The sequence below is a fragment of the Nicotiana tomentosiformis genome, chromosome 6, assembly GCF_000390325.3.
Source record: "Nicotiana tomentosiformis chromosome 6, ASM39032v3, whole genome shotgun sequence".
Taxonomy (NCBI): Eukaryota; Viridiplantae; Streptophyta; class Magnoliopsida; order Solanales; family Solanaceae; genus Nicotiana; species Nicotiana tomentosiformis.
The window spans coordinates 58,623,693-58,695,781 of record NC_090817.1 but is presented as its reverse complement, the minus strand read 5'-3'; the positions used below and the strand labels follow the sequence as shown (position 1 = coordinate 58,695,781).

Sequence of the window (72,089 nt, the reverse complement as noted above, 5' to 3'; positions counted from 1 at the left end):
ATTGAAGAATAATTATTGAAGAACTCCTTCTCACTCTAGGGCACTCTCTCTCACTCTAAAATATCAGATTATAGCTCAAAAATGGCCCAAAGAGTATTTAACAAAATAGGGTCAGGTTTTAAAAACCAAAAATGGAGCTTGGGAACGGTTCTGCGGTGCATATGCGATCGCATAACGGATATGCGGACCGCAAAATGGTCGCATAATTACAGACCAAACGACCAAAAAATTTGTCTATGTATGCGGTCACTATGCGGTCCGCATAACTGTTATGTGATCGCATAATGCACCGCATAACAGTTATGCGGCCGCACAGTCGACCGCATATTTGCCCCTAGACTGGCCCTTCTCCTGCTCACTTTTACGGCCATTATGTAGCCCGCAGAGCGATTCTGCGGTTGCATAATGGACCGCAAAGTTATAATTTTCTGCCAAAAATTTTCCTTTTCATTCCCGTGCATTGTTCAACCCAATCCTCAACACGTAAAACCAATTCGGCGCCACGAAATATTATTTTCTTTTGCAAAATTCTACGGAGCCTTACAATTTGAGATAATTCTTAATTATGTGGGTAATTGGTTAATTATTGATTAATGGGGAATTACCAAGTTAATTAAGTTAATTGAATAAGGTTTAATAAACCTTCACGTGGCAGCCAACTAAGTCCACCTAGTGACTCTTAAACTCATGTGAAAGGTGGCATATTTTGAAGGTTTAGTGTGGCTAAGTCACCACATAAGTGGGGCCCATACCTAAAGACCTAAATAAACCTCTCTATTCATTTCAAGTCTCTACAAGCACAAAGGAATTTTAGTAAACTCATTCATAAAAGACTTCATGTTAGCAACGTGATTTTTGCTACAAAAAAATCATACGAGACTACGTAATGTTATAGCAACGGGATTTTGTAATTATAAGAAAGTAAGGTGTAACCCTTCTCAAGAATATCACATGGATTTTTCCCTTCTCAAGAATATCACATGGATTTTTCCCTACTCCAAGATTTTGGCATGATCTATACGACACGAACGAAATGAGCAAATGCACAATTTCCATAAATGACTATTTATAGAAATATTAGGGGTGTCTATATTCTTGATTCCCCATGTGAATTATTATTATATCTTCTGTTCATGGGTCGCAGAAAAATACGTATTTGATAAAATTTATCAGACAGGCATATTCTTTTTATGACATTTCGAGAAATCTTATTAACGTATTTCTTATGAATTTTATGCATTTATACATATACATTGACCCATGACCAGATGGCGTTATATACGCGTATATTATATGTATATGGGATATGGGAAAAGATTACGACATTATATACACACCACCACCTGATCAGCTAGTATACGTTGATGAATTGCCCACAGTGGCCGAGATGATATGATGGGATGCCCTCAGAGGCTTGATGATTTTATGAATGCATATATCTATGCATGGTATACATTTATACGCATATGCATAACATTATAAATATGAAGTGATTCACAAAATTATTCAGATTTACATGTCGAGTCTTTTACTCCATGTTTCTCTCATGTCTACTGTTTACTGATTTTTATTCCTTACATACTAGGTACATTATTTGTACCGACATCCCTTTTGCCTGGGGACGCTGCATTTCATGCCCGCATGTCTCGATAGACAGGTCAAGAGTCCTCCAAGTAGGCGATCAGCTCAGCGGAAAAATGTTGGTGCATTCCATTTGCTCTGGAGTTGCTTGTTTGTTCCGTATGATTTAGATGTGTATTGTTTGGTATGGAGGGGCTCTGTCCCGACCTTTATGACAATTATGTATTCTTAGAGTCTTGTAGACAGGTGTCATGTACGTAAAAGATTGTATGGCCTTGTCGGCCTATGTTCAGTATACGAGTGGTTATTTTGGTCTTAGAGGCCCATATGTCTGATGTATAAGCTGGTATTACATGTTGTATTCTACCTATCTCACGGTAGCCTCTTCAGCTCAGTTATATATGATAGTATGACAAGTTATGTTGGTACTCGGTTGAGTAAGGTACCGGGTGCCCGTCGCGGCCCATCGATTTGGGTCGTGACATCTGTGAATCATTAATATTTACAATGCCATGCATATGTGTATAAATGTCATACCATGCATAGGTATATGCGTATATAACATCATCAAGCCTCCGAGGGCATCCCATCATATCATCTCGGCCACTGTGGGCAATTCATTAAAGTATACCAGCTGATCAGGTGGTGGTGCGTATATAATGCCGTAATATTTTTTCATATCCCATATACATATAATATACGCGTATATAACCCCATCTAGTCATGGGTCAATGTACATGTATAAATAAATGAAATGCATATGAAATACGTTAATAAGATTTCTCGGAATGTTATAAGACCAATATGTCTTCGGATAAACATTATCAACTACGTATTTTTCTGAAACCCATAAATAGAAGATATAATAATAATTCACGTGGGGAATCAAGAATGTAGGCATCTCTAATACTTCTATGAATAGAGTCATTTATGAAAGTTGTGCATTTGCTCGTTTCATTTGTATCGTACGGATCATGCCAAAAAGAAAGAAGGGATAGCCTTAACATACCTGAGCTGGTTCTCTTGACAATCCTTCCAACACCCAACAATCGCGACAAAACACGTGACTGCAAGATCGGAGTAGGGAAAAATCCGTATGATATTCTTGAGAAAGATTGCACCGTACTCCCTTAGAATTGTAAATTCTCACATTGCTATAATATTAAGATGTCTCGTATGAATTCTCTGTTGAATTAACTCAAGTTACTATCACACACACACACACACACACACACACACACATATATATATATATATATATATATATATATTATATTCTTGGATGAAATCTTCTTGATGAAGTTTTCAACCCTTAATTAGCAAACTTAGTATCAAAATCTAATGAGATAAGAAGCTTTCTTTAAACAGTAGGTTGTGGGCCCCACTCATGTGCCTTAGTCTTGCCCAAAGACCCCTTAAATGTGCCACCTATTCTTAATGAATCAAGAGTCATGGCCATATAGCCCCTTGCTTCCACGTTACCAAATTATCCACCAAATTTTTCAATTGATTTGTTAACTACTTAATTAATCTCCCACTAAAAATTCATAATTACCCAATTATCCACATAATTAAGAATTATCTCAAATTATTTAAAATACTACTCACTTTAAACACACTTTATATATCTTACTATCATGGTCATGTGGTACCATGTATGATACTAGTCCATAAATATCGGGTATTATAACTCGGACCGTATTTTTATCCCAAAATGACAAACTTCAACGAAACTCATTTTCTTCGATTCACTTACCCTCTCACCTTCATGAATTTACTTATCTCTTGCTTGAAATAGCATAATACTTATAATCTCAAAATAATCTCATTCTCGAGCTTACGTCGATTAACTTACGACGAAACTTTAACGTACGAAAAAGCGGGATGTAACATCTCATTTCCGAGCTTTCATCAATTTACTTATGGCATACTTTCACGTACGAAAATATGGGGTGTAACAATTGTAGTGTTCTGACAAGGAGAAGTGTCGACTTGAGGGTAATTCAGAAGAAACTCGAAGTAAATAGGACAACTGGTAGTAGGCTAGACCAGTATGGTAATGGTATGCTCGGTTCTTTTGGGTAATTATAATGTGGTGAGACTCTACAGATGTTTTGGTGGCAATATTCTTGGGTTTGGTGACCTGCGTGGCTTGGTCAAATTAGAGGGATTCAGTTTTGATAGTTTGGTTATGTGCAAATGGGTTTTAAAGTGTTCTTGATGGTTTCTACCATGGTTTGAGCCGGATATTTTCTACCGGTGTGGGGAACATGCTGTGTATTGTGATTTTCTCCTAGAATAAATCAAGAGGGATGCTTCTAAATGACCGGGTATGTAATTTACTGGTGACTCAGAGTTGATAATGAGATTCTCGTGCTTGTCTCATGATGGCATGATAGATGTGGTGTGGTGTACGAGATTAAGATTTACATGTACAAGGTGGTAATTTATTCTTGAAGGGAAGGTCATGAATTCTGGACAGAATGGTCAGTTTCAAATATTTAGATTTATGTTATAACTGCTCGGTAATCCCTGAGAAGGGTGCGTATTTCAGAAGGCGCATTGTGTTTTGACTTACGGATGTTCATCAGTATTGCGGTACTTACCTGGGTGATAGACTGCTGATATTCCAACTATCGCTATGCGGCACGGAAGAATTTTGGAAGTATTCCTAGTGGGATGATTGTGCATGAAGGACGTGATAGTCATTCGAGTGCTGGAGCTGTGATCAGTTATGGTGGTTCATGTGTTCTATGAATTTGGGGGACTGGGAGTTCTCAGAAGCAAATTATTTCAGGGTTGCGACCTGGTTGAGGTGAGTATTTTAGTTAAACTCAATGGAGGCACTAATTGTGTTAATTATTTATGATAGTTGTGCGCCATGAGTGCGTACATATGGGAGGTTTGAGCCATGTGCGGGCATCCAGGCAAGTAGTCATACTCGGAAGAATGCTTAGGCAAAGATATGCCTAGAGTTGACTGTTAAGCGTAAAGTTATAATGTTTCTCGTATTCGTACCTTTATCGAGAACTATCTGGACTATACTTGAGGTTACAAAGAGGCTAATTCCCTGAATAAATTGGGTAGTTACTATTTCTGCGTTAACTTGCCGATTTGAGTAGTGATAGCACACTTTGCACCTACCTACTCTATGGTGTGTTATTTGTACCAGTCCAGGAGCATGAGAATCATAATTCATTTATAATATACATGTGTACTTATTTGATTGCTCCTGTATGATATGCTTGGACTCTCCTATGACCATGCCAGGCAGATTATATTATTGGCATGTGAGTTGTCCGTGCAGATTTATATACTGATATTATTGGCACGTGAGTTGTCTGTGCGGATCCATATACTGATATTATTGGCACGTGAGTTGTCCTTGCGGATCCATATACTAATATTATTGGCACGTGAGTTGTCCATGCGGGTCCAGATATTGATACTATAGAACATGAGTTACCGTGCGAGTGATGATAATGTGAGCTCTAGAAGAGCTGGTTACTCTTATTAAATTCGTGTGTCTTGGTTCTACTATATATAATGAGCTTATAGCATTGCAGTTGTGGTGGTGCTTGTTGAACTTGCAATACGGTTCTCTACTTTGAGATATCTTCCATTTTGGGTACAAGGTTGTGCAGTTGTGGCTTGATTGTATTGGTGTGGCATGTCAGTGGGATAGTTGTGTTTAATAATATATGGTCATTGGACCTAGAATTGTGTACTATCAGAAGATGATTATGATTCTGGTTGGGGCAAGAAAGCTCAATGACTTATTGATCTGATAAGGGGTTATGAGATTCCACGTGTTTCTTTCATTATCAGCAGTGTACGAAGGTTTAGAACGAGGTTTTATATGATATGGGGTTTAATACCAGTACCGGGTTGGTTTTGAATAGTTACTGTGATCGAGAATGGTGTTGCGAGTATGCGAGTTGTGTAGTAGGTTATGCAGTTATATCTGGAGTTATGGCTATGGCTTGATACAGTTTGTTCATACTTATACAGTGTATATATGTGAGATTCAGGTCTTGAAAAAGAAATTCTGAATGTTGGAAATTGAATTCCAAGGTTTATGGGCTAAGGTTGAAGTAATGATCTTCAATTACATGGTATTGTCAGGCCTATATAGAATAGGGTGGCGTGAGATCACCCCCGGGTATGTGTGTGGTAAGATGGAATAGTGATGTGATGGCTTGGAAATAACTCTTGGCATGTTCGAGGATGAACGTATGTTTAAGTGGGGGAGAATGTAACGACCCGGCCGTTCATTTTGAGTATTACAACCCTGTTTCCACATTTACTGCTCAATTTATGTTTTACAGTTGTTATTTTCGGGTCCGGTGAGGTTTTGGAATGAATTGGAACACTTAGTTCGAAGGTTTAAAGCTTAAGTTAAAATAGTGATCGGATGTCGACTTATGTGTAAACGACCCCGGAATGGAGTTTTGATGATTCCAATAGCTCTGTATGGTGATTTTGGACTTAGGAGCGTGTTCGGAAAATTATTTGGAAGTCCGTAATGGAATTTGGCTTGAAATGGCGGAAGTTGAATTTTTGGGAAGTTTGACCAGGGAGTTGACTTTTTGATATCGGGGTCGGAATCCAGTTCTGAAAATTTTCATTGCTCCGTTATTTCATTTATGACTTGTGTGCAAAATTTGACGTCAATCAGAATTGATTTGATAGGTTTGAGCATTGAATGTAGAAGTTGAGAATTCTTAAGTTTCTGTAAGGCCCCGTAAAATGTTTGCATAAAGAAATATAATGTTTCGTGGTGTCGGATTGGGCTTACGTGTTTGAATTGGGGTATGTTTAAGCTTGAATTGGGGTATGACTCGTGGTTTTAGCATTGTTTTATGAGATTTGAGGTTTCAACTAAGTTCGTATGATGTTTTAGGACTTGTTGGTGTATTTGGTTGAGGTCCCGAGGGCCTCGGGTGACTTTCGAATGGTTAACGGATCAAAATTTGGACTTAAACAACTGATGAAATTTTTCTGCTGGAAATCGAGGGCAGCGCCTGGACAGAAACTTTAAGCTATAAAACGGGGGCTTCGTCCCATTTTCCATTTTGACAAATTGGAGCTTTGGGAGAGGCGATTTTTGGAGAGATTTTCAAGGAAAAACATCGGGGTAAGTGATTCTAACTCGAATTTGGTCATTATACACGAATATATCATTGTTTTCATCATTTAATTAGTGTTTTGAGATGGAAATTGGGGGAAATGGGGAAGAGTTCTTGGGCTAGAATTTTGAGGTTTTGAATGGGATTTAGTTATCGGATTTGAGTAAATTTGGTATGGTTAGACTCGTGAGTCAATGGGCTTTCAGGTTTTATGACTTTTGTCGGATTTCGAGACATGTGCCCGGGGTCAGGTTTGAGCCGATTTCGGATTTTTGGCTATAATTTTGTATTTTCTTGTGGAATTGATTCCTTTAGCCTATATTGATTGTACTATACTGCTTGTGGCTAGATTCGGGATGTTTGGAGACCAATTCACGAGGCAAGGGCATAGCGGAGTAAGAAATTACGCGATTTTGAGGTAAGTAACACTTCTAAACTTGGTTCTGAGGGTATGAATCCCCGAATTGGTGTTATATAAATTGTTTGGAGATGACGCACATGATAGTTGACGAGCGTGTGGACGTGCACCATTGAAATTGTGACTTGAATAAATTCTGTGAAGTTGAAAAAAAATAAAGAAACATGTTATTATCTGAACATTTCCCACGTGTTAGAGAAATTGAGTTGAGGCTCTTATTAAAGATCATGTTTAGGCTGCGTGCCGATATTTTGGGACCCGTGGGATCGTGTTGCTGTTAAATTAATTGTTTTTAAAATGTACATTTTACACTCAGTCATATTCATCCATTGTGAGGATATTTATGGGATCGAGCTGCGTGTCGCAGCAGGCCATATTGGCTTTATATATATTATTATTATATGGATCAGGACTGCCCGCCTGCAGCAGGCCTTATAGGCTTTACTATTATATGGATCGGGGTGGCCTGCCTGCAGCAGGCCTTATAGGCTTTATTATTATTATGGGATCAGACTGCACGCCGCAGTAGGCTATATCGGCTTTATATAGCACTTGGGCTGAATGAGCCCCTCCGGAGTCTGTACACACCCCCAGTGAGTGTGGTTGATATACATATATCTGGGATGGATCTTCCCTGGGCATGGATTTTTCCATATATATATATATATATATATATTGAGGGATGGATCTTAACTGGGCATGGATCTTGCCCAAAGCATTTATATTGAGGGATGGATCTTCCCTCGGCATGGATCTTGCCCGAAGCATTTATATTGATGGATGGATTTTCCCTGGACATGGATCTTCTCTGTATCATTTACATTTGGGGAATAAATTACCCCAAGGATGGATTGGCCTTATACGGTACTGAGTGATTGACTGTCAGTCGATGTGTATATATATACGGGATGGAATATCCCTGGGCTGGATTTTCCATAAATAGTACCGAGTGACCGAATGATTTGTGAACAGTATTATATGAGGTCTTTCCACTGAGATGACATATTCCTCATATCATGCAGTATTGATCTATTTCACTTGTACTGAGTTTAACTGTTGAACTTGAAAGCATGCATACATTTCTGTACCATTATTTATACTGGACTGTACTTGCGGAGCTCATCACTACTTTCAGCCCAGAGGTTAGTCTTGTTACTTATTGAGTTGGTTGTACTCATACTACACTCTGCACCTCGTGTGCAGATCCAGGTGCTTACGGACACGGCGACTGTTAGATATCAGAGTACTATCAGTTGGAGACTATCAAGGTACCTGCCTGGAGTCCGCTGACCTTGACTTTCTTTCCTTCAGCTATTGTATTGTTCTATACTTTCAGATAGTGTTTTATCAGTCATACTTTGTATTCATATTAGATGCTCATGTACTCAATGACACCGGGTTTTGGGAGTGTTTATATCTGTATTTGTGAGTGATTTTCCGCTGAATTTAAATATTATGCTTTCAAACTTCAAAGATATGGTGGTTTAATTAGATTTTCGACTTGCCTAATATTGAGATAGGCGCCATCACGACAGGTGAGATTTTGGGTCGTGACACATATGATAAAAACGAAACGTGCAAATGCGGAACATTCATAAATGACTCTATTCATAGAAGTACTAGGGGTGCCTATGTTCTTGATTCTCCATGTTTCCTATTATTATATCTTTTGTTCATGAGTCTCAGAAAAATACGTAAGTTGCTAAAGTTTATTCGAAGGCATATTGATCTTATGACATACCGAGAAATCTTACTGACTTACTTCATTATACATTGCATTCATTTATACATGTATATTGACCCATGACCAGATGGCGTTGTATACGCGTATATTATATGTATATGGGATATGGGAAAAGGTTATGGCGTTATATACGTACCACCACCTGATCAGCTGGTATACGTTGATGATTTCACCCACAGTGGCTGAAATGATATGATGGGATGCCCTTAGAGGCTTGATGATGTTATGTACGCATATATCTATGCATGGTATGTCATTTATACGCACATGCATGACATTATAAATTTTTCATGATTCACAGAGCTATTCAGAATTACAGGTTGAGTTCTTTACTCCATGTTTCTTTTATGTCTTTTATATACTACTGTCATGCCTTACATACTCGGTACTTTATTTGTACTGACGTCTCTTTTGCTAGGGACGCTGTGTTCCATGCCCGCAGGTCCTAATAAACAGGTTGAGAGTCCTCCTAGTAGGCTCTCAGCTCAGCAAAAGGTGTTAGAGCGCTCCACTTGCTCCGGAGTTGCCTATTTGGTCAGTATAATTTAGACATGTATTGATTAGTATGGCCAGGCCCTGTCCTGACCTTTATGACATTTTTGTACTCTTAAAGGCTTGTAGACAGATGCCATATATATATATATGGATACTTGTATGGCCTTGTCGGCCTATGTTTGGAGTATACAAATGGTCATGTCGACCTTATAGGCATGTATGTCACATGTATAAGTTTCTATATCATGTTGGGTCGTCATATGTCTAGTATTCCCTTTTGTTTTATTCTGGTTATCTCATGACGCCCCTTCTGGCCCATTTACCCATGATAGTATGATAAGAAAGATATGTTACATTGGTACTCGGTTGAGTAAGGCATTGGGTGCCCGTCGCAGCCCTGCGGTTTGGGTCGTGACAAAAGTGGTATCAGAGTAGTTCTATCCTAGGGAGTCTACAAGCCGTATCTAGTAGAGTCTTATTTATGGGTGTGTTGTACACCACACTTATAAGAAGGAAGCTACATGGTATTTAGGAATGTCACTCTTTCTTCTTACTCTAGATCGTGTGGTAGAGCTCAGTTGTAAGAATTCAAACTCCTAAATTTTATTTTACTCGTAATACAACAATACCTACATCCAGAAAGATAGTTGGTAAGAGATTGAATATGGCTGCGGAAGAGTTGAGTCAGAGGAACTCGATTTTGTATCATGCTTATGATGAGTAAATGAGAGGTCTTCAGCAGATCATGTGTGTACTAAGATGTGTAAGCTTCTTGATAAGGAGCCCTGAGGCAAGAATATCTATCCACTCGTATGGTAAAAAGGAATAAGAGAATCTGAAGGTAGACACAAGTTTCAGCAAGTAAAAAAAACAAGGTGAAGAAGGCTACGAGGTACCCAGTTAATGAAGGTTAACCGTATTTACAATTCAAACAGAGAAATATAAGCATTCTGAGTTACTTTCAACAGTAACGGAGATATATACAATTGACCACACCCATCTCAATTATGCCCTATAGGAGCTGATAGATATAGTTTAAGAGAAGGATGGGATATCAAGATCAAGCTGGGGTTATAGTAAGCCAAAATTGTGGATGGATTTTTATCATTAGCTAACATTTCCGAAGGATAGTACAAATGTGGTAATAGATCTCCTTGTGAGACACCCAGATGGTGAACTCTAGAATAGTACAGTCAAATATGAATACTAGAATATTCAAAAATTTCAGAAGATAGGTAGTGGGATCCTAGAAGGGACAAAAATATTTACCTTAGTATGAGTCCAGTCCCTAGTAAAAAAAAGGGAGAATGTTAGGCGTTCCGAAGAGCCAGTGAGATGAAGCAAGGGGAGCTAAAAGTGAAAGAACGTTTTGTTGAAGTTCTCAGAATAAAGTGATAGACAAAAATATTAGCCGGAGAATAAGAAGAGAGTAAATAAAGCATCATGAGTAAGATGTGGTAAATGAATGATAACGGTAAATCAAAATATGACACGATGACAGAGTCTATAGTCAAGTGAAAGAAAAGACAAGAGGTGACAGGCCTTGAGACAATAAAAGAGTATAGGCTAAAGCTCATATCCTCATTTTGAGAAATGAATTAGTGACTCTAATGTGATTACCAGAAGGAATAGTTAGACCCCCGGAGTAATAAAAATCAATATGGGCTAGTGAACAAGATACACTGAACATGAATTAGGGATCAGAAGATTTGATAATAGTCAACATCATGAGAATTTTAGAGATCGCATTCCGCCAATAATAGAATGGACAATAAAAGAATAACCTTTAATGATCATTCAGGAAGACGCTTCCCTAAAGCGAGCATTGCAAGCAAAGTTAAGCTTAAGGGACTAAGTGTGCTAGTTACACTAGGTGTCATCCTCGTGCGTAAGAACATCAGTTATCCTTGGTACATAAGGGTTACCGCAAGGCGAGTAAGACGTCGGTAAAGATGTGAAAAGACACCAAAGATAAAAAGGTAACTATGGAATAGTAAAGGAAGAATGCGATAAAAAGGCGAAAGGAACGAGATTGCATTTATTCAAATCCTACAGATATGCTATGATTCCAAAACATTATGCAAGCACGACGTTGTGGAGAGGAAGTAAAGGTTCCTCGAGATGTTATTGATAAATAAGGGTCCAGTGTGAGAGGTAAGTTAAGACGAAGGATATAACCCAAGAGAGATTACGCGAAATATAGATATGAGAATGGACCAACGAGTAGTCTATAGTTGATTCAGAAAGAGCCTAGTTATGGCTAGACAAGAGGTCATAGACAAATCAGCAGATCATGCAAGATAAACGTAGTGAACCCTAACATAGTGAATTCAGTCTCGCAAATATGACATCATGATCCTTGAGAAATTTTCAGATAGGAGTTGGGTAGTTAAAGGTAACGTATAAGTGTTACAGAAATGAAAGAAAGTGCTAGTGGGGAGACAATCAAAATTTTCAGTTCAGAAGCAATCCTACGAGCACAAGGGCATGGAGGTATGTAACTAAGGATAATTTTAGGCAAGTAAGAACATCAAAGATTCTTTCGGGTATACGATGTAATAAGTTTGCAGCTTTACTGGAGTCAAAGGGTCTCCCTTAAGTACTACAAAGAAAGCCTAGCTAAGGAAATAAGGAAGAATGCTTCAACTTAAGCATAGTGACATAAAGAAGAAATGGTCTTGTAACAACAGTCTCACAACAACATTGTATGCACTTCATAATAAAGTGGCACATATCGTGGCTAATGAACGGGAAGAAGAAAAAAAAATCAAAAGGTGATATTCAAGATCATATGGGTTGCATGGAATTCAAATATATGTGGGCACTAAGATGATCCAAGTATTCAGGTAACAAGTGGCAGAACGACCAGGAAAAGTCATTTCTTATATTTAAAGACAACTGAGAAGGCACGAAAGGAAATCTATAGTATTAGCAAGTTAAAGGAAGGTTTTGAGTAGTATGAATCGATATGTGTAGGTCTCGCGCTAAAGTATCATATAGCGACAAGGTTTTAGATAGATAGGATTAAGTATAAGAAAAGGTAAGTGAGAAGGTGATGAGAATAGGTAAGTCCTCAAGATTAAACCCATCAAAACAAGAAAGCTGATGGTTTCCATAAGTTATAGAAAGCTCGGTACAGTCTAAATGAACTTAGAGGAGTCTAAGAATTGGAGCAATTAGAAGAGGTAAAATGCTGTCCTGGTAGTAGAATAAAGATGTAATGGTGATAGATAAGAGGATGGCGTTTATGCCTTTGATTGAGTAACAATTTTGAGAAAAGGGATTTCATGAGTTGCACAGGATTAGAACTCATATGATGAATCACGTTGGGATGCTATAACGGTTATTGAAGTATAGTATCACCCTTAGGTGGATCAGGAAAATCACTTCAGATGTTCCCCGATAGGTCGTGAGCCCTAGTGACAATGTATTACGTAAAAGGTCTCAAGTTATCAGTGGTAGATATAGATCAACATTAAGGTGAATCAACAATAGATGGATAAAAGTTACAATGTATGAGATGAGATTAGGGTGTCATTCTTAAGATGAACAGTAATGAGGAAGAACTAAAGGACTTAGATTTATACATATAGGATAAACAGCGAGAGAGTAACCTGGAGTTGGGTAGCAGACCTCGGTAGTAATAAACCGAAATAAGTGTTATGGTATAGTATGACCTACCTGGATGTATTAAAGCCATAAGGATAGATAACCAAGGCTATGAAACAAAATATAACAATAGTCGTAAGTTCGCAAAGTACCAAGCAAAGAACTTCAGTACACCTATATATGCCCAAAGGGACATATTGTCATAGTTCTGTATATGTTCACAAAGTGAAGCCAAAATATTGGCAAAAAGATGGAGATAAAAGGAGAGAAGATCCGTGCATAAAAGGACAGAGTCATACAGGCTGCATCATAGAAGGTAGTCAAAGTTACGAGATTGGAAGAATTTTAATCACAAGTTGTGATGTGAGAAGAGGCCTGACGAGCTAAAAACACAACACAAAATTATGATCGCTAGTCGAATATAGTATAGAAAATATCGTATCCACGGGGATTGAATTTAAACAGTGTTTTCGTAGCTTCTAGTTTTAATTTCTATCCAAGATGATCAACAATTTAGAGTTGTGTGATTTAAAACTAAAATTTTCGAAAAGTCTAAACTATTGGCTAATGACAATCGCAACAAGAGTAAGCAAGAAGATATTAAAGGGAGAAAATAAGGGTCGATTGGATAGGTGTAAGATACTTGTTTGGGAATTAACTCTGGTTACTTCACTTTTATGGTTCAAGTAAGTCTCTCAAATTCACTCTATTATGTTCAAACATTCAGTAGAAACTCCTCTCTCGATTAAGTCTCAACCTTACGATATGAACTAAGTTAAGCTTGGTGAATATATGCAAGAATTCGCAGTGGATTGATCTTTAGGAGAACCTCTTTCGATTATCCTCCTAACTAGGTCTAAACATTAATTCAACTAGCCTCTTTCGATTACTAACAAGAATCAATGAATTAAACCAATAAGATAATGCAGAACATCACAAATTATGCCTCTTTCGATTACATAAATAAGTGAATATATATGCAACAATAAAAACACCCAAAATGATTCAATACATAAAACTAGAGTTATTATCCACAAACAATTCTCAAAATACCAAATCCATCAATCCCTAAGGAAGAATTACTCCATTGGATATGGAGAAATTCATCACAATTAAGTTTAAATCAAAGAAAAACATAAAACATCCAAACCCTTGTCTTGAGTGAGGATGAATGGTGAAATCCTTGTGCTTTTGCTTCTCCCTCTTCTCCTTAGCTTCGTTAGGTCTAAATTATGCCAAAAGTCCTCAAAATACCATATTTCCATGTATATATACCAAGTAGGGTCGGGCCCAAACAAATATAACTTCTCCTACGCAAAAAAGGGCACTTTTTCGAAGTTAGACGTGCGCGGCTGCGCACCTGGAAGTGTGCCCACGGACTTGGCCGCGCACTTTTCACACTGTTCTGCCCCATATGTGCGGTCAATGCGCGGCCGCGCACTTGCCGCGTGCTTTCACCCTATTCTATTGGGAATTGGAAAAAAAACGTAAAACATGAAAGTTGTATCCCTTTGAATTAGCTTTCCAACAATATATTGTGGACCCAAATGAAGTTCCGAGCGAAAAGTTATGTGCATTTTACTAGACACTGCATAATATGCCTGCTCGATTCTTCGTTTCGTTTCACTATCATCCGTTGATCTCCAAACACGATCCCGGCTTAATTCTTTGGGCTTTTACTCAGACTTCAAAGCTCCAAATTACTTGAATTTATTCCATAACATCTACATAGCTCGGAATCGCTCCTACAAGGCATAAAATACACAATTAGTGCAAAACACTAGCGATTAAAGCTCAAACTCAACTAAAGTGCAGTAAATTGGAATGTAATAATCGACTAAAACATGAGATTATAGCCTACCATCAACACCCCACACTTAAGCCATTGCTCGTCCTCGAGAAATCAAACCACACTTTATATAGACACAACCTTACTAAGCAACTCTCCTAACTCATCACACCAAGAATATTTAAAATAGACTAAGAACAATAGTGTAACATCTTCACCTCAAGATTTGACTCACAAGTACCACGCATTATTCACAACTCACTCACTTACTCTAACATAGAGGTCAATGACATTACCTTTCCTTCATGAATCATGTGCCCTCACACAACAATAGAGAGTAGTTCCACACACAATAAAAATTAAGAACAATCAGGAACTCAAGATAGAAAGAATTCACTCACTCTCAGAAACAACATTCATATGCCACAAAAGATGAACCATAGGCTTGCCCGTAGTGTGCTACTCTACTAATTGAGCTCATTCAGTCAAGGATCAAGTAGGACTTTTAGATGGTTGTAATGTAGGCTACGGGATGGGTAGGATACATTTAGATATAAGAGTGACTACACCTCCCTAAGCACTTTAATACATACATTTCATTGTTCAAACCCCACATTTATGTCAAATCATACTCCACCTTGACATCAACATGCATTAACTCCCCAAATTATATAAGAACCATTACATCAAGAGTTACCACTTATCAATGAATCTCGTTCACAATAATACAACTATTTTTTTAATTTTTTTTCAATTCAAGTGGCTCTTTTTTTTTCAATTCATTGCACCTTTCTCCTTAATTCAATAGTTCAACTCAAAAGCCAAACCAACCACCCCACACTTCAATTTTTATAAAGTTCATACAATTTCAAGTGCTCAAGAGAGGTAAATGGTTCAAATAGAGTTGTGTGATTTAAAACTAAAATTTCCTAAAAGTCTAAACTATTGGCTAATGACAATCGCAACAAGAGTAAGCAAGAAGATATTAAAGGGAGAAAATAGGGGTTGATTGGATAGGTGTAAGATACTTGTTTGGGAATTAACTCTGGTTACTTCACTTCTATGGTTCAAGTAAGTCTCTCGAATTCACTCTATTATGTTCAAACATTCAGTAGAAACTCCTCTCTCGATTAAGTCTCAACCTTAAGATATGAACTAAGTTAAGCTTGGTGAATATATGCAAGAATTCGCAGTGGATTGATCTTTAGGAGAACCTCTTTCGATTATCCTCCTAACTAGGTCTAAATATTAATTCAACTAGCCTCTTTCGATTACTAACAAGAATCAATGAATTCAACCAATAAGATAATGAAGAACATCATAAATTATGCCTCTTTTGATTACATATACAAGTGAATATATATGCAACAATAAAAACACCCAAAATGATTCAATACATAAAACTAGAGTTAATATTCACAAACAATTCTCAAAATACCAAATCCATCAATCCCTAAGGAAGAATTACTCCATTGGATATGGAGAAATTCATCACAATTAAGTTTAAGTCAAAGAAAAATATAAAACATTCAAACCCTTATCTTGAGTGAGGATGAATTGTAAAATCCGTGTGCTCTTGCTTCTCCCTCTTCTCCTTAGCTTCCTTAGGTCTAAATTATGCCAAAAGTCCTCAAAATACCATTTTTCCATGTATATATACCAAGTAGGATCGGGCCCAAACAAATATAACTTCTCCTACGCAAAAAAGGGCACTTTTTCGAAATTGGACGTGCGCGGCTGCGCACCTGGAAGTGTGACCGCGGACTTGGCCGCGCACTTTTCACACTGTTCTGCCTGGATGTGCGGTCAGTGCGCGGTCGCGCACTTGCCGCGCGCTTTGACCCTGTTCTGTTGGGAATTGGAAAAAACGTAAAACATGAAAGTTGTATCCCTTTGAATTAGCTTTCCAACAATATATTGTGGACCCAAACGAAGTTCGAGCGAAAACTTATGTGCATTTTACTAGACACTGCATAATATGCTTGCTCGATTCTTCGTTTCGTTCCACTATCATCCGTTGATCTCCGAACACGATCCCGGCTTAATTCTTTGGGATTTTACTCAGACTTCAAGGCTCCAAATTACTTGAATTTATTCCATAACATCTACATAGCTCGGAATCGCTCCTACAAGGCATAAAATACACAATTAGTGCAAAACACTAGCGATTAAAGCTCAAACTCAACTAAAGTGTAGTAAATTGGAATGTAATAATCTACTAAAACATGAGATTATAGCCTACCATCAACACCCCACACTTAAACTATTGCTCGTCCTCGAGCAATCAAACCGCACTTTATATAGACACAACCTTACTAAGCAACTCTCCTAACTCATCATACCAAGAATATTTAAAATAGACTAAGCACAATAGTGTAACATCTTCACCTCAAGATTTGACTCGCAAGTACCATTCATTATTCATAACTCACTCACTTACTCTAACATAGAGGTCAATGACATTACCTTTCCTTCATGAATCATGTGCCCTCGCACAATAATAGAGAGTAGTTCCACACACAATAAAGATTAAGAACAATCAGGAACTCAAGATAGAAAGAATTCACTCACTCTCAGAAACAACATTCATATGCCACAAAAGATGAACCATAGGCTTGCCCGTAGTGTACTACCTACTAATTGAGCTCATTCAGTCAAGGATCAAGCAGGACTTTTAGCTGGTCGTAATGTAGGCTGCGGGACGAGTAGGATACATTTAGATATAAGAGTGACTACACCTCCCTAAGCACTTTAATACATACATTTCATTGTTCAAACCCCACATTTATGTCAAACCATACTCCACCTTGACATCAACATGCATTAACTCCCCAAATTATTTAAGCACCATTACATCAAGAGTTACCACTTATCAATGAATCTCGTTCACAACAATACAACTATTTTTATTTTTATTTTTTTCAATTCAAGTGGCTCTTTTTTTTTCAATTCATTGTACCTTTCTCCTTATTTCAATAGTTCCACTCAAAAGCCAAACCAACCACCCCACACTTCAACTTTTACAAAGTTCATACAATTTCAAGTGCTCAAGAGAGGTAAATGGTTCAAATAGAGTTGTGTGATTTAAAACTAAAATTTCCTAAAAGTCTAAATTATTGGCTAATGACAATCGCAACAAGAGTAAGCAAGAAGATATTAAAGGGAGAAAATAAGGGTTGATTGGATAGGTGTAAGATACTTGTTTGGGAATTAACTCTGGTTACTTCACTTCTATGGTTCAAGTAAGTCTCTCGAATTCACTCTATTATGTTCAGACATTCAGTAGAAACTCCTCTCTCGATTAAGTCTCAACCTTAATATATGAACTAAGTTAAGCTTGGTGAATATATGCAAGAATTCGTAGTGGATTTATCTTTAGGAGAACCTCTTTCGATTTTCCTCCTAACTAGGTCTAAACATTAATTCAACTAGCCTCTTTCGATTACTAACAAGAATCAATGAATTCAACCAATAAGATAATGCAGAACATCACAAATTATGCCTCTTTCGATTACATAAACAAGTGAATATATATGCAACAATAAAAACACCCAAAATAATTCAATACACAAAACTAGAGTTAATATCCACAAACAATTCTCAAAATACCAAATCCATCAATCCCTAAGGAAGAATTACTCCATTGGATATGGAAAAATTTATCATAATTAAGTTTAAGTCAAAGAAAAACATAAAACATCCAAACCCTTGTCTTGAGTGAGGATGAATGGTGAAATCCTTGTGCTTTTGCTTCTCCCTCTTCTCCTTAGCTTCCTTAGGTCTAAATTATGCCAAAAGTTCTCAAAATACCATTTTTCCATGGATATATACCAAGTAGGGTCGGGCCCAAACAAATATAACTTCTCCTACGCAAAAAGGGAACATTTCCGAAGTTGGACGTGCGCGGCTGCGCACCTGGAAGTGTGCCCACGGACTTGGCCGTGCACTTTTCACATTGTTCTGCCCCATATGTGCGGTTAGTGCGCGGCCGCGCACTCGCCGCACGCTTTCACCCTGTTCTGTTGGCAATTGGAAAAAACGTAAAACATGAAAGTTGTATCCCTTTGAATTAGCTTTACAACAATATATTGTGGACCCAAATGAAGTTCCGAGCGAAAAGTTATGTGCATTTTACTAGACACTGCATAATATGCCTGCTCGATTCTTCGTTTCATTCCACTATCATCCGTTGATCTCCGAACACGATCCCGGCTTATTCTTTGGGCTTTTACTCAGACTTCAAAGCTCCAAATCACTTGAATTTATTCCATAACATCTACATAGCTCGGAATCGCTCCTACAAGGCATAAAATACACAATTAGTGCAAAACACTAGCGATTAAAGCTCAAACTCAACTAAAGTGCAGTAAATTGGAATGTAATAATCGACTAAAACATGAGATTATAGCCTACCATCAACACCCCACACTTAAACCATTGCTCGTCCTCGAGAAATCAAACCACACTTTATATAGACACAACCTTACTAAGAAACTCTCCTAACTCATCACACCAAGAATATTTAAAATAGACTAAGCACAATAGTGTAACATCTTCACCTCAAGATTTGACTCACAAGTACCACACATTATTCACAAATCACTCACTTACTCTAACATAGAGGTCAATGACATTACCTTTCCTTCATGAATCATGTGCCCTCGCACAACAATAGAGAGTAGTTCCACACACAATAAAAATTAAGAACAATCAGGAACTCAAGATAGAAAGAATTCACTCACTCTCAGAAACAACATTCATATGCCACAAAAGATGAACCATAGGCTTGCCCGTAGTATACTACTCTACTAATTGAGCTCATTCAGTCAAGGATCAAGTAGGAATTTTAGCTGGTCGTAATGTAGGCTGCGGGACGGGTAGGATATATTTAGATATAAGAGTGACTACACCTCCCTAAGCACTTTAATACATACATTTCTTTGTTCAAACCCCACATTTATGTTAAACCATACTCCACCTTGACATCAACATGCATTAACTCCCCAAATTATTTAAGCACCATTACATCAAGAGTTACCACTTATCAATGAATCTCGTTCACAACAATACAACTATTTTTTTTTTTTCAATTCAAGTGGCTCTTTTTTTTCAATTCATTGCACCTTTCTCCTTATTTCAATAGTTCCACTCAAAAGCCAAGCCAACCACCCCACACTTCAACTTTTACAAAGTTCATACAATTTCAAGTGCTCTAGAGAGGTAAATGGTTCAAATAGTCAATTCAAACAAAAGGGTAAGGCTTGTAATGTGGTTGCCAAAGAAATAGGATTACAGGCTCAATGGGGTTAACTAAGATACATAACAATTAGGCGGGTAAAAATGTATAGCTGGCTCAACAAAGAAATGCCTAAATCACTTCCAAGACTGAACAAAACTACTATTTCGCTTTGCAAACACACGGAGCAAGTTCTAGACATCAAATGTAATGCACAGAATCATACAAACCTCATACACACATGGCACATAACTCACTCAAGATTGGATTCATCAAGACACTCTAGTCCAAGCAGTTAAGCAAAGTTAAGATCATACGCTTTAAGGTACTTACACAAGAGTAAAAAACTGAGCCTAAGCGTCACAACCAAAGCACTCATTCTTCTCAAGGCATAACCAAGTCAAGAAATATTGCTTTCAATTCAAACCAAATCACAAGGTTTCCTACACCTAACAAAAATAAAAACTAACTACACCCGGTTCAAACAAAACCCTTGGAAAAGAACCGCGACAAAAAGAAAAACCAAGGGGGAATTAATACACTACCTATCAAAAGAAAATCTTTTTGTCTTTTCCTTTCGACTTTAATCCCTTAAGAAACCCGTCGAATGATATCCATCGTCGGGAAAAATCAAAAACAATCAAATTTTATATTTTTTTCAATTTTTTTCTCTATCTCCACTACTCAAACTAACAAAAGAAAAATAAAACTAATATACATACATACATACATACATACATACATACATACATACATCATATCCCCCACCCCACACTTTAAGTTGTGGCATGCTCCCATGACACATAATTAAAAAGCATAAGGTAAAGAAAACTTTCTTGAATTTTCTTCTTTTCCGAGAACTTATGAACTCCACCCCTAATTCTGAATTCATTCCTCGTTTTCGCTCCTTGGGATTCTTTATAGAGCTCATTAAGTCCAATTCTTCTAAGGATACCTGCAAGACCCGCTCTTTACTTTCTTTTTTGTCCTCATCTTGAGCGGCGAATTGCTCGTTCATGATGATCCTTAACTTGTTTCTGCATTCTTTCACAGGATCAATCCATGTATATTCCTGTAAATCCCCAAAAATAAAATCCACATGATCAAGGTTAGAATAAGAAAACAAAGAAGAAAGGTCAAGTGAATATTCCTCTAGTATGTCCAAGACTATTTGTTTCTCATTCTCTTATACTACATGTTGCAGATGTGGAAAGGTGGATGGGGGTTTGAACTCTTCTTCCATTGCTTCATACTCAACCACAGCCTTATTTTCAATCATCTCAGTTGAATCAGAGTCATCTTGAACAATGAAAAGCTCTCTCTGTGGATGCTCATCCTTTTGGGTAGGCTCATTCTCACAGGGTATCTCCTCCATATATTCACCATCACAATGCAATGAGCTTCCTGACAGTGTACTTACCAATTGCCTCACTTGCATTGTTAGGTTGTTAATGGCTTCATCATCTTGTGTAAATCTTTCTACCGGCTTATTTATGAACTTATACACAAACTCTTCCAAACTATCATTCTCCCCTTGAGGTGGTTGTCTCACTTCGCTTCCATTCCAGTCATAATAAGGGTATTCATCCCAATCAGAATCAAGATTGTGCCCATATGAATCCTCATACCTGTACGAACTAGAAACAGAGTGAGACTCTTCAAAATACGAACCATAGAAAGAATATATACCTGCTTGACAGTCAACCTATAGATGATTTCCACCGCATTTAAAACACATAGCAGACCGCTGATAATATTCAGCTGCTAACTCTTCAACTGTTTTCTTAGGCTGGTTGTACTCCATCTTCACAACATTTAGAGTTCAATATCTACAGTATCTTCTACAACTTTTTAGGTACTACAAAACAAATCTTGAAAAGAAGTTAACTAATAAAGAAAATAAAATGGAAAAGAAAAGAGAAAAGAAAAACTAAAACCTAATTCCTCAATTAACACTACAAACTATTTCGAACACTGTTGATTGCCAATCCCCAGCAATGGCGCCAAAATTTGACGAGCTAAAAACATAACACAAAATTATGCTCGCTAGTCGAATATAGTATAGAAAATATCGTATTCACAGGGATTGGATTTGAATAGTGTTTTCGTAGCTTCTAGTTTTAATTGCTATCCAAGATGATCAACAATTTGGAGTTGTGTGATTTAAAACTAAAATTTTCTAAAAGTCTAAACTATTGGCTAATGACAATTGCAACAAGAGTAAGCAAGAAGATATCAAAGGGATAAAATAGGGGTTGATTGGATAGGTGTAAGATACTTATTTGGGAATTAACTCTAGTTACTTCACTTCTATGGTTCAAGTGAGTCTCTCGAATTCACTCTATTATGTTCAAACATTCAGTAGAAACTCCTTTCTCGATTAAGTCACAACCTTAAGATATGAACTAAGTTAAGCTTGGTGAATATATGCAAGAATGATATATGCAAAAATTCATAGTGGATTGATCCCTAGGAGAACCTCTTTCGATTATCCTCCTAACTAGGTCTAAATATTAATTCAACTAGCCTCTTTCGATTACTAACAAGAATCAATGAATTCAACCAATTAGATAATGCAGAACATCACAAATTATGCCTCTTTCGATTACATAAACAAGTGAATATATATGCAACAATAAAAATACCCAAAACGATTCAATACGTAAAACTAGAGTTAATATCCACAAATAATTCTCAAAACACCAAATCCATCAATCCCTAAGGAAGAATTACTCCATGGATATGGAGAAATTCATCACAATTAAGTTTAAGTCAAAGGAAAACATAAAACATCCAAACCTTGTCTTGAGTGAGGATGAATGGTGAAATCCTTGTGCTCTTGCTTCTCCCTCTTCTCCTTAGCTTCCTTAGGTCTAAATTATGTCAAAAGTCCTCAAAATACCATTTTTCCATATATATATATACCAAGTAGGGTCGGGCCCAAACAAATATAACTTCTCCTACGCGAAAAGGGACACTTTTCCGGAGTTGGACGTGCGCGGCCGCGCACCTAGAAGTGTGCCCGAGGACTTGGCCGCGCACTTTTCATACTGTTCTACCCCATATGCACGGTCAGTATGCAGCCGCGCACGTGCTGTGCACTTTTCACCTGTTCTGTTGGGAATTGGAAAAAACGTAAAACATTAAAGTTGTATCCCTTTGAATTAGCTTTCCAACAATATATTGTGGAGCCCAAACGGAGTTTTGAACGAAAAGTTATGTGCATTTTACTAGACACTACGCAATATACCTGCTCGATTCTTCGTTTCATTCCACTATCATCCGTTGATCCCTGAACACGATCCCGGCTTAATTCCTTGGACTTTTACTCAGACTTCAAAGCTCCAAATCACTTGAATTCATTCCATAACATCTACATAACTCGGAATCGCTTCTACAAGGCATAAAACACACAATTAGTGCAAAACACTAGCGATTAAAGCTCAAACTCAACTAAAGTGTAGTAAATTAGAATGTAATAATCGACTAAAACATGATATTATAGCCTACCATCAATGCCTAAAGTGGGGAATGCCCTGGTGTTTGGATTTATTCACAGAATAGTTGTCGAGATGGCAAAGGACAATATTAAAGTATTCATAAGAGCCATAGGTTATGAGAATGATAAGCGCATCAGTCAACATTCGAGGAAGAATGTTCCAAAGGGAGGAATGATATTATACCCCATGTTTTTGTACGTGAAAGCACGTCGTAAGTCAATTGATTTAAGCTTGTAAATGAGATCCTCTTTAAAAGTATATAAAGTGATTTAATGATGTTGTGCCCCATTTTCGCAAGCCTTTAAGAGTTAACATTCGGGGACAAATGTTTCTAAGGGGACATGTTGTTAGACCCTGTACTTTAGATGTCACTGTCATTATAGGATTATCTAAGGTAAGCACAAAAAGGACGAAATCCTTCTAAAAGGATAAGAAAGGTTTACCGAAGTCTTAAGTAAGTTAAGATGAATATGAGACTTTTTAATCATGATTTAAATGAGTTTAAAGTCATTATATGACTATATATGATGTTTGGATATGAAATATAAAGTTTGGAAAAAATCGAATTTAAGTTGCGGAAACCGACTAAGGATTTGCCTTGTAATAAAGTTTTTGAGCAATATATTTCGTGTGTTATATGAGGTCTTTTGGGGACATATTATATATCAAATTGAAGTTCTTAGAATGTAGTTTTCAACGTTGTTAACCGTTTGCTCATACGACACCCAGATAAAAAGTTATAAGCGTTGAAAAAAGGACCAGTGCTAGGGTGCCAAGTAGCACCTTTTTTACTTTTCAAAAAAATGGATATTTATAACCTTATCTCGTCTCTTTCTTCAATTTTCTAGAGAGCACGACCAAATAAGACCCCTAAATTTACCCTTAAGCTCTCTACAAGGGTTTCAAATAAGATTATCATCCCTGGCACGAAATTAAGAAACGATAACATTAGAACGATCCCTACTACGTAAGTATCACTATATCGCCTCTCTTTTTCTTTGTAGTTTAAGTTTTGGAAGGTATTTAATAGTTAAGAAATTGCCTACTTTCTGTATTTAAGCTTTTAAATATCAATAAAGGTTGATAAATTCATTTTCTAATAGTTAGAACTCAGGGGACGGTGATCGGAAGCCGTGAGTTCGAATTATTCGACTTGTAGTGGATTGTTTTTGTCGGTTGTTTCGTGTTACTTTTGGGCTGTCTATTTTGATGCTGTTTAATGGAGTTTTGGATGAGAAATGGTGTGGAGAAACACCACATAATGGCAAAATGGTGGATTAGTTGTTCTTTGTAACATTTTTGGGGTGTTTGACACTATTATAGTTGTCGTTTTGGGTATGAAGTGATTGAGGTATGTTGGGTTGTTGTAAGCTAAATATAACATGTATTTCGACTTGAATCCATTATAGGAGGTAATTATATTGTGTTCTTGCTTCTTCTTAAGGTTATCTTGATATTGATTAAGTTAAATGGATGGACTAGACATGAACTAGTGAATAAAGTTGCTAATTGAGGATAATTGGAGCTGTGGATTATTTTTCTTGTTATAGATATGTGGTATAAGGCTGGAATCATTAATGAATGAATTCATTATCATATTAATGATACTATTAAGTTAAAGTAAGAAGCCTATAAGGGGTAATATGGGGTATACGAATTTCAATTGGAGCTTGTCGCTCGTCGTGAAGTAGTTGTGACTTGTTGTTGTTTTATGGTATCTTGTTATTGATAATTATGTATTGTTGGATTTCTCTGATCATTGTTGTTGGTATATGGTATTGGAGGAGGCACTTGTTACAGGGGAGATGCTTCCCAAATTTACATAAATGAGCTACTAGTTTAATTTGCGAATTTAACCTTTACTCAACACTGATTTTGAATCACCTTATGCTATGGTAGATTGAGTTGAGGTGTTTGAAGAATTTATTGGAAGGTATTAAGGACTTAATGAAGTTAAGGTATGTTAAGGCTATCCATTCTTTTCTTTTGGCATGATCCATATGACACAAACGAAACGTGCAAACGCGGAACATTCATAAATGACTCTATTCATAGAAGTACTAGGGGTGCCTATGTTCTTGATTCCCCATGTGTCCTATTATTATATCTTCTGTTCACGAGTCTTAGAAAAAATACGTAAGTTGCAAAAGTTTATCCAAAGGCATATTAATCTTATGACATTTCGAGAAATTTTACTGACTTACTTCATTATGCATTGCATTCATTTATACATGTACATTGACCCATGACCATATAGCGTTATATACGCGTATATTATATATATATGGGATATGAAAAAAGGTTATGACGTTATATACGCACCACCACCTGATCAGCTGGTATACGTTGATGATTTCGCCCACAGTGGCTGAGATGATATGATGGGATGCCCTCAGAGGCTTGATGATATTATGTACGCATATACCTATGCATGGTATGTCATTTGTACGCACATGCATGACATTATAAATTTTTCATGATTCACAGAGCTATTCAGAATTACATGTTGAGTTTTTTACTCCATGTTTCTTTTATATACTACTGTCATGCCTTACATACTCGGTGCTTTATTTATACGGACGTCCCTTTTGCCTGGAACGCTGTGTTTCATGCCCGCAGGTCCCGATAGACAGGTTGAGAATCCTCCTAGTAGGCTATCATCTCAGCAGAAGGTGTTAGAACGCTCCACTTGCTCCGGGGTTGCCTATTTTGTCAATATAATTTAGACATGTATTAATTAGTATGGTAGGACCCTGTCCCGATTTTTATGATATTTATGTACTCTTAGAGGCTTGTAGACATATGCCATGTATATGGATACTTGTATAGCCTTGTTGGCCTATGTTTTGGTATACAAATGATCATGTCGGCCTTATAGGCATGTATGTCACATGTATAAGTTTCTATATCATGTTGGATCGTCCTATGTCTAGTATTCCCTTTTGTTTTATTCTGGTTATCTCATGACGCCCCTTCTGGCCCATTTACCCATGATAGTATGATAAGAAAGATATGTTACATTGGTACTCGGCTGAGTAAGGCACCGGGTGCCCGTCGCGGCCCTGCGGTTTGGGTCGTGACAGATTAATAGCCTATTTGAACAAGCTTCTTTTGAGGCAAAAACACTTCTTTTTTTTTGTCAAAAGCGTTTTTTTCTAAAATTAAAGTATTTGACCAAGCTTTTGAAAGGAAAAAAAAGTGCTTTTGAGGAGAAGCATAAGTAGTTTTGGAGAAGCCTTTTCTCCTAAAGGACTTTTTGAAAAGCACTTTTGAGAAAAAAATACACTTAGAAATAGTTTTTTAAAGCTTGGTCAAACATCAATTGCTGCTCAGAAGTGCTTTACAGATTAATTAGCCAAACACAAATTATTTCTCACCAAAAGTACTTTTGATAAAAACACTTTTAAGAAAAAATATTTTTCAAAATAAGCTGAATTTTGTAGCTCGGCGAAACGTGCTATAAGAGTATTAAGCACACAAACTCCATATCTATGAATAGACCACTTAAATAACAATAGAATGTTCAAATATAGCAGTAGAATGTAACGAGGTATGATGATATGGAATCATCAAAAGATACCTTTTATACAGAGGTTGAGTACCAACAGATAAGGCAACAATGTTCTGTGTATCTAATCTAATAATATAATGAATTCACAAAATACTCAAATGTCTGTTAGCAGACTGAATAAACGAAAAAGGTCATTCATGCACGTGAAAAGCATAAAACTGAATTAGTATTTGGATATTTAGATAAGCATCCAATATATCAGTGTACTAAATAATGCAAAACACAATTAATATGCATTTTTACAGTCCGATATAACAAATCAAAACTTTAGCTCAGAAAAAAAATATATCAAGCATTAAATGAGTAGGCAATCAACATGCTTTGCAACTACAATTAGAAAATAATTGAGGACCCTCCAAGATAGATTTATCTATGTTCTGAAGTGAGTTTCAAAATTGAGCCGATGCCCCAATTTTGCGCCATGTATGTTCTACAAGTACATGATTTTATTATATATTATATAAAGATACTTAGTTGTGAATATATCATATATTTTTATAACAAAAGATTTAATATCCTTGTAAAATACAGGAGGTGCATATGCAATTGAGCTAATATTACGTGAACGTTGTGTAATTTACTCTAAATTTAAAGATGTACAAACTTTATTCAAAAACCAAATCTAAAAGCTAACTATTTCGAATTAACTCTGAAACTAAATCCAAACTGCACCTTAGAAGCCAAACTAAAAAAGAATAAAGAATAATCGAATGTTGCTTTTTTCCAAACTATTATATATTTCTCTCCCGAAAATATATATATATATATATATATATATATATATATATATAAAAAGCACGAAAACCCTTAACGAAATATCGTTCGTCTTTATTGCCCTTCGTAAATGCATTTTATGTTGGATAAAATTATAAATATAGACACAAATTAGAAAAACGAAAATTAAATTGTGCAGCAATTAATGTTACTGTCGCGACCCAAATCGATGGGCCGCGACGGGCACCTGATACCTTACTCAACCGAATACCAACGTAACGTATCTTCCTTATTACATCATCATAGGTAAGTTGACCACAAGGGGCGTCATGAGATAATCAGAGTAAACATGAGGGAATACCCGACATAGAACAACCCAACCTGATATAGAAACTCATATTTGTGACATACGGGCCTATAAGACCAATGTGATCCATTATATACTTAACATATAGGCCGACAAGGCCGTACAAGTATCCATATACATGACATCTGTCTACAAGCCTCTAATAGTACATACTTATCATAAAGGTCGGGACATGGCCCCGCCATACCAAACAATACACGTTTATATCATACTGACCAAACAAGCAACTCCGGAGCAAATGGAGCGCACCAACATCTTCCGTTGAGCTGATAGCCTACTTGGAGGACTCTCGACCTGTCTATCGGGACCTGCTGGCATGAAACGCAGCGTCCCCATACAAAAGGGACGTCAATACAAATAATGTACCGAGTATGTAAGGAATGAAAATCAATAAATAATAGACAATAGACATGAGAGAGACATGGAGTAAACGACTCGACATGTATATCTGAATATCTCTGTGAATCATTTAATATTATAATGTCATATCATGCATGGGTATATGCGTTCATAACATCATCAAGCCTCTGAGAGAATCCCATCATATCATCTCGGTCACTGTGGGCAAATCATCAACGTATACCAGCTGATCAGGTGGTGGTGCATATATAACGCCGTAACTTTTTCCCACATCCCATATATATATATATATATATATATATATATATATATATATATATATATATATATATATACATACATATACACATATATAACGTCATCTGGTCATGGGTCAATGTACATGTATAAATGAATGCAATGCATGAGAAGTACGTCAATAAAATCTCTCGGAACGTCATAAGACCATTATGCCTTTCGGATAAACTTTATCAAATACGTATTTTTCTAAGACCCATGAATAGAAGATATAATAATAATTCACATGGGGAATCAAGAATATAGACACCCCTAGTATTTCTATGAATAGAGTCATTTATTAAAGTTACGTATTTGCTCGTTTCGTTTGTGTCGTATAGATCATGCCAACAGAAAGAAGGGATAACCTTAACATACCTGAATCGATTTTTTTGACAATCCCTCCAATACACGTTGATTGCGATAAAATATGTAACGACGGATCGAAATAGGAGAAAATTCGCATGATATTCCTTGAGAAAGATTGCACTGTACTCTTTTAGAATCGCAAAATCCGGTTGCTATAATATTACGTAGTCTTTGTATGAAAGATTGAAGCCACTTCACATTGCTAAGATGATACGGTATTTTTGCTTGAATTCTTGGTAAATATCTGTTTCTTATCAAATGGACATAAGCACCTCTCTTTAAAGTAGGGAGGTTTCTTTTTTATGCTTAATATGGTGTGGGCCCACATCTAATGACTAAGCCACCAAATCAACTTAAGTGTGACACCTCTCCATCATAATTCAAGAGTCATTAAATTAACTTTAGCTTGCTGCCAAGTCCTCCTAAATCACACGTGGGTTTGTCCCCCCAACAATTATCTAAATAATTATCCGCAAAATTCAATTTATAAGTTAATCTCCCATTTAAAAATTCATAATTATCCAATTATTCATATAATTAAGAATTATCTCAAATTACTTAAAATATTACTCACTTTTAACACACTTTATACACCTCACTATCATGGTCATGTGGTACCTTGAATGACAGTATTCCATAACTACGGGGTATTATAGCTTGGGCCGTATTTTATCCCAAAATATCAAACTTTGACGAAATTCATTTTCTTCGATTTGCTTGCTCTCTCACCTTCACAAATTTACTCATCATTTTTTTACAATAGCATAATGCTTATAATCTCAAAATAATCCAATTTTCAAACTTACGTCGATTAACTTATGACGAAACATTAACACACGAAAATGCGGGATGTAATATCTCATTTTCGAGCTTTCATCAATTTATTTATGGCGTACTTTCACGTATAAAAATATGGGGTGTAACATCATTCCCCTCTTTGGAATATTCGTCCTCGAATATTGACTGATACACTTATCATTCTCATCACCCATAGCTCTTGCGAATATTTTAATACTCTTCTTGCCATTTAGGTAACTGTAATGTGAATAAATCCAAAGGCCAGGGCATTCCCCCCTTTAGACCTCTTTCCCACACCATGACTTGTGATCGGAATCTTCCCAATCTTGTAACTGTTGCTACCTTTTATCATGCAGCTTGTACGACTGACTTTGTAAGTACGCCTATGCGATCTTCTCCCCTTTTCCTCCGGCTTTTAGCCAATATTTAGGCCTCACTTTGTGAACATATGCAGAGCTTGATAAGATTTCCCTTTGGGCATCTATAGGTGTGTTGAAGTTCTTCGGTCGGTACTTTGTCATACTTACGAATATTGCCATATCTCATCTCGTACTTTGTAACTTCTATCCATCCATTGTTGATTTACCTCAATGTTGATCTACAATCTACCACTGATATCTTGAAACTTCTTACGTAAAACATTGTCACTAGGGCTTACGTTGCATCGAGTAATATTCGAAGTGATTTTCCTAATCCACTTAGCAGTGATATTGTACTTCAATAACCGTACTTTATAGCATCCCAATGTGACTCACTTACGTGGGTATTTTAATCCTGTACAATTTATGAAATCCCTTCAAATCATCACTCAATCGAAGGTCTAAACGTAATCCTTTATCTATCACAATCACACCCTTACTCTATTATCACGGTATCATTTCATCTCTTTTAAATTCTACTAGTCTTAGACTCCTTTGAGTTTTGTTCAGGCTATGCTGAGCTTTCTATAACTTAGAGAAACCATCAGCTCTCTTGTTTTCATGGGCTTAATCCTGAGGACTTATCCATTCTCATCACCTTCTCACTCGCCCTTTCTTATCCTTACTCCTGTCTTCCTAAAACCTTGTCGTTTTACCATACTTTAGCTTGCAACCTATACATATCTATTTATACTACTCGCAACCTTCCTTCAACTTACTTGCACCACATATTTCCTTGTGTTATTTTAGAACATCAAGCGAGACATCACATCGTCTCTAACTCTCCTTTACTTTCTTAACTGGACCTCTCGATACCTAGAAATCATCGATCGGAAGATATGCCACTGACGACGCCGCTATCATCCCTGAATATTGAATCCCCGCACTTTTAGCCTTCTATTTGAAGTAAGGACTATTCACAACCTTCTGCATTTGAGCATCTTGTACGTTGTTCACATTTACCTTACTTACCTTAAAATCTCGCATCACATCTTCTAATGACCTCCCTTCCACATAGGTATAATTCACATCCACGACTTGAAGCTCTATTATAATACTTGCACCTCTAGTGCATACACACTCCAGTGGGAGCTTCATATTGACTTCTTATGAGGCTGGTACTCTTCTAACTGACTTTATCGTAAACCATTATAAAATATGGCTACTGTACTATCTCTCTTGTACCTCTGATATTAAGAGCGATCCTGCAATATTCTCAATCACGATTTCTATAATTTTCTGGGTCCAATAATCAGACTCCTGATTTACTTCGTTATTGTAACTCTTTAGTTTTATCTTCCTTCTGATCAAACTTTATGTAGGCTTAAGCTATCTTATGATATGTGGCTTAAGGTATTAGTTATTACTTTAGCCTTTCATGGGCGCTATGGAATATCCATGATACAATCTTCTGATAATTCAATCCTTTGTCTATGACCTGGACTCAATTCCTTCTTTTAACTTATACTGGAGTCTTCTACGACTGTATGATTGTCAACATATATGCTGCATGGATAATACTCCAAAATCTTGAGTGCATTCATAACGTAACTAACTCTAGATCATTAAATGTAAGCAACTACTTTGCCTGGTCGTTCTGCCACTTGTTGCATGAATGCTTGGCTTATCTTAGTGCCCACATATATTGAAATTCCGTACAACCCATATGATCTTGAATATCACCTTTTGATTTTGATTTTTTTTCTCCTTCCCGTTCATAGCCACGATAGGTGCCACTTTCTTATGGAGTACATACAATGTTGTTGTGAGATTGTTGTTACAAGACCATTTTTTCCTTCAAGTTACTATGCTTAGGTTGAAGCCTTCTTCCTTATTTCCTCAGCTAGTCTTTCGTTGTAGTACTTAGGGAAGACCTTCTGACTCTTGTAAAGTTGCGAGCTTATTACATCGTATACTTGACGGAATTTTTGATGTTCTTCCCAGTGAGACTATCTTTTTTTTCCATAACGTTCATACGGTACCTTTAACTACCCTAACTCTTATCTGAATATTTCTCAAGTATTACAATGACATTACTGCGAGGCTGAATTCACTATATTGGGTTTTACTATGTTTATCTAGCACGATTTGCTGACTCGTCTATAACCTCCTGTTTAGCCATAACTAGGCTCTTCCTGAATCAATTACTAACTACTCGTTGGCCCATTCTATTATCGCCGGAACGAAATCTGAAACTCTCATGATGCCGACTATTATCCAATCACTCAGTCCCTAATTCACGTTTAGTTTGTCTTGTTCACCAGCCCATACTGACTTCTATTATTCTGGGGTCTAACTTTTCCTTCTGGTAGTTGCGTTGGAGTCACGAACTTATTTCTCGAAGTGAGGATATGACTTTATGGCCTATACTCTTTTGTTGTCTCAAGGCCTGTCACTTCTCGTCTTTTCCTTCTTTTGACCTACTGTTGTCATTCATGTATCACATCTTACTCTTAATGCTTCATTAGCTCTCTTCCTATTTCCTGCTAATATTTCTGTCTATCACTTTATCTGAAAACTTCAACACGATATTCTTTTGCTTTTAGCTCCCTTTTGCTCTATCCACTGGCTCTTCGGGTTGTCTAGCATTATCTCTCTACTAAGGACGGGAGCCATACTAAGATAATATTTATCCCTTCCAGACTTCCAGTGCACATCTTTGTGGTACTCATATCTAGCTGTACTATTTTAGAGTGCACCATCTGGGTGTCTCACAAGGAGATCTATTAGCACATTTATAATATCCTTCAGAAAGGTAAACTAACGCAAACAATTCATCCACCCTTTTGGGTCACTCTAACCCCGGCCGGATCCTGATATCCCGTCCTTCTCTTGAACCATATCTGTTAGCTCCCATAGGGTAAGATCAACACAGTCAATTGTACATACCTCTGTTACTGTTGAATGTAACTCAAAAAGCTTATATTCCTCTGCCTGAATTGTAAATGTTGTTAACCTTCATTAACTGGGCGCCTCGTACCCTTCTTCATCTCGCTTCTTTTGCTTGTTGACACTTGTATTTATCTTCTGAATCTCCCATTGTCTTTCACCATAAAGGTGGATAGGTATTCTTGCCTCAAGGCTCTTTATCAAGAGGCTTACACATCACAGTACACACATGATCTACTGAAAACCTTATATTTACTTATCATAAGCATCATGAAAAATCAAGTACCTCTAACTCAACTCTTCCATAGTCACATTTAATCTCTTACCAACTGTCTTTCTGGATGTAGGTATCGTCTTATTACGTATAAAATAGAAGTTAGAAATTTGAATTCTTATAACTGAGCTACACGATCTAGAGTAAGAAGAAAGAGTGACAGTCCTAGAAGAAAGAGTGGCAGTCCTACCACACGATCTAGGAATTTTATCTTTTAATATTTTTATCTTACAATTCACAATATATATATATATATATATCAAATAATATTAATTAAACAAAGAATATAATTTGCACAAGTAATTCATGCTTTGAGTTCTAAAGTACTTCGGACTATATATATATATATATATATATATATATATATATATATATATATATATATATATATATATATATATATATATATATATATATATATATATATATATATATATATATATATCAAATAATATTAATTAAACAAAGAATATAATTTGCACAAGTAATTCATGCTTTGAGTTCTAAAGTACCCGGATTTTAGCATTAATAGTAGCTACGCACGGACTCTTGTCAACTCGTGCATATGTAGCCCCCACAATTAGCATTAGAATCACTTACCCCAATGTCTTTCCTTGAAAATCTATCAAAAATCCCTATGTTCAAGCTCTAATTTGTTAAAAATGACGAATGGGACGGATGCCCTCTTTTATAATTCTGCCTAGGCAGCCCTCGATCATGACCTCGATCCTCGGCCTCGATCGTGGCTTCGATCATAGCCCTCGAGCCTTTGCCTTCGATCATGACCCTCGAGCCCTGCCTTCGATCATGCCCCTCGATCATGGCCTCGATCTTGGGCCTCGGTCTTAGGCCTCAATTTTGGGCTCGATCACAGCCCATAATTTCCAGCTGAAAGGAAAAATTGCACCAGCTGTTTTAAGTCTAACTTTTGATCCATTAACCATCCGAAACTCACCTGAGGCCCTCGGGACCTCAACCAAATATACCAACAAGTCCTAAAATATCATACGAACTTATTTAAAACCTCAAATCACATAAAACGACGCTAAAACCACGAATTATGCTCCAATTCAAGCTTAATGAAACTTAAGATTTCCAACTTCTTCGATGTCGAAACCTATCAAATCAAGTCCGATTGACCTCAAATTTTGCACACAAGTCATAAATGACATAACGGAGCTATAAAAATTTTCGGAACTGGATTCCGACTTCGATATCAAAAAGTCAACTCCGCGGTCAAACTTTCAAACTTAAATTCTTGTTTTAACCATTTCAATCCTAATTTAACCACAGACTTCCAAATAAAATTTCGAACACGCTTCTAAGTCTAAAATCACCATATGGAGCTGTTGGAATCGTCAAAATTCTATTCCGGGGTCGTTTTCTCAAAATGTTGACCGAAGTCAAACTTGGTCTTTTAAAGCCAACTTAAGAAACCAAGTGTTCCGATTTCAACCCAAACACTTCCAAATCTCGAATCAACCATCCCCGCAAATCCTAAATTATTAAAAGCACATACGAAAAGTTTTATTTTAAGAAACGGAGTTCTAAAAGTCAAAATGAACGATTGAGTCATTACATTAACTCTTTGTGATAGTAAATTTACATGTTTTGATCATTCGTGAGAGTATGACTGTTTTTGTATTGTGCGTTTATATTTCCTTTAGTTTTGTTAATCGACAGGTTTTTCTTAAATTTCTTTATTTTGTTCTTTTGGGTAATTCTTTTGGGATTTTTTTTTTTTTTTTTTTTGTATCAACGCTCTGAGAGAGAGGCTCGAGGTTAACAAATACGTGTTATGTGTATCCCCCTTTTTCTTCATATTCTTTTTCTTACTTTTTAGTCAGTTTATGACATTTATGCTTATTAGCATGTTAGTTCTAATTTTTGTGCATTTGTAATGTAAAAGTTCATTTCCTTGGTAGAAAAAATTAAACTAAATATAGGGATTAATGCCTATGCCTTCATTTTACTTATCTACGTCAACTTCTTTATTTTTTTTATTTTTGTTCCATTAATGATTTTTGTATTTGTGAAGACATTCCCACGAGCATGTGTGTGTATATATATATATATAGTGATGTGGCATATTCCATAGCATGAAATTCTATTTATCTTTTTTCATTTTTTTTGGCTTTTCCTTTTCATTTTTTTCATTTATTTTATTTAAAAGGTCAGTACGGATCACACCTCTTCGGAAAGCGTTATATTTTTTCAAGTCCATAACCCCTACTTCGTGTATTCTTTCTTTATTTCTATATATGCATGGTTTTGCCTGTTTATATGTTATGATTCCTTTGTGAGCTTGGAAATTAGACACAAATAAGATGAAGTTTATCAAAGATAAGATTATCGTTTATTCACATCAGATTGACTCCGAGGTCAATGAGTTTTATATAAAAGTCACAATTATATATTGTACTAATTAGTGTGTCTTTTCATATACTTGTCCCTGAATGAATGAATGAATGTTGATTTGGGGATTATGGCTTTTTAATTTCCATTGTTCGTCATCAGTTGTTAATACCGTCCCAACCTTTTCACCCTCTAATTTTTTCTTTACTTCTATTCTCTCTAGCTAATACTTTTCTGATTGTGAGGCTGCTTTATCTCTTCCTCTCCCGTCCATGGACATGTATAGTTCATGTTTTTATTTTGTTTTTCTGTTTAGGCGAGAAAGAAATGCCGTTGAAGCATTTTCTATGTCCTTGCATGTTTTTTTTGTGATTATGACAATTTTTGCAGTTATGTTTCGTCCTTTTTTTTTTTTTTTCTGAGAGTCTCTTTGCTTCTGAAATTCTATGTACTTCATCTATTCTTTTCTTAATTGAGTTCCTTTTTTCAAGCTTTTTTTAACTCTTTCTTTTCAACCTGAAGCTAACTTTTTGCAAATTTACCAGAGAATTGGGAGAAGAAAATTGAAGGACATATGCAGGCATGAAAATGGAAGTAAAGTATATAATTTTTTGGAGTAATTGTAGGAGGGAGAGAGTAAAGGGGATGAAACGATAGCTAAAGTAAGAGGAGAGAGGAACAACAAGAGGAAAAAAAATACTTAGGAAACTGATGTGAAGTAAAAGGTTGTTCGTAATAGGAGATTATTTGGATATCAGAGGATGGGAAATTGACAGACGGATTAAGGGAAAAAAGAAATAAGAGAAGTAAAGAAAGAAAAAACTGAAAAAGTAAACAAAATACGTACACAAAAATATTATTTTATGGGCAGAACAGAGACCTGTGTTGCCACTTTTTTCCCTTTGTATTTTGTTCCTTTGACTTTTATTATTTCATGTTTTTTTAATTTGAATAGATGAAAATTTTAGAAAAATAATATTCTTATACTATTTAATGAAATAAATAAATCAAATACTTCTATTAAACATATACTCAACTACAAGATTTATGTATTAAAATCACATATGCACATTATATCAAAAAATAAAAATCTTCAAATATTTTTTCCATTTTCAAATGTAAGATATTTTTATCAATATTTAACATAGAGATTTCACATACACACTAATAATAATGTTAGTTTACAGTTGCAACTTCATAAATATTTAAATTAATATTTTTATGCTTTTATCTCAGAATTTCTAAATTGAGTAATGATTAACTAGTTAAAATAAAAAAAGGAAACCCAATACTGTATATGCAACCGCTGTACTTTATCTCTTTGTTTATTCTTAAAAGAAATGTCCTTAAAAATACTTAAAAGTGAAGTACAGTCGAAAGCTAAAACAACAGCACTTGATGGGTCTTCCCAGATCTCAACGCGAATCCAGCGACTGTCAATTACCAATGTCATGCCATCAGTGCTTTTCGCACATTTGCACTAATCGCAGTAATTTCCCAAAATAGGCGGGTCTTTTTTTTTTTTGGGGTACAATAGGCGGGACATTTCGAAACTTCTACGACTTCCCCCCCCCTAAATTTCTCTCACCCACAGTTTTCCATCGACCTTTTAAGTTCTAACTCTTACCGAAACCCTAACCCGCCTATAGTTTTTCCACCTCATCTTTCTTTTATTTAAGTTTTAAGTATAAGTAGATAGATAAATACTACTTTGGTCATAGCTGAAAGAATTTGAACCGCAAGATGACAAACACGATGAAGGATAGGGGAAGAAGGCAAGGGCAAGATGGTAAAAGAATATCCGCGGTTCCAAACGGCGCCGTTCCACCTCAAACAGTCAGGAAATACTGCTAGTAAAAAAGGGACAAAGGTTCAGTAAAGGATCATCCGGTTACTTATTTACCGAGGGAGGAGGAGATTAATTTGGTTAGCGAAAAGGACAGCGTTTTGGGGGGAGGAAAAGAGCTTCTTGAAAAGGGGGATAGTAATAGTAATGGGAGAAGGAGGGAAGAGTGAAAATAAAGGAAAGGGAATGGAATTTCCAGCGGAGGAGAGAAAGGGCGGTGTGAGTATTATGGAGGAAGAGAAGGAAATTGGGGATACTGAGGGAAAGTTTGCTTCTTTGGAGGAAAATTTAGACGCTAAAGAAGAAGGGAAGGTTTTGACGGAGGTTAATGAGCGAAAACCAAAAGGAAAAAGGGGGAGACCCCCCAAGAAAGATAAGGAAAAGAAGGTGGTACAAAGTGAAAAGGGAAGATTGAATTTTTCAGTTGTAATGGAGGAAAATATTGATAAAGAAGAATCTGAAGAGAAAGAGGTTCCTTTGAAGAAAAGCAATAATCTTGTTAGGAAAAATAATGATGTGAATGGAAGACAAGAGGAAATTGATCGTGAGAGAGAAGAGGAAGAGAAAGAGAAGTGTGATTCTGATGAAGTGACTTGTGGGAAAAGGGGTAGGAAAAAGAATGATGTAAATGGAAAAGAAGAGGAGGAGAAACAGAAGATTGATTCTGATGAAGTGACTGGTAGAACAAGGAAGTCAAGTCAAATAGCTATGGAGAAGTTAAAGGGATTTAATCAGCAAATGGCTGAATGGGATGAAGAAGACCGCAATACAGGTAGAAAAAGAAGGGGTCAAAGTCGGAAGGGTGGCACGAAAACAGAAGATAATGGTGATAGTGAGAAAATTGGAAGTAAAAAGCGAAGAAGAAAGAGGTCGAAAGATGCTGCAGAGAATGGTGATGGAAGTGGTGGACATTCTGCAGAGGAAGAGAGTAGAGAGCAGCAGAGCGAAATGAGTAAAAAGCATAAGGCCGAGGGAGAAGAGAAAGTGGAAGGATCAGAGTCCGGAAGATATTCTACTCGTCAAAGGGAAGATGTGCACGATAATGCAGTAAATCCCCGGAACAGAAAGAGGAAGGATGAGAATGTAAAAATGTTAACATTATTATGAATTCTTGATTTGAAAATCTCATTTAGTTTATTCCTTTAGAGTATGAGTACTAACCCCTAATTATCTTTGTTTTGAAATCAAAACATGGACAGGGGAATGAATTTGAATCCAATATGTGTCATCAGTGCCAGAGGAATGACAAAGGAAGAGTTGTTCGGTGCACCCGCTGTAGAACAAAGCGATACTGTGTTCCTTGCATGAACAGATGGTACCGAAAACTTTTACCAACTATAATATAGTTTTCATTTGTCTGAGTAACTGTTTTGAACTTTTAATTGTAAGTTGGACTTGCAAAGAGACAAAATACTTTGCTCCTTGTGGCTTTACTTGAGCAATTGTCTCTTGATGAGTGTTATATTATCACAGTTGATAAGATGCTAAGCAAGAAGAGCACTTTGACAACTTGAAACTTTATATCCAGTCTATTTTGCTCAATGTTGTCAACTACAACACCAATTTTCATTCATCCGTGTAGTTTACTTTTCGTTTTTCTTATCAGAGCCTTTTACCTTTATGATCAATAATAGGTACCCTGGGATGCCTGAGGAGGCCTTTGCAGAGTCTTGTCCTGTTTGTTGTCAAAACTGTAATTGCAAATCATGCTTGCGGTTGGATGGGCCAATAAGGGCTGGTTTCTTCACCCATTCCACTTTTATTAAGTTACTGTCCTATTTTGCAAGTTAACAGTGTATAATACACTCTTCTTATCCAAAATTTTCTTGCAGACATTGAAGAACTTAAAATTTGAGATTAGCAAAGAAGAAAAGAGTCTATATTCTAAATTTATCTTGCAAAAACTTTTGCCTTTCTTGAGAAGATTCGACGCAGAGCAAGTGATGGAGATGGAGATTGAAGCCAGGATTCAAGGTTGCATTGTCTCCTTTAAGATAGGATGCCATAAAAGTTCAATATACTTTTTCGTGTGATATGCCATATTCTTTTCATCTGGGCAACTGTTAGTATGCATTTTAGTTTCTGTTAGGTGATATATATCAGCACAGCTAGAAAAGATGACAAAATAGCCACTTCTTTTCCACATATATGCAGAGTGTTGAGTATGAAAGGATTTGAAAATGAAGAAGGAATACTTTAACATACTAGCTAGTATTTCCTAGATAAGAAAATATAGTATCACATAGTAGGTAGAGAGAGTACTCTTTCCAGGAAAACCTAATGTGTTAATGCATCTTCCACTGCTTCCTATCGTAACAAGAACCCCCCTCCCCCTATTTTTTTTTTATCCGGGCAGGGTTACCAGTGTCAGAGTTAAAGCTGCACAAAGCAAAGTGTCAGAAGAATGAGCGAATGTACTGGTAAGCATGAAGAACCTCTTCTTTCCGTGTCAATCTTTTGGAATTATGTTCAAGTACACTAAGTTGAGCAATGTTTTGTGCAGCAACAACTGCAAAACATCCATTGTTGATTTTCACAGAAATTGTTCCAGCTGTTACTATGATCTTTGCCTTACTTGTTGCCGGGAGCTTAGAGATGGTCACCTTAAGGGAGGTGAAGAAGAAGTCATCTTGGAATTCACTGACAAAGGGCTTGGTTATTTGCATGGTGATGAGATACCCGGAGACAAACCTAGAAACTTAAGGAGGACTAGATCTTCCAAGAAGGAGATGGTTGAAAATGATTCAGTGGAAGATGCCAAGCTTGCATGTGAAATGGAATCTAAGGATAACGGAGGGCTTCTGCCAGAAAATTTTGGTGGTCCTGCTAGTGAGTGGAAATCGAATGAAGATGGTAGCATCCCTTGTCCACCAGAGAATTTTGGTGGTTGTGGTAAGGGAAATTTAGAGCTGAAGTGCCTGCTGACAAAGCCAAAATGTCAGGTCACTGAGTTGTTGGCAAAAGCTGAAGATATTGCCAAAAGATTTGAATTGGAACACATGCCTGAAATCCCTCAGGGGCCATGCTTATGTAGAAAGTCAGTGGATGAAAATGATATGCAGAAAAGTAAAATGTGTAAAGCTGCATCTCGTGACAATTTTGATGACAATTATTTGTACTGTCCAGCAGCTAAAGATCTTCAGCAGGAGGATCTGAAGCATTTCCAATGTCATTGGCTGAAAGGTGAACCTGTGATTGTCCGCAATGTGCTTGAGACTGCGTCAGGGTTAAGTTGGGAGCCCATGGTTATGTGGCGAGCATGCCGCCAGATAAAGAACTTAAACCATCCTCTTCTTTTGGATGTTATTGCTATCAATTGCTTAGATTGGTGTGAGGTCAGTTTAATACTTGCGAGTCTCACATTCATCAAAATTCTCTCCTTTTTTAAGTAATTCTGTTTGTCTTGTTAATCAATTACGGCTTTTTAGTTCTTAGTTTTGGTAGACATTTAAATATTGTAGTTAAGTTTAACAAAATTTACTTTCAGAATTATATCAAATAATCTGTCCATCAGTGCAGTGTATCAGCTTTTTGTCTCTTGCTTAGGACTTAATTATATTACAAATAGAAGTACCGATCAATATACAATTTATATCAAAATCTAAGCACTTGATTTTTAATACAAAGTGTTTTTGTATGATTTTAAACTTGTTAGTATGTGTAGGTTAAAGCAACTTAATGGTTGTGACTGTTGAGTGAGTGGGTTCCAAGTATCTCTTTGAATGTTTTCCTATTGGATTATGTTTGTTCTTTGCTTGGTACCTACCTTTACTAGTGATGACTTTTTCTGGAACTAGTTAAAATGCCATATGGTTTGTTTAGGGCTCAACTTCTGAGCTACCTAACTCTTTAATTGAGTAGGTTATTCTATTAATTGTGCATAATGTTCCTTTCTTTTTAATTTATCAAATATTTGTTCTTTTGAGTGCTCGAAATCTATAGGCTGCTTGGCTCTAATTTTGTCTGACGTAGTACAATTTAGAAGAATAACTTGATTAACGTTTGTTCTAATTTTAGAAGTTGATATTTTTCATTTCGAAACTTCATGAAAAATACCACTAGCCACTTATTTTTTGACCTAACTGTAATACTCCCTTCGTTTCAATTTAGATGATGTAGTTTGATTTAGCATAAAGTTTAAGGAAAAAAAAAACTTTTGAAACATGTGGTTCTAAAGGCTTAAAGGATAAAAGCTTTGTGACATTTTTGTGGCTATACAGGCTTCTCATTAAGAGGCAAGTGGGTAAAATGAAAAGTTTAAAGTTAAATTATTTTCAAATATAGAAATGTGTCATTCTTTTTGGAACAGACTAATAACGAAATTGTATCATTTAAATTGTAACAGAGGGAAGTATAAAAATATTTTATACTGCTTGTGGTCAGAGGATAAAGTTCATGACTTTGAATAAAAGCAAAGTCAATATATATGAGACTGAAGGAGTATGGAGGGGAGCATTGTTTTTTTTCCATTTACTCCCTTTGTCACATTTTATGTGGGACTGTTTGGCTAGACATGGACTTTAGAAAGACTTTTGAATTTGTGGTCTAAGATAAGTCATAAATATTTGTGTATAAATTATCTCATTAAGCGTAAAATGAAAAATTTAAAGTTAACTTGTATCTAATATGGAAATGTGCCATTCTTTCTAAGACAAACTAATAAGGGAAGTATGTCTCATAAAATGGGACAAAGGGAGTAATATATTTTGCTATGTAGTACAAACTTAGTAGCAACCTCAGAAATTTCAGACCAAGCAGTGCATACAAATGTTAGACCCAATGTTCAATCTTTTACCATTTCTTATAAAGAAATTAAAACTGTGTTGGAACATGCTCTCTTTTGGTCCTTCTTTTCTTTTGGCGGCATGTGCTTTTTGTGTCTATTTTATATGTGTTTTTATCTTTTTGATTCTTTTACTTTGAAACGACAACAATATGCCAAGTATATTCCTACAAGTGGGGTATGTGGAAGGTATTTTGCAAGAAGTGTTGAATAAAGGATGAAGAATGAAATAAAAGATAAATCACGTTTGTGTAGCAAAAACTTAGAAAGACTAATTACCAATTTTTATTTTCAGCATATTGAGCCTTTTAAATAGGCCTTACATAAAATTTATGAGGTTAAGGAAAACTAATCCTAATTAAATTAGAATATGAATAAGGTTAATAAAAACCTATCCTAACTAAAATAGGGAAAAAGGAATTCCGGTAGGAATGTGATACCAACTAACAATCCTAGTTTGACTAGAACTACAAATATAATCCTACTAAAACAAGAATCAAATTACTAGGAAACAAGAAATAAGAATCCTGATCTTTATGGAAAAGAAATCCTAATCTTGAATAGATTCTTGGACTACTTGAATTTCTTGAATTCTTGGCCTTCTTGATCTTGCATCATTTCTCAGTAAGCTGAAGAAGCGCTATATCATGCCTAATCACCTCTTTCCAATACTTCTTAGGTCTATCCCTGCCCTTCCTTAGACCTACTATATGCAACCTCTCACACCTCCTTACTAGGACATTCAGACATCTCCTTCCCACATGCCTGTACCATCTCAGCCTCACTTCTCGCAGTTTATCCTCTACGGGACTTCCCCTACCTTGTCCCGAATATCTTCATTATTGATCTTGTCTCTCCTAGTATGCGCACACATCCACCTCAACATCCTCATTTCGCTACTTTCAACTTCTGGACATGAGAGTTCTTAACTGGCCAACACTTCGCTTCATACAACATAGTCGATCTAACCACCACTCTGTAAAATTTATCTTTTATGTCTTGGTGACACATTCTTATCACACAAGACACTAGAAGCAAGCCTTCATTTCATTCATCCTGCTCCAATACGATATCCTCATCAATCTCCTCGTCAACTTGGATTACTAATCCAAGATACTTGAATCTATCCTGCTTGGGGATGACCTAAGTATCAAGCCTCACCTCCATTTCATCCTCATGAGTTACTCCACTGAACTTACACTTAATGTACTCCGTTTTAGTCTTGCTCAACTTGAACCCTTTAGATTCTAGGTTCTGTCTCCATACCTCCAGCCCGGTGTTAACTCCATCTCGCGTCTCGTCAATCAGCACTATGTCATCTGCAAATAACATGCACTAAGGCACCTCCCCCTGAATGTGCCACGTTAATACATCTTTTCTTTTACTTTGAAAGCAATCGAAAATCTTCATGCCTCTTTTTTCTTGAAATAATAGCTATATGTGATTCCCGAAAGACTTTGTAGAACCTCACGTGTAGTGGAGCCTGTGCTGTTCAATGTTTTACAACATTTTCTTCTCCATTTTAGTTTCTGAAGTTAGTTATTTGCTGTATACTCTCTGCATGAAAGTTGATGATTTTGTTATTTATTGGAACTGCAGGTAGAAGTTAACATCCACCAGTTCTTTAAGGGGTATATGGAAGGTCGATCTGATGATGCTGGCTGGCCCCAGATTCTGAAGTTGAAAGATTGGCCTCCATCTGATCTATTTGATGAACGATTACCTCGTCATGGTGCGGAATTTGTTAGCAGTTTGCCTTTTAAGGAGTACACACATCCACAAAGTGGCTATCTAAATCTTGCTGTCAAACTGCCAGAAGGGTCGTTGAAGCCTGACATGGGACCAAAGACATATATTGCTTATGGAGTTCCTCAGGAGCTGGGGCGCGGAGACTCTGTGACTAAGCTGCATTGCGATATGTCTGATGCGGTATACTTGCGCTTGCCGTCCTCTTCTTTTATTAGTTGCTTAGGTTTTTTCTCTCTTTCTTTTGCATATAATACTGCATGGTTATGCACAGTTGGGATTTTTCTTGAACTTGAATATAATGTAGACATATTCATGCTATGCAGTTTATTTGCAAGGATTGCTGTAACCTTGACTTATCCCACTGGGTTGTTGTTGTTGTTGTTGTTGCTGCTGCTGCTGTAACCTTGACTTCAGTTAAACTAAGAGAAGCTAAGTAAACTGGTTGTACATGCTTACCCATGAATTGAAAGTCCTGAACATGTCTCCCAAAAGCTAAATTGACCTTAGGGTCTCTAATGTGGTTGAACTTATGCTTGAGACTTGAAGAATAAATGGTCATACATTCTGTTACACTCCTTACTGAGGGATATTTAATGTCTGCTTGAAGGGTGTATTTTAATATAGTGCAATTCATTTATCTACCCAAAGAGTGATACTAAACTGTTAACTATGTGTTTTCTTATGTTGTCAGGTTTCTCTGTTAAAGTTATTTGCTTTCAATTTATATCGTAGGTGAATGTGTTGACACATACTCAAGCAATAACCTTGAAGCCCGACCAGCTTTCAGCCATGAAGGCATTGAAAAGAAAGCATGCTGCTCACGATAAAAGGGAACTTCAGATGTCTGAGGACGAGAAAGAATGTGAAAATGAAGCATCATCTGAGTTGATTGAGGGTAACTCTGTTCTAGGTGAGAGACATAGTAGAATAGATAAAGGAAAAACTGATGTACTTCCAGATCAGAGCTTGAGTATTGGACCACGTAGTGGCAATCAATCAATTGTTGCATCTGCTTCCTGTGTCAAGCCAGAGGGAGATACTAATGCTGAGGTGGCAGCAGATGGTGCAATCGATACGACAAGCACTTATGAAGCAAGTGGAGGAATTAAGATTGATCATGGTAAAAGTGATGAGTGCAAATATAACCCAGTGTTTAGAAAAGGTGAAGTATTTGAGGATTTAGAAGGTGGTGCACTCTGGGACATCTTTAGAAGGCAAGATGTTCCAAAGTTAGAGGAATATCTCAGGAAGCACTTTAGAGAATTCAGGCATATCCACTGTTCCCCGGTGCCGCAGGTATTATTTAAATTTACTAAGCTTTTTACTTAGAAATGTGAAAGAGAGTATAATTCTTTTTGTGTGTGTGTTTGGGGGGGGGGGGGGCATGTTCCAGAGCTCTGCAACTAAGTTTTGACGTATCACTGGTTACCTGTAACTGAGTCTGAAATACATTACATGTCGGTAGAACTGAAGCCAAATCTGATTTGTAGCAGAGGCAGAAGAAAATAGCCCAGATAGTGTGCAGTTTCAGCAAGAAAGCCAGAGTCTAAATTCCTGAATTGATGTGCTGAAAATATTCTTTCAGCTATCCAGTCTGAGAGTGAGGGGAAACAGGAATGCTACAGCCTAAAACGACCACCTATTTTCACCTTTTCAACCAATTCATCATGTTATTTACCTTTACAAGACAATGAGCTGCAATTACTGCTGCTCTTTTGTATAGGCAGCTTTGGAATCTGTTTGCTCACCTAGGAAACAAGAAGCTATCATGTTAGATCATGTGATATTTACATTTTGGAAAAGGTTCTTTCCAATATGGGACTTCAGTTTTTCCAAGATAGAGATCAAGCATAATTCTAAATCTTCCAACTGGTTTGACTTACGCGTAGTTGTTGTTCTACTAGAGGGGTTTGGGTGGTTTTGAAACTCAATCTTTCGAAGTTCGGATGAGGAAACCATTTATGACAGATGTTACTCTTGTTCAAACCCATAAAAGTGAAGTTTGGTTTTAGTCTTTATGATATCTATATGAAGATGGTTTTGGTAGATTTCGGCTTTGTAGAAAATGCCTATCACTTCATTTTCTTCTAATGTTAAAGAGTTTTTTGGTCTATGTCGGGGTCTTTATCCTTTAATATGAAATGTTAATCGTTACAGTTTTCATCCTAATGATCTGCTATGCCTTCTGTACCTATCAACTTTTTGGTCTTGTAGGTTATTCACCCTATACATGATCAAACATTTTACTTGACTGAGGATCACAAAAGGAAGCTTAAGGAAGAGTATGGTTAGTGTTTCGTATATGAATTTCATAGCTTGAGTTCTACCTATTTAACGAGTAAAATTCTTAGTTTTTCCTTCTAATGGCTTTGTATATATTTTGTATTTTGCAGGAATTGAACCATGGACCTTTGTTCAAAAATTAGGGGATGCAGTTTTTATTCCTGCGGGCTGCCCTCATCAAGTTAGAAATTTGAAGGTGCGAGTGACTCTCCCTCTTTCTCTGTTTCACATACACCCACCCACACAAACTTGCTCACACACTTTGCTCTGATCTAAGTTGCTCGGACATGGGTGTGTGTGTCCGACAAGGGTGCAGATCTAGAGGTCGGATCCTTCGAGATGTTAATTCGATAATTCAGGGATACAAATTCTAGTATGGATATGGGTGCGGGGATCTGGCTAAAAATAATTCAAAAAATAAAATATCTCTAAATTATGAGAAATTTTGTGGAACACTTACGTATAGCTTGTAAAATGTGGATTTCTGTTTTATTCTAAAGTTGTGGATAAGTAAATGATTGATTTCCTAGATAAAGTATGCTATTTTCTTCAAATTTACCCTAGTTTTGGTTCTGATTCTAGGAATCAAATATTATCTCGTCTCGAATTTTTCCTTATGTCATGGTCAAAGTATTCAAAATTGTTTGACCAGATCCGGTACGGATTACATACCCACACCCTTACTAGTGTCGTATCAACATGGGTGCGACACCTAAATTGTTGTGTCGGAGCAACTTAGGCTATGATTGAAGGGTTGTTAGCTATAACAAAAAGCACTATGATTGAAAGTTGGGGATTTCAATACAAAGTTATTCCATAGACTTACAATTCTAGTAAGAGAAAGTTAATTGACAGAATAAGCGGCACAATGGTTGAGGACGAGGATAGGTTAAGTTCAAAGGAGTAGAGTTGGAGGCTAATGTTTGGTGAAATAGAATTTAGCCCGAGTGAGTGGGGCAGTTAAGAGTTGAGTTGTGTTGGCAACAACACAAGGGTCGGGTAGGTTGATTTTAGCCTTTTCTAGAGTTGAGTTTGCTACACACTTGCATTGTTTTAGGTCTCCGGGTAGTTTTGAAAAGAGTCTGCAACTTCCATCGCCATTATATGAAAAAGGGGCAGCGCAACCTATATAGACATACCTATTAGGCTAAAAAATGTATTTGAGGAAGTTGTGTAAATTCTTAATTATGCCTTAGTGGAAGGTAGATTGATTCAGACGAAACATTAATGGCAAATGAGTTGGTGGACCAGAGAAGAAAGGAGGGAAACCAGGAATTTTATTTACATTGGATCTCGAAAAGGTTCATGACCATTTGAGTGGATAATTTTTGAATTATGTGATCATGGAAATGGGTTCAGGAAAAGTGTAAGAGACGGATTGGTATTGCATAAAGTTCTCTATTGTGGAAGAGGAAATTAAGTTTTATGGATCAAGTTTTATGGTTATGGAGTTTTTGAGTAAGATGATGGATAGAGTAGTCAAAGAGGCTGTTTAATGGGAGTATTTGCAGTGTAAGAGACATGATGATGTTGGAGTCCCACCTCTATTATGTACCAATGACACCTTGATGTTTTTATAATGTCGAAGTGTATCAAGTAAGCTTTACGTAACGTGTTTTTATGGTCTCTAGCTATATCAAGATCGAGAATTAATTTAAAGAAGTGTGAGTTGGGATTATCCTAGGAGAAATGAACATTTAGCACAAAAGCTCAGGGTTGGTGCTAAATGTTCAACATTCATCAATGTTCAACGAAATGATTGAACATTTAGCACAAAAATTCAAGGTTGGTGCACTCTCAATGATTTATCTATGTCTTCACGAGGAGCATTGCACAAAAACCAAATTATCGTAAACCCAAAAAGGGGAAAAGTTGAGAAAATATTAGACGGGTGATAAAGGAAGTACTTGGTAGAAAGGGGTAATGAAGTACTGATCAAGACTACATTATCAAGCTTTATTACATATTATGTCCCTTATGCATGCATCGCTCAATGTGGTTGAAAAGCTGAAGGGGTTTCAAAAAAATCTCTCGTGGGAAATAATGATATGAGGATAAAGTTTCACTTAGTTAATTGGTGGTGGTTACCTCCTAAAGGTTTAAGCTAAGAGTAAATGCTTTGAGATTTAATATAGCAAGGTTAGGCAAGTAAGCTTCGGTAAGGAGGATCAGACTTTATGGAGGACGGTGATTTTGGAGAAGTGTGGAATACATGATGGTAGATGGAGGTTCTTGGAACAATTTTACCATGGAGGAAGATCACGGAGGAATGTAAAGTATTAACGACAACATCATCTTTAAACTGGGGAAACGAGAACAACATTTGGAAACACATGATTTGTGGTACTAAGGGTTGTTTTCCTATCTATATAGCATATCGATTATTGAGTTAGAAGGAGATGCCGATGCCAATTCAGTAAATTTATAATTCACACGATAGTGGAGTGCTTTGGGATTCAAGAAAAATATATACGATTGGAAAGCAGTTTTATCTTTTAAACGAGACGGAATTACCCTATGAAATAATATAACGCAGTCATAATTTCGCACGTAGAATTGAAATGGTTGTGAAATAAAATTTTATCTATGAAGTCCTTACCATTTAATACTGAAAAGTGAGAGTTTGAAGTTCCAATACTTATTCGTTTGGATTCCGGTAAACAAACTTATACTTTTCCCATTTGAACACTTCAACTCATATATTTGCCAACTAATAAATCCCTTTGATCGTTGACTACACACATGTGGCAATCACTATGCTGATGTGACTAAAGTGCGTGTCTATCACGTACATAGGGAGCGTGCATTTGATAATTGTAATAAAAAACATACTAAAATAAGAAAAATAAAATAAAAAAGGAAGGAACAAATTATTAAAAAGAAAAAAGAAAGCTCCCGGTTAATTACCTCAGCTTTTTTCATCCCTTTTCCTCCCCCCCTCCCCCCTCTTTTAATTTCTTCACTTTCTGGTTCAAGCTTTCCTGGCCATCATCATCACCATTTGTTTTGTGTTTTTCTACAAATCTAATGAGGATTATGTATCAAACCATTTACAGTAGCTTAGCACAAGTTTACCATTTACAAAAAATTGCTTTACTTATCTAAAAAGAACTTGCAAATTACATATATTCAAGGAAAGACATTAGAGTTGAGATATACTCTCGTCTTCCCAATTTATGTGAGGGTGTTTGATTGGAGACGGTGTTTAAGAAGTAGAATGACTTTTGAAACTTGTGATCTAAAACAAGTTATAGACATTATGTGGTTATAAATCATCTCATTAAAGGTAATGTGAAAAGTTCAAATTTAAATTGCCTCTAAATATAGAAATGTGTTATTCTTTTTGGGACATATTAAAAAAGAAAGAGTATCACATTAATGGGATTGAGAGTGTAAATTATTTTACAGTTGGTTCTACTTTCGATGGTAATGTACAATTTTGTGCGTCTAGAATTTGAAAACATTCCTTTCACAAATTTTAGTTTATGGAAGGGAAAAGCCATTTGCTTTGGACATGATCATTTATTAGGTTTTTAGGGTTCAAAACCGGTTGTGACCTTCGTCATCTTTTGAGAGATGAAATTAAGTCCTTTTATGTAGTTTTAATACTTTGTTGTCTTTTGTGTTAAATATATACGATAAAATTTATTTTTTCTTGTTTAAAAATATTTATGATAAAATTTATTTTTATGACAGAGAAATGAGTTTTGAATGAAAACTTTTGACCTTTCAAGGGATATTTTTGTTGATAAAGTGGGCTGATAAATTGTTTTGTATAGGTGTGGCTGTTTTAGCCAAAAAATCATGTTGAGAGGAGGTTTTTCTGTTCATATTTATTTTAGGAGTAGGTCCCTTTTTAGGTATCATGACTATATTATTAAGAAGAGGATAGAAAATTTACAATGTCCTATAAATTAAATATTACAAATTAACGTTTAAAAATAACAACAAATGAACATCCCACTATAAGTAAGGTACCAATTGATGAAATTTACTCTAGTTTTATATTAATTTGTATCTATTTGTGTCAATTGTAAATTGCAAGGGTATAATTAAAAGTTACTTTGGAATATTTTGGTTATCTACTTTAACAGTGAAAATTATTTTTCCTATTTTTGTTGTTTACATGTGGAGTTTCAAAAGCTTGTTGATTTTGGGTGAGTTTTGAGATGTTCTCTATATATGTTTATTTTTCATTTCAAAAGGGACATAAGATGTGAAACAATTATATATAGCTTGGTACGAGCATGATTTGTTATGTTATTAAATATTTTGATTTTTTATGATATCTTATTAAGATTTTAATCCAACTCTTCTGTATCGGCTACTTTGGTTATGAACATGTAACAAGTACACTTCCAGTGGTGCCTAATAAGGCTTGCATTTGATAGAGTTCTGTTTAGTTGCCTTGTTAAAATTGTAAAATAGAATGTTTGAGCATTCATTTACATAGATTCAATATATTATTGGTTACTTTATAGCGCCAATTACTAAAATGTGTTGCATAGTGCATCCTAGGATGGCAAGAATCTCTGGGTGCTAAATGACTACTACTATGAAGTGTGAAATAAATTTTGGGTGGTGAGTTGACTTAATTGGTGCCTGACCAAACTTGGTTGTTATTTTGGGCACACTTCCAAACAATTAAGATTGTAAGAATTGAAAAGTGGGCCCAACTCAAAGTTGGCAACTTATTCATACAATTTGAAGCATAGGGTAGCATAGGAATAGTCTATACCTTAAAATTTTGTAAATTAAATTATTCTTTATTGTTGCCATGCAAGTTTTTGGTTTGATGTTAAATACTTTGTTTTTTATTTGAATTATGTATGTTCTAATGTTCTACCTATTTTACGTCAATTTGAGTTTTGCTTAAGCCTTGGTAGTAGCTGTAGTAATAGTTGGATTCTTCGCCTCACCTAGGAGGTGCATTGGCATAAGCATCAAGAAGGGTTTTTGGGCTCTTTCTTGAAGAGCGAAGTAGTTGGCATAAAATAGTGACAAAAATAACTCCTGTCATATTTTATGTCATACTCTCTTTCCTTTTTGGTTATATCCTAAAAATATTGATTTGTTTTTGTGCTTTATTGACATGTTGGGATTAACTTGATATAAAAGTTTTGGCTTTTTATTAAGAGAGATGAAGGAAAGTGAAACCCTTATAATCTCATTTTATTGTGGGTAGTTTATTTAATTTTAATTTTAATTTATTTTATATGAAAAACCGACCAAAGTTGGTCGGTTTCTTGAAAAATAAATTTCGCGGGACTCAAAAATAGTTTCTCGCATTTTTGTGCCAAAGAAAACCGACCAAAGTTGGTCGGTTTCGTAAAAAAAAAAAAAATATTTTGAAAAACCGACAGACTTGGTCGGTTTTTTGGCCGACCAAAATCGGTCAGTCGACTGCGATCAGTTTTTGCCGAATTTCTAGTAGTGTTGAACGTGTTTTTATTTCATACCTCACCTAATTGTAGTTATTTTAATTATTTTCATGTCTATAAAGTAATTGCTTGTTTTAAATTATTTTTTCCCACATTACATATGTGTATAAATTTTTTCTTCATCTGCGTCTTTTTTCATAAAGCTTGCCTTTTAATTGCACTTTGCACTAAGTTGCTTGGACTCTTCACTTTTGGTACTGCATTCGTGTCGGCGCAACGTAGGTGTGAGATCCGTATCAGATATGGTCAATCGATCTTGGGTACTCTGTCCAAAATCGGTAGAGAAATTCGGGACAAATAGGATGATTTCTAAAATTAAAACAAATGCTAGGGTACAATTGAAGAAAATGAAATACTTTGTGCATGAAAATTTCTATAGCAGTCCTTTTCTTTTTATCTCCTTCTCGGATTCTCCTCTAGGAATGTAGAAGGTCTACAAGTTCCCGCTTTTCTTCTTATCTTAGTTCAAATGTTTAATATTCTTCAATACTAAACAAAAATGTTTAGTATTCTTCAATTTTTATGGTTACTGAACTTGTAGTCTTTTTCCTTGCACTCTACAAGTGTTTAATATTCTTCAATTTTTATGTTTAATATTCTTCAATACTGCATGAGCTTTTAACTTTAAACACGTGATTTTGACTTAAAACACTTTCACCTTTCTGTAACAGTCATGTATAAAGGTTGCTCTTGACTTTGTGTCTCCTGAAAATCTTCATGAGTGCATCCGTCTGACTGAAGAGTTCCGCACTCTTCCCCAAAATCACAGAGCCAAGGAGGACAAGTTGGAGGTACATTTATTTGGATAAGCAGTTTGTGTTATTTGCTTGCTTCTTTTTGTTCAGTACTTATAGTATCTTTTTTTTTTTTTGTGTGTGTGTGTGTGTGTGTGTGTGTGTTTAAATATGGTAGTTGTCTGCTCTTATTGTCCATTGGTGTTTTATACTTGAACACTGGTCTCTGTGTTCTGTCGCTTTCTTCTTTAGCTTTCCAGAATTTTGACGTTTCTATTCTGTCATAAAATGACATTGAGTTGAATCATCCATTGGTGGAGAAAGTGTGTACCAGAAATATGGTAGTTGTCTGCTCTTATTTTCAATTGATGTTTTATACTTTACACTTGTCTCTATGTTCTGTTACTTTTTCTTCAGCTCTCCAGAATTTGGGTTATTCTGTTATAAAGTGACATTGAGTTGAATCATGCATTGGAGGAGAGTGTGAACCAGATGAATATAGCTGTAATCTTATAATTAATTGTTCGTTGAGATATGGTCACATTTTAATTATAAATAAGATACTTTTATGTGTATTTATGTTTTCTTGGTGGTTCCTTTATTGTGACAGGTGAAGAAAATGAGTATTTATGCAATGAGAGAAGCTCTAAAATGCTTGGAAGAAGTTGCAAAGTAGGTCTCGTTATCCTTTTCTTTTGTGCAACTCTAGCATTATTCAACCTATAACAACCCAGTTTCTGTGAACTTATCCTATATTTTGTGGTTCCGTGCCTTACATGAACATATTATAGCAATCTACACGTGAGCATTTTGTTTCCTGGTGTTTGTTGCTGAAATTTGCAAAAGGGTGGTGCTGGGCAACCAACAGCAGCTGGATAGTTTCTCATGTAAAAAAAAAAAATCTCTTCATCCCATGCTTCAACTTTTTTGTGGGTAGAACTGTCTTGTTTTATGAGTATTGAAGTTGAAATTTATTTTCGTGCAACAAGCATTGGGATCCAAAAAATTGTCTTGCTTACAAGCTATAATCATTTGCAATTACTTAGTTACTTTTGGATTTCAGTGTTCACCCTTTGTATCTATTGTCGCTTTTTGTGTAGATCTCATCGTGGCCAATCCTGTGACAGACTAATTTTTTGTGTTTGATTCGTAGGGATTCCATCGATAAGGGTGAGAACAAAAAATCAGAAAATGATAGAGCTCAGAACGATGATAGAGAAAATTCAGCAGACGATCATGATGATTCAAAAGATGAGTAGACGAGACAAGATTCAATAGCCCAAAGGAGGATTTTGAAATGGATTGACAAAGGCTCTAAGTGAAGATGCCCTTTTTGGATTATGCCTGCATATGATTATCTAACTTAAGATGTATCTAATAGTTAATCTCTTTGGCGTGTAGGCTCTTTGTTCTAACCTGACCCATGTTTGTTAGTTTAGTTTTGGGGTTTTCTATGTGCATTTCAAGTTTATTGTGTTAGTAATTCAATGAAAACGGTACGTACAAGTTTTGGTTTGTCTATCTAGTCCTTGCGTTTCGTCTGACCAGGCTTGTAGCGTTAAGTGTAAACTCAAAAGGTCACATTCCCTTGAGTTGTTTCTTTGAAAATTTGGAACACATTCTAAAAGAATGAGTTCCCTATTTAATTTCTGCAAAACATTTAGAATCCTTTCGATTGGAAATTCTTCTTTTCCAATTCAAACTTATACTCCATTGGCCAAATACATTAATGGTCCCTCAGAGTTGGCTCCAATAAATAAGAACCTACATAGAAGTGTATCTATTAAACACAGCATCTGACGTGGCAAAGAATTGTTCCTTAGTTTCCTTTTGGCGCATGAATTAATTTTCAAGTATTATATTTTTCTTTTCTTTATTCAAAAAAAAAAACTCACATTTTCTTATTCCATTGTTGCCGCAGCTCTTCTGCTAGTGTCGTGCCCAACACACTTCTTCTACACTTTGATGAACATACAAGCTCAAATCGTGTTACTAGAGTAGCACAAGCGAAGGCTATGTTTTCTACAACAATGGAGGTTTATTGGGCTCATAAAGGTGCTACCATGAATTTACAATGCTTACAATAATTAGTGTTAGTCCAATTTAGATCCAAGAATTTCAAGAAATTGAAGAAGTCCAAGAATCCATTCAAGGTTGGGATTTCTTTTCGTTCAAGATAGGATTTATTTTTCTCAAAGATTAGGATTCCTTAATTCTTGTTTTAGTAGGATTATATTTATAGTTCTAGTTAAACTAGGATTGTTAGTTGGTAGTCTATTCCTACTAGAATTCTTTTCCCTATTTTAGTATGGATAAGTTTTCTTAGCCATATTCTTATTCTAGTTTAATTAGGATTAATTTCTTAACCTTAAATTTTACTCATTGTATGGGCTATTCAAAGAGCTCAGTATGCTAAAAATAAACACTAGTGATTAATTTTTCTAAGCTCTTGCTTCAAAAACGTGATTTCTCTTTTGGTTGACTCTTCTTTCTTTATTCAACGTTTCTTGCAATCTTGGGGGACTGAGGAACGAGTGAGTAAGATTCTTTTCATTTTACATTCTTCTCATCTGATTTTGAAGAATGCTTTTGCTAGTTTTGTGAAAAACTTTACTAGAGTGCTTTTGTTTCTCTCTCTTCTTTGTGCTTGAGAGGTGCAAAGCCTTGAAAGTACATCAATTTGGTAGTAGAGCACAAGTTCCAAGTCTGAATTCTTCAATTGTTAACTTGTTCATCATGTCGCCAGACAAGAAAACAACAGGCTCGAGATCCTCTTCAATTGATGAACAACTTCAGATTGAAAGATTAAGAACTACAGCCCTTGAACGAGACAATGAAGAAATTAAAGTGCAGCTAGATGACTTAAAGAAATCAATGCAGAATCTAACTGAATTGGTTGAAGGTTTGACGATTCAAAATCAGCCACCAAATCCGCCATAACGTCTACAACATCCACCACCACCAAGACACAATATACCATTGCTACCGCAACATCTTCCACTTCAAGATCCACCAATTCAACTGCGTAGAGCATGGCATATTGAGCAAGCGAAGGAAGCTATAGCTGACCAAGTCATGAGAGTACCGAGGCGCCATGCTCACTATGATAAAATCTCAGATTCAGAATACTCAGATAATCAAGGTAGTGAAGAGTATGACTCTGATGAAGTTCAGTATCAATAAGATAGAAGGAGACCTCAGAGAAGGCCATATAATAATAATCGAGAGAGGTATTAACATGATGAAATTAAGCTTGAAATTACAGAATATGATGGCAAATCTTTGTAACGGCTCAACCGGTCGTTTTGAGCGTTGGCGTTCCTTCCTGCTATTTGAAGTCTTGAGTAGCTTCGTATGATATATTATGACTTGTGTGAATCGCCGGTCTTGGTTTTTCAGGTGATCCAGAAGTGATTTGGAAGAACAAATTTCATGTTTGAAGCTTTAAGTGGAAGAGTTAATTAAGTTTGACTTTTGTTAATTTGACACCGGAGCGGAGTTTGCATGGTTCCATTAGGCCCGGATGATGATTTTGGACTCACGCGTATGCCCGGATTTGCATTTGGATAATTCTAGAAGTATTCTGCGCTAATTGGCGAAAGTTGAAAATTTGAAGATTTGGAAAGTTCATAAGTTTTACCGGGACTTGACTTTGATGGTATCGAACTCAAATTGTGGTTCTAGGAATTGGAATAGCTTCGTTATGTCATTTGGGACTTGTGTGCAAAATTTGAGTTCATTCCGAGTTGATTTGTTATATTTTGGCGCGAGTTTTGAAAGTTGAAAGTTCATTTGAGTTTGATTTGAGGTGTGATTCGTCCTTTCGATATTGTTATATGTGATTTGAGGCCTCGAGTAGGTCCGTCTTATGTTATGGAACTTGTTGGTATATTAGGACGAGGTCCCGAGGGGCTCGGGTGAGTTCAGACGAGGTTCAGATCATTTTTGGAAATTTTGGCTAAGGTTAGTCCGGTAGAGGTTCTGGTGTGACCGCATCAGAAGAGCTATGGGCACAGGTCCGAAGCCGCAAAAGCGGCAGTGTCATCGCAGAAGAGGAAGAAGACTGGGCTTCGAGTCTTCGCAGATGCGGAGGAAGAGGCGCACCTGCGTGTGCGCAGGAGCGGAAGCAGCGATCGCAGTAGCGGGGATTGACTTGGTTACTGTGGAGCGCGGATGCGGAAGGATTTCCGCAGGTGCGGACTCGCACCTGCGCGCGTGTGGTTGCAAAAGCGGAGGCAGACACAGTGGAGCCTTGGGTAAACCGCAGGAGCGGAGGATTGCTCGCACCTACGAGACCGCAGGCGCGACTAAATGAGTCGCAGGTGCGAAAGTGCTGGGCAGAGTATTAAGTTCAAAGGTTTCGTGATGTTCTTCATTTTGGACATTTCAAGCTCGGGCTTAGGCGATTTTTAAGAGGAATTTCGAAGGGATTCTTGAGGTAAGTCACTTGTGGTTCACTAATTATGTTTCCCCATTGAATTTCCCACCTAGTTGTGTGTTTTTGAGGTGTAATTTTGGGAGTTTGAGGCTAGGGATTTGGAGAGTTTAATTTGGGAATTTGAGTGATGATTTGGTGTTGGATTTTGGTAAATTTGGTATGGTTAGACTCGTGGTTGAATGGGCTTCCACATTTTGTAACTTTTATTGGATTCCGAGATGTGGGCCCGGGGGAAGGGAGGGGGGGGGTTGAGTTGACTTTCGACCTTTTGATTAAGAACTTAGTATTTTCTTATGGAAATTGATTCCTTTAGCTCGTGTTGATTGTATTGAATTGCTCTTGGCTAGTTTCGAATCGTCCGGAGATCGGTACACGCGAGATGGCATTTTTTGGAGCACCGTTTGGCTTGCTCGGCGTTGGATTTGGCTTGTTCGAGATAAGTAACACTTCTAAACTTGGAGCTGAGGGTATGGACCCTGATTATACGTTTTATGTGATTTGTTTGGAGGTGACGCACACGCTAGGTGATGGGCGTGTGGGCGTGCACCGTTGAAATTGAGACTCGGTCGATTCCGTAGAGCTGTGTAGCCAATTAACTTGTATTTTCCATGTATTTTTCATGTGTTAGAGAAACTGAGCTGTGATTCATGTTAGAAATCATGCTTAGGCAAATGCTAGTATTATTGGGACCCACTGAGATTATTTCTGCTGTCGAATTATATGTTTAAATTGTAATTTCGTACTCAATCATGTTCATTCATTGCATATCATATCTCAGTCTCTGTTGCTATTTATTAATACATCATATCATCATTTGGGACTAGTTTCATGACATTGTGAGCCCGAGAGACTGGAGAGATTGATGACTGAGTGAGACCGGGGGCCTGATTGTGAGTGATATTTATGGGATCGGGCTGCTAAAGTGTCTATTCATACCGTACATCTATACCTCTTATACACAATGCATCTATGCGTTTCATAGATAGTCCACAAGATTTCATATCACAATGGATTTCATGACACAATGTACCTATGCGTTCATCGACCGTCCACAGGATTTCATATCACAATGTACCTATGCTGTCACGACCCAACTGGAGGGTCATGACTAGCACCCGGGCCATACTTGCTGAGCACCAAATTACATTTTATCTAACCTTCCTTATTATCTTTAAGGGCCGACAAGATCAATATAAGTGGTAGACATAGATCATGAACATCCAACAATGAAAGATAATGTCATGAACATACATAACATGGGACGACAAGACTGTCAAGAAACTATATATAAGGTACGAGCTACCATGCTGCCATGAAAGACTATACAACAAACATCAGCCGACAAGGCATTCCAAACAATACATGAGTCAACACCTGTCTATGAGCCTCTAAAGGAACATAAGTGCTACAACATTGCCAGAACAGGGTCCCGACATACCCATAATGTCTATAACAAAAATGCATACCAAGACCACGGCAAGTCCGGAGAAGGGATCTCGCCAATAACCGCTGAACTGGACAACCTACTGTGGTGGGGGAGCTGCGTCTACCCGTCTATCAGGACCTACAGCACGACATGAAGCGTCCACAAATAAAAAGGACGTCAGTATGAATAAAGTACTGAGTATGTAAGGCAGGAAAGCATAAGTAAGAACAGTAATGTAAACAGGGATAGAGAATATACAACCTGTGACATCTGGGTACCTCTGAGGGCTACTGACATGAAATACATGATACATACATATATATACATAAACTTTTAAAACATACGCCTTTGTGGGCATCACCATCATCATATCGTACCCGGCCGTAATAGGCTCGGTAAAACGTACCCGGCCATCATAGGGCTCGGTAGAATCGTACCCGGCCACGTGGAGCTCGGTAAAACCCAACTGATCAGTGGTTGCACAATAGGTGCCGTACCCGGCCGACTATAGCGCGGCTCGGTAGAGTAAAATAGATACATATATATGATGCATGCTGGACTCATTGGAATCACATTTTGAACCTTTCGGAGTGACGTAAGGTCGGTATCCTTCGTACACGTTATTAGGATTAACTCTTCATCAAGAATCTTATAAGAATCAGGAACTACCAATAACATTGATAATATAAGAATAAAAGAAGTAACATCAATATCACTCGTTTCATAAGAAGGGCAGCAATGTAAGTACTGCTAGCTTCTAAGAGTAGAGTATCTTTGGGAGCTCGTTCATTACATTATGTACAATCGGAGTCGTGCAAAAGAATGAAGGGGATAGCCTCACATACCTTGTATATACTTCCCAACCTCAAGCTATGCAAATGTCACGACTCCTTAGTCTACAATAAGAGAAATGACACTATCATTATCATTTAAGCGTCGTAACTATTATGTATGGACCGCAACCTATTTTACAGTAAAATAGACAGCACCTCCCCTATTTATATGACTTCCCACAAGTCAATACAATCACAAAACAGCCAAAACAACATCATTAATAATCATATTGAGCCTCCCAAAATAGTCCACCAACCAACAACATTACTACCAAGCCTTTCGATATATATTTCACAAGTTCTAGCTTCAACGACTTAGCCGCAACTTGGATAATCTTAAATATATATAGAGTAAGAGGTTCCTTACCTTTAAACAGAAATAACAACTCCAATTTGACCTTAATTTTCCACGAAATATCCCTAAAATTCTGCCGCAAGAACAAGGAGGCGAAACTAGCAATCAATTCGGGTTTTTCGGCACTAGAATTACTTTAGAAGACTTGAAATCACCTAGGGTTGATATTAAAATATTGAAGGAGTATTTAAAGAACATAAAACACTTAAAACAACCTCCCACACGAGCTGGAACAACACAAAAATCTGCAATAACAAGAAGAACAAGAAACTTACTAGCGCCACGGGATTTCCGACACTTGTTTCATGTTGTTTGCCCTTTGTTTGGGTCTTGGATCATGAGAGAACCTTGAGAGAGTGTTTTTAGGGTTCTAAGATCTTAATATACTGAAAAATAATGACTTAAAACGGGGTTTAGGTATTTTATATATATCCATATGTCTTAAACCGCCTATGTGGGCCCCATAGAGAGCTGCTTGGCACACTCTCGTGAAAACGCGAATATCTCTCTATTCTGAGATCGTATCGACAAACGGTTTAATGCGTTGAAACTAGACTCATAGATCTTCAATTTGATAGGTATATCACCCCATAATTCCAATTACATTGGGAGAAAAATGTAGTAACATTTGACCTAAAGTTTAAGTAAAATTATAAACGTAAGTTGCGACAACTTTTATCGACTTTTGTTTCATAACTCGCTTGACTTCAAGACTTATGATACGGATATTATATGATTCAAATACATTAAAACATGACCTCTTGGGACAATTAATCACCTCTAGTGTTACCCGAAAATACGGGTTACAACATCCTTGATTCGTTTAACTTCTAATACTTGTTAACCACTCTTATACACCCTTGTATCGTTTAAGACCAATAGGATTAACTTCTTATCATCTCAAAGATAATCTCTTCTTGGATTTACGTCGACTAACTTACGGCGTGATCTATGGTATGCGAATTTGGGTTGTAACACCCTCTCCCCCTTAGGAACATTCGTCCTCGAATGTAAGGGTTTATGGGGTGTCTAACTCATCGTGGATTCGGACGGAAATTTCCGGCTGAGTTTCCCCTATAAAATTGACACTAGCCAAACTTGCAAGTAGTTAAACCCAACCTATTGCCTTACAAGACTATACAAAGCATTATGGATATGTACATTATCTGCATATCACCATTTTGTAAAAAAAAGAGTATTCACAAGCTATTGCTTACCTCATAGAGCTGTTTCACCTTATAATGCGTCCTTCTTTCCCCCGGCATCCTCGTTATCTTCACTCTGGAATAGGTAAGGGTATTTAGACTTCATCTCCTCTTCTGCTTCCCATGTCATTTCTTCTATATTCTTGTTCCTCCATAATGCTTTGACGGAAGCTACATCCTTTGTTCTCAGCTTGCGTACTTGTCGATCTAATATAGCCACTGGCACTCCATCATATGATAGATCCTCTGTAACTTGTACATCTTTGATAGGGACGACCCAAGAAGGGTCTCCAATGCATTTCCTCAACATAGATACATGGAATACCGGGTAGACAAATTCCAATTCGGATGGCAATTCTAACTCATAAGCAACCTGTCCAATTCGTCAAAGAATTTTGTACGGCCCAATATACCGCGGACTCAACTTACCCTTCTTCCCAAAACGCATAACACTCTTCATCAGCGAGATCTTCAGGAAAACCCAATCACCAACCTCAAATTCCAGATCATGACGTCGGACATCGGAATAAGACTTTTGCCTGCTTTGTGCCGTCCTCAGTCGCTCTTGTATCACTTTCACCTTCTCAATGGCTTGGTGAATCAAATCTGGCACATATAATTCTGTCTCACCGAATTCGAACCATCCAACTGGTGATCTACATCTACTCCCGTACAGTGCCTCATACATGGCCATTTTAATACTGGAATGGTAGCTATTATTGTAGGCAAATTGTATAAGTGCCAGATGGTTATCCCAATTCCCCTTGAAATCTAGAACACATGCTTGTAGCATATCTTCAAGCGTCTGAATGGTACGTTCAGCCTGTCCATCAGTCTACGGATGGAATGTAGTGCTGAGATTTACTTGTGTGCCTAAACCCTTCTGAAAAGACCTCCAAAAGTTAGCCGTAAATTGAGCTCCTCGGTCTGATATAATAGATACCGGCACACCATGAAGCCTAACAATCTCCTTGATATACAACTTCGCATAATCTTCAGCCGTGTAAGTTGTCTTAACTGGCAGAAAATGGGCAGATTTTGTAAGTCGATCAACTATCACCCAGATGGAGTCAAACTTATGATAAGAGCGAGGTAATCCAATAATGAAGTCCATATTAATCACCTCCCATTTCCAGGTCGGAATCTCTATATTCTGAATCAATCCACTAGGTTTCTGATGCTCGATCTTTACTTGTTGACAATTAGGACACTGGGCTACAAATTCTGCAATAGACTTCTTCATGTTATCCCACCAATACTGCTCCTTAACGTCATGATACATCTTTGTCGAGCCAGGATGGATAGAATATCGGGACTGATGAATCTCAATCATAATCTTCTCTCGCAACCCTGCCACACTAGGCACACATAATCGGCCCTGGTATCTCAGTGTCCCATCTCCTCCGATCTTGAAAGCTGTAATCTTACACTGCTGAATTCCCTCTCTCAATCTTACTAAGGTAGGATCTTCATATTGCCGTGCTTTTACCTCGGCTACCAAAGATGATTCTGCTGTATTCTGTACAGTAACACCTCCGTCATCAGAGTCCAACAATCTGATTCTCATATTGGCCAGCTGGTGAAGCTCTTTGGTCAACCCTTGTCTACCTGCCTCAATATGTATTAAGCTTCCCATTGACTTACGGCTGAGAGCGTCTGCCACAACATTGGCTTTACCGGGATGGTACAATATCTCGACGTTGTAGTCTTTCAGTAATTCAAGCCACCTACGCTGCCTCAAATTCAACTCCTTCTGCTTGAAGATGTATTGTAAACTCTTGTGATCTGTGTAGATGTCAACATGGACACCGTATAAGTAGTGCCGCCATATCTTCAGAGCATATATTACTGCAGCCAATTCCAAATCATGAGTCGGGTTATTCTTTTCACGCTTCTTCAATTATCTTGATGCATAAGCAATCACCTCCCCACGTTGCATCAATACGCACCCCAAACCTATACCTGAGGCATCACAATATACCACATAACCTTCTGTTCCTTCTGGGAGAGTGAGCACTGGCGCGGATGTCAATTGATTCTTTAGCTCCTGAAAACTATGTTCACAAGTATAGACCACTGGAACTTGGTAGCTTTCTGTGTTAACTTAACCCTTCTACAAACTGCCTATAATATCCTGCTAGCCCCAGGAAGCTACGAACTTCTGACAGTGTTGTAGGTCTCGGCCAATTCTTCACTGCATCGATCTTCTGAGTGTCGACACTAATACCCTCATTAGATATCACATGGTTAAGGAATGCTACTGAGTTCAGCCAGAATTCACATTTAGAGAGCTTAGCATATAACTTATGATCCTGAAGGGTCTGTAATATTATCCGCAAGTGGCACGCATGTTCCACCTCCGAACGAGAATACACCAGAATGTCATCAATGAATACGATCACGAACACATCAAGATAGGGCCTGAATACACTATTCATGAGATCCATAAAAGTTGCTGGGGCATTTGTTAGCCCGAACGACATCACCAAGAACTCAAAGTGCCCATATCTTGTCCGGAAGGTCGTCTTTGGAATATCCTTCTCCTTAACCCTCACATGATGATACCCTGAACGCAAGTCAATCTTGGAGAAATACTTGGCACCCTGGAGTTGGTCAAACAAGTGATCAATCCTTGGAAGTGGATACTTGTTCTTTATTGTAAACTTATTCAACTGTCGATAATCGATACACATCCTTAACGACCCATCTTTCTTCCGCACGAACAAGACTGGCGCACCCCAAGGTGAAGTGCTAGGCATAATGAAACCCTTATCCAGCAAGTCCTTCAACTGCGCCTTCAACTCTCACAACTCTGCCGGGGCCATCCTGTATGGAGGGATAGAGATCGGTTGAGTGTCAGGCAACGCATCAATGCTAAACTCAATCTCCCTTTCAGGAGGAAGACCTGGGAGTTCATCTGGGAAAACATCTGGAAATTCATTGACCACGGGAATTGATTGTAGAGTAGGCGGCTTTGCCTCCGCATCCCTAACGCGAACAAGATGATAAATGTAACCTTTTGAGATCATCTTCCTTGCCTTAAGATAGGAAATAAGCCTACCTTTCGGCGTAGCAATGTTCCCCTTCCATTCAATGGCGGGTTTACCAGGAAACTGAAACCTAACCATCTTCGTACGACAGTCAACATTTGCATAGCATGAGGCCAACCAGTCCATTCCCATTATCACATCGTAATCAACCATTTCTAACTCAAATAAATTTGCCTAGGTTTGACGACTACAAATCATCACAGTGCAACCTCTATATACCCTTCTAGCAATCACAGAATCTCCTATCGGAGTGGATACCGCAAGTGGTTTACTTATCAATTCAGGTTCAACGCCAAACTTATTAGCCACAAAGGGTGTAACATATGATAAGGTAGATTCCGGATCAATTAGCACATATACATCATAAGAAAACACAGACAATATACCTGTAACAACATCCGGAGATGACTCGAGATCTTGTCGACCTACTAGAGCATAGGTTCGATTTTGAGCACCACTCAAACTCGGCACTGAACCTCTACCTCTACCACGACCTGTCGACTGTTGAAAACCTTGTGCTGGAGGTCGAACTGATGAGGAAGAACCAGATACAGATCCAGTCAGCTGAGCTATACCACCACCTCCTCTGTTAGGACAATCCCGCATCATATGGCCAAGCTGTCCGCAAGAATAGCACGCATCAGAACCTCGATGGCACAGTCCAAATTGGGCCTTGCCGCACTGATCACAACGAGGTGTTGGGGGTCTCGTCTGACTAGAATCTCTATGAAATTGTGAGCCTGATTCCCTCGAACTCTGACCTGAACTAGAATAGGTAAATCGATCATGCCGAGGCCTCTGAAACTGTGGAGGAGCACTAGCTACAGGTGGCGCCGAACTCCTCAAAGACTGGGGCCTGATACTGCCTCTGAATTCCTCAGAATACCCTGCAAATCGCGCCCTCTTATGCTGGCTCCTATCCTGCTCCCTATCTGCCCTTTGCTGGCGCTTACGATCCTCTAGGGTCTGGGCATAAGCCTGAATACGGGAAATATCCATGCCCTCTACCAAGGAGGCTGTTGTGCACTCATTTATCAGATGTGGTCCCAACCCGTTCACGAACAGGTGCATCCTATCACTCATCTCGGCCACCATATGGGGATCATACCTTGCTAAAGAATCAAACTGTATACTATACTCTCGTACACTCATATTACCCTGTCGAAGGTTCAAGAACTTATCAGCTCTAGCTCGTAGTATCTCAACTGGCAAGTAGTGACGAAGAAAGGCCTCAGAAAATTCCTTCCACATGGCTGGAGGAGTGTTCGGACCCCTAGATCTCTCCCAACTATCATACCAGAAAATTGCTAAATCCCGTAACCGATAAGAAGCCAACTCTACTGCCTCCGTATCACTAGCATACATAACCCGCAATGTATGATGAACCTGATCAATAAATGTTTGCGGGTCCTCCTTGGGATCTGATCCGGTAAACACTGGAGGGTCTAGATTAATAAAATCACAAAATCTCGCACTAACCGGTTTATCAGTAGCATCGATATTCTTCCTCTGAGTCTGAGCAGCTACCAAGCTAGTTAACAACTACACCACACTGCCCATATCGTGGTCTGTAGTGCCAGACGGAGGAACTAGATGTACTGGGTGCCTCCTAATATCCTTTGGAGGAGACGGAGAGGTATGAGATGGCATCTCACTCTGAGACTCACTCTGGCCTGCTTTGGCTGAGGCACCTGAATGTTACCCTCTCCCAACGCTGTATCAAGCCGTTTACTAATCGCTTGCTTCCTAGTAGAAGGCATCGCTGAAAGAAAACAAGGTGAATATTAGATATGAACACTTACGACTCAACTCTACGCTCGATCTAGATTTAGGAAGAAGGTAACAACCCTAGATGTCACGTAGCCTCCTGATTATAAATGTGGCGCGCTACACATCCATAATAAAAAATCTACTAGACACAGCTCATAGACAACCCCTAGGACAGACTTGCTCTGATACCAAGTTTGTCACGACCCAACTGAAGGGTCATGACTAGCACCCGGGCCATACTTGCCGAGCACCAACGTACATTTTATCTAACCTTCCTTATTATATTTAAGGGCCGACAAGATCAATATAAATGGTAGACATGGATCATGAACATCCAACAATGAAAGATAATGTCATGAACATACATAACATGGGATGACAAGACTGTCAAGAAACTATATATAAGGTACAAGCTACCATGCTGCCATGAAAGACTATACAACAAAAATCAGCCGACAAAGCATTCCAAACCATACATGAGTCGACACCTATCTATGAGCCTCTAAAGGAACATAAGTGCTACTACATTGCCGGAACAGGGTCCCGACATACCCATAATGTCTATAACAAAAATGCATACCAAGACCACGGCAAGTCCAGAGAAGGGATCTCGCTAATAACCGCTGAACTGGACAGCCTACTGTGGTGGGGGAGCTGCGTATACCCGTCTATCAGGACCTACAACACGACATGAAGCGTCCACAAATAAAAAGGATGTCAGTATGAATAAAGTACTGAGTATGTAAGGTAGGAAAGCATAAGTAAGAACAGTAATGTAAACAGGGATAGAGAATATACAACCTGTGACATCTGGGTACCTCTGAGGGCTACTGAAATGAAATACATGATACATACATATATATACATAAACTTTTAAAACATACGCCTTTGTGGGCATCACCATCATCATATCATACCCGGCCGTAATAGGCTCGGTAAAACATACCCGTTCATCATAGGGCTTAGTAGAATCGTACCCGGCCACGTAGAGCTCGGTAAAACCCAACTGATCAGTGGTTGCACAATAGGTGCCGTACCTGGCCGACTATAGCGCGGCTTGGTAGAGTAAAATAGATACATATATATGATGCATGCTGGACTCATTGGAATCACATTTTGAACCTTTCGGAGTGACGTAAGGTCGGTATCCTTCGTACACGTTATTAGGATTAACTCTTCATCAAGAATCTTATAAGAATCAGGAACTACCAATAACATTGATAATATAAGAATAAAAGAAGTAACATCAATATCAATCGTTTCATAAGAAGGGCAGCAATGTAAGTACTGCTAGCTTCTAAGAGTAGAGTATCTTTAGGAGCTCGTTCATTACATTATGTACAATCGGAGTCGTGCAAAAGAATGACGGGGATAGCCACACATACCTTGTATATACTGCCCAACCTCAAGCTATGCAAATGTCACGACTCCTTAGTCTACAATAAGAGAAATGACACTATCATTATCGTTTAAGCGTCGTAACTATTATGTATGGACCGCAACCTATTTTACGGTAAAACAGACAGCACCTCCCCTATTTATATGACTTCCCACAAGTCAATACAATCACCAAACAGCCAAAACAACATCATTAATAATCATATTTAGCCTCCCAAAATAGTCCACCAACCAACAACATTACTACCAAGCCTTTCGATATATATTTCACAAGTTCTAGCTTCAACGACTTAGCCGCAACTTGGATAATCTTAAATATATATAGAGTAAGAGGTTCCTTACCTTTAAACAGAAATAACAACTCCAATTTGACCTTAATTTTCCACGAAATATCCCTAAAATTCTGCCACAAGAACAAGGAAGCGAAACTAGCAATCAATTCGGGTTTTTCGGCACTAGAATTACTTTAGAAGAATTGAAATCACCTAGGGTTGGTATTAAAAACTTGAAGGAGTATTTAAATAACATAAAACACTTAAAAAAACCTCCCACACGAGCTGGAACAACACAAAAATCAGCAAAAACAAGAAGAACAAGAAACTTACTAGCGCCACGGGATTCCCGACACTTGATTTGTGTTGTTTGCCCTTTGTTTGGGTCTTGGATCATGAGAGAACCTTGAGAGAGTGTTTTTAGGGTTCTAAAGTCTGAATATACTGAAAAAGAATGACTTAAAACGGGGTTGAGTTATGTTATATATATTTATATGTCTTAAACCGCCTATGTGGGCCCCATAGAGAGCTGCTTGGCGCACTCTCGCAAAACGCGAATATCTCTCTATTCCGAGATTGTATCGACGAACGGTTTAATGAGTTATAAACTAGACTCATAGATCTTCAATTTGATAGGTAGATCACCCTATAATTCCAAGTACATTGGGAGAAAATATAGTAACATTTGACCTAAAGTTTAAGTAAAATTATAAACGTAGGTTACGACAACCTTTATCGACTTTTGTTTCATAACTCGCTTGACTTCAAGACTTATGACACGGATATTATATGATTAAAATACATTAAAACATGACCTCTTGGGACAATTAATCACCTCTAGTGTTACCCGAAAATACGGGTTACAACATCCTTGATTCGTTTAACTTCTAATACTTGTTAACTACTCTTATTCACCCTTGTATCGTTTAAAACCAATAGGATTAACTTCTTATCATCTCAAAGATAATCTCTTCCTTGATTTACGTCGACTAACTTAAGACGTGATCTAAGGTACGCGAATTTGGGTTGTAACATGCGTTCATAGACCGTTCACATGATTTCATAACGCAATGTACCTATGCATTTCATAGACCGTCCACAAGATTTCATAACACAATGTACTTCATATCACAATGTACCTATGTGTTTCATAGACTGTCCACAGGATTTCATAACACAATATACCCATGCGTTTCATAGACCGTCCATAGGATTTCATAACACAATATACCTATGCATTTCATAGACCGTCCATAGGGTTTCATAACACATTATACCTATGCATTTCATAGACCGTCCATAGGATTTCATAACACATTGGAAACAAAAGTACAAATACGTACATCTCATAACCTTTCACACCATATATCACCTAATCCGTACTTTCAACCACTTACAACATTATTATTTCATTGGCTTCCTTGGCCATACATATGATTCTTTATTCATGGCGCAATGGCCGTATTTCATATTCCACACTTTCATTTCTTCCCTTTCTTAGATCATCATCATAATTATCAACAAGTAGAATATTCCGAAAATCACAACTTTAAATTCATTAATAATGAAGGCTTTTAAACACAATCGATTTCTTTCCAATAATTGGAGTAAAATGATTGGCAATCGAAGTACAAGTTAAAATCATACCCAATTTCCACTCACGGATATGTAAGAACGCAAAACACATTGAAAATTACTTACAAAGTATTGCATTAGCTAAAACAGCCACATATAGGCATCACTTGAGTTCATAAACTTTTAGCCGATTATATCGTCAAAGTCAATTTTGGAATAGTTGAGTCAAAGCTCATTTAATAATCTTTCTCACATTATTTCATTTCATTGGCACCATTAGTCACAAGTATAAGTTTCACTATTGGCACGTTGGCCACACTTTATATTCCCAATTTACTGATTTCACTTCCAACCATCTTTATAGGTTATCAACAATAAGACATTCCCAATCAAAACTTTAGGTACACATATGAGCAATTAAGAGTCTTAAGGATATTGAGATTTTCTCACACAATTTGGCATACTAGCTTTCATTTGAAATACGATTCAAGCCACCATATCTTAATACGTAGCCCATACTTTGAAACTCACAAAAACATTATGGAATTCAATTCCAAGAGAGAAAGTTTAGCCAACATACCTCAATTGAGCTTTCCTTAAATTACTACAACGTTCCGGAAATTCTAGCAATCCCAATCTATTTGAGACATAACAAAATTGAACCATAATTAGGAAGATATTCATGGTCTCAGCTCATTTGAGCATTTTATCAAACACTAAGTGTGGATTAAGGTTCAAGGTCCTTTTATAGAAGATTCCATCATCCTAGAACCCAATCTTTACCATTTTTAGCTCAACAATCTTTCTACACCCTTTGATACTACATGCATGTAAAATAAACAACCCTCTTGCCCAGAAATTATCTTGCTTGTTACCCATTTCTAGACAAAATTCAAAATTGAGGGTTAGGGTATTGAATCTTACCTCTAGGATGAAGACCTAGTGAGTTTCCCTCCTTAATCTTCCAAAACGTGAGCAAGAATTGAATAATCAATTATTGAGGAACACCTTCTCACTCTAGGGCACTCTCTCTCACTCTAAAATATCAGATTATACCTCAAAAATGACCCAAAGAGTGTATTTAACAAAATAGGGTCGGGTTTTAAAAATCCAAAAATGAAGCTCCGGAACAGGTTCTGCGGACGGCATATCGGTCGCATAATTGGTGTCCAAAATGACAAGAAATCTGCCTGAGTCTACAGTCACTATGCGGTCCGTATAACTGTTCTGCGGTCGCATAGTACACTGCATAACAGTTATGCGGTCGCATAGTCGTCCGCATAATTGCTTCTAACAGACCCAATTAACTGCCTCACTCTGCGGCCATTATGCGGTCCGTAGATTGATTTTGCGGTCGCATAATGGACCGCAGAAATGCACTTTTCCGCCAAAGTTTTTCCTTTACTTTCCCGTACATTGTTCAACCCAAAAGGTTCGAGCCGCGGCGAGCAAGCTCGCCGCAAAGAATTTCTACAATCCTCAAACACGTAATCCTAGTCCGGCACCATGAAGCATTATTTCTTTTGCAAATTTTACCGGGCTTTACACTTAAGTTCTTCAAAAATGTTTTTCGGTGTGTTACAGAGTTGATAGCTAGAAAGGACATGTCGACACACATGGCATTGTGGTAAGTCGGCCAAGTCGATCGAGCGGAGATTAGATGCCATGTCGCGCACATGGTGGTATTGTGTTTCTATGTTAACCTGCATACGTTGTGTGTGATGGTTTAGCCAATCGGGCAGAGATCAAACTCCATGCCATGGGCGTGGTAGTGTGTCAGTGCTAAGGATCTCCCAACCTAAAAATGAAAATGTTCACTTGAAGCTTTATTTGTTTTAATTTTGCATTTAAATATGATTGATTTACTTACTGTTTTCCATGTTTCTCATCCTTTTACCCTGGCATTCAATTCCATGAGATGGTATTTATCTTTACATACTATTACTATTCTATATGTACTAACGCTCATTTTGCCAGGGGCGCTACATCTTTAATGGATGCAAGTGGTTCCTCAACAGACGTCAGTGATCATTGATAGTATCATACCCTCTTCTCATAGGACTTTGGTGAGCCCTATTCTGTACTGAGGCCCATATGTTATATTTTTCTTCATGTACGTTACATTGAGGTATAGTCAGGGGCCTTGTCACCAGCACTTCCATATTTGCACTCATGTTCACTTAGAGGCTCCGTAGATATGTTGCGGGTTATATTTTGATTTGGGGAAAACAAACTAGAAATGTTGTAGTTGTTGGACATGTTTTCACTTATAAACTATGGACTCATAATATTTTGGTAATTATAAACGAATCTCCTACAAGTAATGAAAATTGGTACTTCACATTTAACCTCTCATGTCTATCTATTGTTATTGATTCTCAAATTGTTCATGGGTAAGGTTGGATAGTTATTATCGAGTAGGCTTGCTCGACTGGGGTATCTCGGCTGAGCATCGGTCCCGCTCCCCAAGGATGGAGTGTTACAAGCTTGGTATTACAGCCTAATGCTTAATGTGTCCTTGGATGTCTCGGAGTGGTGTCCAGTAGAGGCCTTCTTATCAGTGTGTTGTCGACCACATCTACAATTAGGAGGCTACTTGGGAATTTAGGAATGTCACCCTTCTTTGATATTCTAGATCGTGCGTTAGAGCTGATTGTAAGATTGTTCCCATTTTTAACCTGTGCATTGTTCTAATTTCAGTACATAGCACCAAAGAAGAAGGCAAGGAGTGACCAAAGGGCCAATGCCACCCCAAGAGTGGTAGTTGATTTTGTACCTGATGTTAGGGTGAGCACCCAAGGGGTGACGACATTCCCCCACCCACAACGCATCCTGATCCTACTACTCCTGTTGAGAATGAAACGATTCCTCCTCCAACTGATATTCCAGCCCTGCCTCCAGCCTCAATATCCGGTCCCAGTGTTTCTGATAGGGACCTTAGGATACCTATATAGATGTTGACTCAGATAGTGGCTTCCAAGGCCCAGAGATTGAATGTTACACCTACTTCATCCAGTCATCAAGGGGATTCTGCTAGT

General features: G+C 37.3%; 2 protein-coding genes across 2 annotated transcripts in view; both read left to right on the top strand.

Moving 5' to 3' along the window:
* The first annotated feature begins 37,502 nt into the window (after nucleotides 1-37,502).
* LOC104120641 (lysine-specific demethylase JMJ29-like) lies at nucleotides 37,503-54,248 on the top strand. Its single transcript, XM_009632445.4, has 13 exons — nucleotides 37,503-38,822; nucleotides 38,939-39,054; nucleotides 39,374-39,473; nucleotides 39,572-39,713; nucleotides 40,096-40,159; nucleotides 40,243-41,074; nucleotides 44,122-44,451; nucleotides 45,004-45,567; nucleotides 46,486-46,558; nucleotides 46,665-46,750; nucleotides 52,667-52,786; nucleotides 53,340-53,401; nucleotides 53,883-54,248. The coding sequence occupies exons 1-13, from the start codon at nucleotides 37,887-37,889 to the stop codon at nucleotides 53,986-53,988; spliced, it is 3,531 nt and encodes a 1,176-aa protein (XP_009630740.1). The 5' UTR covers nucleotides 37,503-37,886; the 3' UTR covers nucleotides 53,989-54,248.
* Nucleotides 54,249-71,661: 17,413 nt separating this feature from the next.
* Nucleotides 71,662-72,089, top strand: part of LOC138894055 (uncharacterized) — a 1,814-nt gene continuing 1,386 nt past the window's right edge. The window contains exons 1-3 of the mRNA XM_070178729.1: nucleotides 71,662-71,706; nucleotides 71,752-71,838; nucleotides 72,006-72,089. The exon at nucleotides 72,006-72,089 is cut by the window's right edge and continues 36 nt beyond it. Coding sequence (XP_070034830.1) covers nucleotides 71,662-71,706; nucleotides 71,752-71,838; nucleotides 72,006-72,089 — 216 coding nt within the window. The remainder of the gene's footprint in view (nucleotides 71,707-71,751; nucleotides 71,839-72,005) is intronic.

Excerpts from the sequence above, each read along its gene's own strand:
- LOC104120641 (XM_009632445.4), top strand. The coding sequence starts at position 37,887 with ATGGGAGAAGGAGGGAAGAGTGAAAATAAAGGAAAGGGAATGGAATTT. Across the intron at positions 39,474-39,571 it reads GGTTGGATGGGCCAATAAGG|ACATTGAAGAACTTAAAATT; the intron begins GCTGGTTTCTTC and ends ATTTTCTTGCAG. Across the intron at positions 52,787-53,339 it reads CCAAGGAGGACAAGTTGGAG|GTGAAGAAAATGAGTATTTA; the intron begins GTACATTTATTT and ends TTATTGTGACAG.